Raw genomic sequence first — 68,947 nt, forward strand, 5'->3', positions numbered from 1 at the left:
CATGTTCTCAATTCCACTTAGAGTATCTCCAACAGACTCTTCAAGTTAAAATTTAGCCATTTTAGTAAAAAATATCACTCCAACAACCTCTCTACTAGAATGGCTGAGCCAAATGACCGGCCAAACTCCTCCCCTCAATGGCCATATTTGGCTAGCCCAAATTGCCTAGCCATTCATGGGCCCCACGTTAGAGATGCTTTTTCTCTCACCCGTACTACCTACTCGAGCCGGCTCCCACGCCATCTGCGCACTACCACCGGCGACGACTGCTACGGATGGGGACGGAGCCCGAGCGGTAGAGGATGGCGGCAACGAGCCCGGATGGTGGCGATGAACCTGAGTGGCGGCGGCGGCGGCAGGTGGTGGTGGCGGATGGGGACAGAGCCCGAGCGGCGGTGTATGGCGGCGATGAGCCCAAATGGCGGCAGATGGGGGCCGGCCAGGCGCGACCACCGCCCTCCGCGCCGTCACCGGCCACGACCGCCGCCCTCCTCCGCGCCATCGCCGGCTGCCACCGCAGCCCTCCACGCCATCGTCGGCTGCCACCGCAGCCCTCTGTGCCGTCGCCGGCCACAACCGCTGCCTTCCTCCGCGCCGTCGCCAGCCGCGACCGCTGCCCTCCGCGCCGTCACTGGCCACGATTGCTGCCGTCCTCTGCGCCATCAACGGGAGAAGAAAGGAGAGGAAGGAGGAGGAATGAGAGACTGATATGTGGGACCCGATGTTAAATTGGAGAATGTGAATGGAGAGACAGTTGGAGTAAAAGGCAAATTTAACTCTCCAATTTTTTAGATAACTGGCCAAATGAGCATTTGGAGAGCTGAAAATAGCCAATCTATTAGAGATGCTCTAGGCAACGACTTTTACTAGACGACTTTGCTGTACCCGTCAGTACTGAAGTAATGCATGGATGCCCTGTGCTTGGTCCTCATCTCACTATGCTTTACCACTGTCAAAAACAAGCTTCAGCGACAAATCAATCCAGGAACAAACCAAGAGTATACTGTAATACGAACAACATGGGGACGGGTCCCATCTGATGTCAAGTCCGCGCGGCAATTAGTCGTGGACTGCACGCTTCCACTCCACAGCACCCTGCACCTGACGATGGCTGGCCTGATCTCTGAGCCTCAGTGGATCGATGCTCCCATCGCAAGAATCCAACATCTCTGTCCGATCCGCGGGAATGGAATATGGAATTCCATGATCCATGCCTCCCCCTCGCCTTTCGGTTCCAGGCAGGCCAACTGCAGCTTTCAATCCGACGGCCTCCAAAATTTTATTATCCTGTCACTTGCATCGCGCAGGCGCAGCCACCATCCTCATATCTTTACAAGCGTCTCTTAAACAATATTTATTTATTTTTGACATTCGATCGCATGCGGCATGCGTCCTCTCCCCCTACCGTTTTGTCTTGCTTTCCCTTTTGATCTTGTCTCTAACTGGTTGGGAGATTGCGTGGGTTGTGGCGATAGGAGGAATATTGGATGTTCTGGAGCAAGCTAGTAGTGGGAGGACGAGCGAACTGGGAAGATGACAATGGATTTCCCGGCTATAAAATCGGCGTTTGGTCCGACGTGATGGTCGAGCGCCGAAGGGCAAGTTGGTCGATCTGAAGATACATAAGCGCCACTGTTTCGTATAGGAGATTAGGAGCTTTCAGTTGAGTTCAGGAAGCTGCGTTTACCGCACAAAACAACAGGGAAGCAGCAGCAAGGCACAATGACGTCCGATCATTGGGAAAGGAGAATGTTTGGAAAAAGACCTTATTTGCCGTGCCTGGGTGGATTTGCGCGATAAGTCGGATTGCATCCTCTGCGAAAACAAAAGAGAGAAACTATGCTTTTAGACATGCGGAATGTTCCTAGTGGAAACTGGAAAGTAGCAGTAGAAAGTAGAGGTCATGACTCGGTGTCTAGTTGCACCAATCAGCCTAATCTGAATCTGAACGAGTAGTTGAAGTTATTGAACAGGCTCAAGAATGAACTCACATGCGTGCGTGCGGTTGCAAAGGTGAGGGGATTAATTAGTGAAAGTATGATGATGGGCTTATGACCAGAGCGGTAGAGGGGCACCGAAGCTGGTTAACAAGGACAAAATGGTGATGGCTCAATCAACTATATAGCTTTGAGCGACCTCATTTCTGAAACCAACTTTTCAGCAATCAGCAGTTTTAGCGGTAGTTAGGAGAAGTCTGATGATCTGATGAAAACGGGTAGAAAAGATCAAAGCAGCACCAACCATTTCTGTAAACATATTCACTATTAGAGTATTTTCCTTTCAAATTAAGTACTTGAGTAGCATGTGGGAGTTTTTTTCGAAGGAACTGTCTCAAACATGGAGAAGATGCAGGACAAACATTCCTCTCCTTTTTTTTCCTTGGAAAAAGTAAGATGCAAACGTTCTGAATTTACAGAAGATAAGTGAAAATTGTGCGCACTATATTCAGACTTCATGAATATAACTAGAGTTTTTTTTAAAAAAAAAAAGGAGTTGTTCCAAACATGGAGAGGATGCAGGAGAAATATTCCTCTTTTTTTCCTTGGAAAAAGTAAGATGCAAACGTTCTGAATTTACAGGAGAAATTGTGCGCACTATATTCAGACTTCATTAATGGAACTGTCAATTGTAAAAGTATATGACGAATCAAATGTCCACGAGAGTGGCTAATGGTGCGTATTTTGTTTGTTTACCATTCAAGTCACCGTGGATTCGCAATCTAGAGAAGAACATATTCCTTGTTTTAATTAATCTCAGCACTCCACCATTCGGTTGGTCGCTAGAAGCCAACGAGTCATCGCCCGACAGAATGCTCCAAATTTCAACACCGGATCGGACCGCGTCTTCAACTGTCACCGTCCTGACCTCACATCTTCACCATCTCCACTTCCGCATCCAGTCCCGTTTTTGATCTACCGATCGGTAGTCCTAACAAGCGACGTAAGAGTAACAAATTATTCCCTCCGTCCTAAAATAAGTGTAGTTTTACACTATTCACGTTCAACGTTTAACCGTTCGTCTTATTTGAAATTTTTTTATGATTAGTATTTTTATTGCTATTAGATGATAAAACATGAATAGTACTTTATGTGTGACTAAATATTTTAAAAATTTTCATAATTTTTTTAAATAAGACGGACGGTTAAACATTGGGCACGGATATTCCCGACTGCACTTATTTTGAGACGGAGGTAGTAAGAAATTGCGCAGCTGCCGGTGAGGTCAAATCAGACCACGATCCGCGTATATGACCCGACTCGCAAGAATGTCTTCTTTGACGAAAACACATCATCGTCTCATCGTACAAACCGTCCAACTGCTCTATATTGTGGTTAATTCCCTCCCAGCTAGTAGTGCGATACTATCATACTAGTAGTAAGTAGTAGTGGTATTCAATCGCTGATTTTTGGATTGACGGTAAACCACCTAACAAATCCATTGCCCCCTGTCGCCGATTTGTTACAGGTGCAAGATCGAGCCGGTCACCCCATGCATGCAGCAGCACGCAGCAACGGAGACCGTACAGTTGCTCGTACGCTGGAGACCACGAATGAACCGGCTGACTTCGCGAGTGTCAAACGGGACAAAAGCTGGTGCACCGGCCGGCACCCCCGCACGCACCGTCTCCATCGCACCACGCACCGCGCCACCTTCCTCCCGCCGCTAGCTCTCGGTGGAAGTGGAGGCATGGCGCATCACCGTACGCTCTGCGGCGCGGCCGCGCGCGAGAGCGAAACCAGCGGAGTACTACTGTACTACTAGTGGCTTCTTCTGACTCTTCGTTCGCCAGAGGGCGCGCGGCTACGGGAAGAAGTCAAGCGCGGCGCGCGGCACCGTGGGGGTCGCTTTCGCTCTGGAGTCTCGACGCGCCTCCAGCCCGCGCGCGGCCAGCACAGCCAGAGAGCCCAGGTGCGCGCGACGCTAGCTTAGTGCGCGCAGGGCCCCGCAGCGTGATGGCTCCGCCCCGCCGCTCTCCACTAGGGCACGTCCGCGTCTGGAGCGCGAGCCGGGGGGGGGGGGGGGGGGCACCGATCGCCGGATCGTGTGGGGGCGAGCGACCGGCCGAGTAGTTGGATTGGGCTACCGACTTACCGTTCAGTAGGTATGGATGTGATGCCCCCATCGAGGAGCTATGCTACAGTGCTAAGAACTCTTCAAGTTACTAACTACTCCATCTTTCCCAAAAAGAATATAATTCTAGCGAAAAACCTTGTAGTTACTCCTGTGAAACTATTTGGGTACAATGACTAGCAATTTTCCTCAGAAACCAACGAAAGATTGGATGAACTAAGTTTGGATCCCTCAAATCCTCAATTATCATGCTTAAGGTAGCAAGCGTGCTTAGCCAGCCCATCGTGGCTAAACTAGCCCTAGTAGACGCTACCATCAACATTTGGTTGCCTTAGAGCAAGTTTAATAGTATAGCCCACTACTCTCCAAATCATTTATAGCTAATGTAATAGCCAATTCATATAATAATTGATTACTATATTATTAATACTGGTTCCACCTATCATACACACATTATGTTTTGGAGTCCATGCTGCAGCTGGCTACAGATCTGTAACCCGCTGCTCTTATCTATCTTCCTTTACCTCTTTAAAATATATTTATAGCTGGCTTATAGCATGCTATTGTACCTGCTCTTAGGGCACGTACTATGGACATCCAAGCACAAGCCCCAAGATGCCACATAAGACTAAGGCCATGTTTGGTTCCATGGGCTAATTATTAGCCCCCACCTTTTAGCCCTGAATTAGCCCTCAATGATCCAAACAGGTGGGCTAATTTGAGGCTAAAGTGAATTAGCCCCCCTCAAAACATTAGCCTCTCCAAGGGGTGCTAATGGGGCTAATTTTGTGTGGGGAAGCTCTCTCTCTCTCTCCTCTCTTTCTACTCTCTCTCCACCTTTTAGCCTTGAATTAGCCCATAGATCCAAACATACCACCCTAGGCTAATGTTTAGCCTACCAATTCATGACTAAACATTAGCTCTCAAAATTAGCCTTGGGCTAATATTCCAAACAGGGCCCAAATAGTAAGGTGGAGAAGAGAAGAAGGATGAGAAAGAAATAGTCACCTCTCATGCAAGGGGCAGCCCCTACACAAGCTTCAATAAACATGTGATAGTGTTAGAGATATTAGGGATTATATGGTAGAGATGACTATCATATCTAATTTCATACATATCTAAATTTTATACATGATATACATAAAACTTGCCCTTAGCGCAACCCGAACTAACGAGGCCACCTGCACGCGCATGCATGGTTGCGCTGAACGCCTGCCCGCTTGCCCTCGAAGACGAGCCTGATTTGGCTCTCCGGCTCTCCGCGCTGGCCGCCGGGCGAGTTTCCGTGCCGGTTACCGGTTAGAGGCAAAAGCTTTGCCTAGCTGCCAGCAGAAGCGAGTTTCCTCACAGAAAGGCAAGGAAAGTCGGCCCAACCGATACTACAAGTGTAGGCCCATCTAAAAAGCCCATCCGAATTCTGTAAACAGAAACACAGGATAGCGTGCCATCATCTTCTAAAACAACTTTTCCCGAACTTATGTAACAAATCGAATCCTGTCTATATATCTTATATAATTGGAACTAAAAGCTTAACATGCATAGAATTACATCACACCCACAAAATAGGAGTCATTGGATCATTTCCATGTTTCATCACAACCATCCAATATATATTAAGTATTTGCATTTACTATTTCTCATTAGTTACTAGATAACTCGATATTCATTATACCAGTTAGTATAGCGATCATTGTTATTAAAAAAGCATCCAAGAAGTCATGTCATTTGTCATCAACACATAATAAATGGTATACACTATTCACAATCAAATTGTAAAAAAAAAAACACTGAACCATGGAAAATAATCATTATACACTATTCACGATATCCCCTCGTTAGTTAAAGTCCGTAGGTTCGGAGGTGGATGTCATCTAAGAAATCATAAAAAAAAAAGATAAATTCAACTTGTACAAGAAACGAAAATAATAAATTTTAGTGTAAATGGTATACACTATTCACAATCAAATTTTGTTGGAGATGTTACATCTAGTTTTATAGTTGAGACTTGAGAGAGACGATTCGATCCGAAGTGAAAAGATAAGAAAGATAAAATAGACTTATTCCTTCATGGTTAGCTACGTGAGGCCAAGTTCGGCCCACACATTGGCAAGACGAGCTCGGCCATCTGCGGAATAAGTTTACTTGTCAGTCCTCAACTTTATGTCGAGTTTGTTTACCATCCCTTATCTCCAATATCAGAAATCTTCACCCCTAAACTATACAAAACCATGCAATTTAGAATCTATAGGGAGAAAAAAGGGCATCCTAGTCAACACACAGAAAAAAAGGGCCCACATGTTAGCCTCTTCTTTCTTCTCTTTTCTTATCAAGTCTGATGTCTGGCCGACGACGGTGGCGAGGCCGACACCATCAGTACAAATCGATGTAGAATCCCGGCAGTGCAAGGTCACGGGCATTGGCCGGCCCTCGCCACGGGCACAGTTGGGGTAGAGCTCTAGCACCTTTTCGTCACCGTCGCCATTGTTCTTGCACCGACCAAATGAGTGTGTTGGGGAGGTGGCTGCTGGTTTTGGCGTGTGATTTGGGCGGCATAGACATCAGCGAAGAGGCGGGCGATGTTGTGCCTGAGGTCACGCTCACCGGGCTTGTTGGCAGCGGTGAAGAGGCAATTGTCATCAGCGTCGACCTCCTCAGTGTGGTCAAGGCGGAAGACGAGGGGGTGGGAGCAAGAGTTGGGAGGGGGGTTTCCAGGCGATTCCATGCTCCCAGATCCGGTGGATGGGGCGACGTTGTTGGTCCTCGAGCGTGATGACAGCGGCCCAGCACGAGGTCAGGGTGGGCCAAGTGAGGAACGGGCGCGCAGGGGCATGGGAGCGGCGGAGAGCCTTGGTGATGGTGGTGGCAGAGTCGTCGCAGAAGAGCTTGCCCATTTGGATTGGCTACGAAAATATCATGTGGTTGGGTCACTTACATGTGGAGCCCACATATTTTTTATTCTCTTGTTGTGACTAGGATGTCACGTCAGCGAAACCATCCATGCATACTGCTATGGGATCTACTTGACACGGTTTTGAACAATTTAGGAGTAGACATTTCTGGTATTGGGGATTAGGGATGTCATACAGACTCGACCTAAAGTTGAGGATCGGCAAGTGGACTTATTCCGCCATCTGCAGGATGGAGTTCTTTTTGTCTAGACCGAATTGAAAGATGCAACTTTCAGCCCATGGAGTCCTATAGTACGGCCTACTTAGCGAAAATAACCATCCGAGAAGCCCATAAAACTATCCATACGTGATTGTTCTTTCTCATTGGATCCTTACTTGAAAGGCGAAAAGATCATGATCGTGGAACTATTGATCATCGAGGCATCGATCGAACAAGATAGATACATGTCACTGGCGAGCTTGCATCCAACGAACAGGCCAAAAGCCCTAGACAAGTTCTGAACTAGTATTGGGCCCGCATGCAGGGGCGCAGTTGCCACGTGCATGCATTTGTTTATAGGTGTTGATTAGATAGGAGTAAGCTATAGTAGCAGTTAAGTTGATCAGATAGGCGTTAACTATGTAGCCTGAAGGATATGTACGCGCCACTGTACCCCAAAGTAATGGAGGCAGAGGCTGACAAAACCACCAAAATTAGTTCATCACCGTTATCCCAGCACATACGCCCTTGATCCCTTCTTTCCAAAATGGAGTACTAAACAAACTTAGTATGAAATTAATATGACTTATCCTAGGACGAAAGAAGTATATATTTTGCTAGAATTTTTTTTTACGAGTACAACTACTACACGATGCATGTCTACATGCGACACCACATGCACAGTGCCTGAACTGTTCGACACTGTTGGCATGTAACGGCGATTTGTTCTCTACCGAGTTAAGGGCAGGGCCAAAACTCCATATATAGGGTAGGATGGATATACGCATCCATGGCCCTGGACGATGGACGATCAATCGATCGGTACTGATCGATGCCATATGATTGCCGGTCTGCTGGCGCGTAGCTTCGAGATTGACGTGCGGTGTCCTCTTTTGGGTGTGGCCCATATGTATCGATCATCATCAAAGGTGATGGCCGACCTTCGTCTTGCTTGTACCGTCGTACGGTGGTTTTTTTGTGCCTGGCCCGCGCACGAGAAAACAATCAAATACAACCAGGGCAAATCAGGCCCAGTTGGGTGTTGGGACACTGTGGTGTCTCTCAACTGCATGCCTACTTGAGCTATCAGTATAGCTTATCTTCTTTTAAGTGGTTTTTTAATTGATCTCTGTATTTGACAATGCGTGACAATATTAACTGTCATAATCGGTTGTTTTTTCAGTAAGCTGGTGTCATCTCCATCTCAAAGGTATTACGTAGCTACTACCTCTGTCACAAAATAAGTTTATTTTTCATCGATCCCTCACTGCCACACATACTAAAGAAACATCAAAAGACTAGAATACCCTACTTTATCTAATCTCAATGCAACTATTTTTTATTTTATCTACTTCTAGTGCAATCACTATTTTCTATTTTCACAAATTCCAATGCACTGATTATTTTAAAAAAGACTTATTTTAGATAAATGAGATAAGCCAAAAATAAATTTAACAGAAATACTATAGAACAGTTAATCATTTCAATGGAACAGCTGATGTCATGATATCAATTTGATATCTATGTTATCTATTTTATTGGAACGGTAGATCGTTCTGTAGCCTCCATCTAAATTTGATATGGTACTGAGGGAGTACTACCAAAGCAAAGCATGAAACAACCAACCAAATGATTCCCAATTAACTCCTCACACCGTGGCCGGCCGTCCCTCTCTATCTGGTGGTACGTACTTACGCGCCAGGGGCATGGACGTGGACGCTCCACTGAACTTAATTAGCTCGGCGGCGGCCGGCACACACGTCTGGGTCTTTTATGTCATGACCATATCTGAAGCTCAGCTACACCAGCATACTGTATTTATGCATCCATCGGTGCGTGCATGCACGCACCTTGTTTATATCGCTATATAATATAGGACTATATACATGCAGCCAGCCAGCTAGCTAGCTGGAACCAACTTGCTACTACGTGGGGTATACTAGCTACTCTCCGATCCCATGGCGCTTGGTGCTTGGACAACGGATGAACATACAACATTTTGACAATGGCAGATGCCAGATGACAAGTACAGGCAGGATGCCGACGAGACGACGACGACCTACTTGCCGCTACCGGCGCGGTTGGTACGGTCGATCCGGTCTTGCTGCCCAAATCGACGATATATCGCATCAATGCATGCGGATAAATGCATCCAAAAACTGAGATGGGATGAGAGAAATCGCTCGCTGCTGAGTCTGCGCTCTCATCATCTACTTCTTCCATCTCAAAATAAACAAATTTATTATTAGACATGCTCTATTTTATATATTTGTTAATATTAAGTTTGTTTATTTTAAAACAAAAGAAGTAAAAAAAAGGCACATGTTTGGAGCGTACATACATACTCTACACTCGTAGCTATAGTTTCTATCTAACCGCTTGCATGAGCTCGCCGAGTCCGTACGTGCGCGCGTCCCGCCACGTAGTGCGTATGGGGACAATTTTTATACTGCAAAACGACACACCTACTGTGCAGTATACTACCACCACTATTACTAGCGTAGGTACGGTGCATGCCCATGCATGTGTCTTCATCTCTCACTCACTGTCCTTCACACACTTTTATCCGCGGCGTTTTTGTATGCGTTTCGCTCTGTCACCTGTCACCTTGCGGCGTGCGTGGTGCAGTAGACTGTAGAGTACGCGAGTTGTTTACGCCCATGCCTGGGTGCCAGGCAGCTTCGTGCGCTAATACTATGCTACTCTGGCTCTAGATTAAATTTGTTGGATGGTTACTACGACAACACAGTTATACTACTCCTAATTGAGTGCAGCCGAAGCGCGTGCACGTACGTGTCGTGCTCGCTTTCCTTGAGAAATAATCCGTCGACGACTTGGGCACCGACAAAGTGTTCGGGAGGAAACTGCGCGCCGGGATCGAGGCTGCTACCGTTTGGCGGTGTCCCGTTTGTCGGGTTCTTGGCTCGGATTAATTAACTTACCGTGATGCGACGTGTGAGTTTGTTAGGCCCCCTACATGAGCAGGGACTACGATTCGATTCGATCGGCTGGATTTCTCGTTTCTGTCCGCCCATGCTTCCTCTGTCAGACCGCCGTATTGGCATGAAAAGTTCGGCGTGATGTGATCTGGACATAAGCTAATCCTGGCTCTGTTTTCGCATACCCGCGTGTTCTATGCTGGAATAGCAACTCGATCATGACAGTTTACAGAGTGATCAGATCGGGATTCAGGAAGGTGCGGTTAAATGTTGCTATTTGTTAACTCGATCAGTTAGTAGATCTCTTTTCTTAATAGGATGGCCAGATACCTACACGTCACTGACACGATGACACTTGCGAATGTTAGCATGCGGTTTGACAACTGGGATACATGCAATTTTATCTATAGCTTAGCAAATTGCGCACAGCATACGTGCAAGTCAGCTGCTCGATCGCATATGCTGTGTGCTCTGTACAGTGCAGCGCACGTAGCGTGTGCTGCGATAACGAGGTACATCGCATGCAACCTCGGAGCCGGCGATGCAGTTCCTAGGACTCAATCTAAACCGGGTTAGTTTAATTCAGCATTACGATCTATGCGCGTATATATTGTGGTTCAGTAATTAAGCTCCTGATCGAGAGTTCATGGGATTTGCTGTCAGGAGGGTCGACAGTGCCGAACCCATATGCAGTTATATATGGGTACAGTGTGCATGCATCTCTTCCTCTTCACTCTCTCCTTGTCTTGTAAATTAATGAGGATGGGATGGCTTGCAGTACGTGGAGCAACTAGGGACGCAAAGCACAGAATATTTCTACATTAGGCTTGCTTAATACGGAGTATGTGTGTGAGGGCCGGCCTGAGGAGTTGTTTATTTATACATGGGATGCAATGTGATCATATATTTTCCAGGTTCCCACTAGCCTATTTTATTATGACCGTATTTAATTAGCACCTCAGTTTATTAATGCTTTGCTTCTATTATAGTATTATATACTGCAAAGTCAGACTGGTGCTTGATCACTTGCGAAGTCAAAATGTAGGAAGAAATGAGGCCAGCTCTTCTTGAGTCATGACCCCTTTCTCTTGATGTAGGATTAAGAGCATGACAATGAAATGCCCATGTTAATCCCGGATCTGACGCTGGGTGTTACTGCAGGCTTCGATAATCCAAAACCTACTGCGCATCGGACACGAGTAGGAGGAGTACTGTACTGTGCTTGTAAAACCGGTCGCTTTGCAACGGAACAACATGATGCGCGGCAGCATGGCGCCCCATCGCCTGCCGGTAGCCCCAGGCTTGTGGCTCCGGTACCGAGGCCAGTGTGCAAAGCCAAGCCAGGCAAGGCACACCACAAAGCTGCAAGCAAAGCCTGCAACTGCAAACCCACCACACGGCAAGGCAGCCGCCGCCGCCCCCACCCCCACCGCACAGTACAAAACCGTTTACTCCTGTGCTGTCTACTGTGCAGCGCGTGCCCCTTCTTCTTTTTTTTATTAACTCTGTTTCACCCAGCCAGTTAAGCCGCTGACTATTTTGGCCGGATAGCACGTACGCAGCGGTCGCCACGCCAGGTTGGGTTTCCACCCCCCAACCGCAGCGCCGCGCCGCGCGGTGTCCGCTTGTCGCGTACTAGGCCGGCCGCCCCGGCGAAACGCTTGAGGCTTGGGAGATCGCGACGGGGGGCGCGGCGCGGCGCGGCACGGCATGGGCTGCCTGGAGACGTGTGTTCTAGTATCGCTTTTGCGATGCTTTGGAACCGACACGTTTCCGCGCGCCTGCGCAGGCGACGTGGTCAGCACAGAGCCTCCCGAAATTACTTTGGTTTTTTACGCCGACACGGTATAAACTTCCTAGTCAGATGACACGACTATCTCTAGCTAGCTAGGCCGCTGGTAGTACGTACATCCCTCAATTGAGAGCACTCGATGGGCTCTGGGACTCACGGAAAATAACAGGTAGAAAGCCACAGGGTCTAATTACGCTTGCGCTGACTCTGAAAATTTGGTCGGCGGCGACACGGCAAAGATGACCACATCAGTATTACTAGCCCGGGCGGGCCGTCGTTGTCGTGTGTGCCAACCTGTGTGCAAGTGCAACATCTTTCCGATCCCCATTCGTTGCTCTTGGGATTCAATTCAATTCAATTCGGCGGCATTCTCGTCTACGGATCGACCAGCCAACTAGCTAGCTAGCGAACCAAGTCAACTGCAGAGCTGAAATCGTGCATAAGAATACGCTACACATGCATGTACCATCACCCCATCCGCTATGAATACGGCACACCGGGTGATCAATTCTGAAAACGTACGAGCAATCACACCCGAGAATTCCATCGGTACATGCCTTTGATGTGTAGTAGTATAATCTTTTTCCCCTATTGAGCACGGCATCTACGGGCTCTTTACAGCAGGCATCCTATGATCCTTTTCCCCTTAATTCACGCGACAATTGCGTTGGATAGATCGGTAGCAGAGCAGAGCAGGCAGTACGATTTTAGCCTTTAAAGTCACACAGATCGATCGATCAATCTTGCTCATTTGCTCGCATCGCATCGCAGCACAACACATGCATGCATCGATCGATCGATCGGGCGTCATTTTGTGCGTGTGGTTACCGACGATCGCCGTGATGAACAGCGCGTGTACGAAGGAATTTCTTTTCACTTTGCACCCCCCCTCCGTTGCTCCGCGGTGTCGGCTATGAGCTCATGAGCTAGGTAGCCCATGACTTTCTTTTATGTGCCCTGCAAGTTGACATGTGAGGACAATCATTGTGTGCAATCACTTTAGAAAGTTCCTGCCAAATCTTGCGAGTCCTATGTACAGCGGTAGATCCATCATCCATCCATCACATCATCTACTAGCTTCGTTTTATTTCCTATGATAAAGTTGGTTTTTTTACCGGTTTCAATGAACAGTTTCTGTATGTATGGATCACTCGTCCACTGAAAGAAAGAGAAGTTTAGCAATCAACCATTGGATGTTTGGAGCGGTGATGGGTAAGTATCCGGTGACACTTTCTGTGTGGCATTTTGTTTTTATATAAAACAGTCAAATTGGATGCTAATAACATTCGGGTGACCTTTGTACGAAGGCATGACAATAAATTAGCAACAGGTAAAACTTGTGATGTTGAGATGCCAAACTGCACACTGTTTGCATATATGCATACATATAATTACATACACCGAGGCGCCAACTTTAACAGTGGAATCAACCGTTACATCCAAGCTGATTCCCACTGATTTCTCCATCTTGTTTTGTGCATGTTGATGTTTCCATGTTAGCTTTTCACCCAATTCTTTTCAAACGGTAGTGATCGCTCGACCGAACGCTATCAGGTGCAGTCCAACCCAATCCTCTCGTATCTAAAATCTGAAGCAAACCAGTGGTTAATTTGGAACGATATGTTTCTCTGCTGCATGCTGACCCTGCTGTTGAGTGATTGATTTGATGACACCTCTTCCTATATGTCTGCCCATTCAGTTGGGTGGTCACCGGCTGCAAGAGGACAAAATATCAACATTGAGAAAAATTTTCCTCTTGTGACACTGTCAACAATAGTAGGACAATATAGACTGGTGCTAGTGATAATATGTTACTACCTCGGGGTTGACACATCAAGGAATTATCCACATCAACCAATAAAGTAATTTAAAAGGATAGTGCCACTAAGTGCCAAGAAAATATAAATACTAATGTAAGGAACACGTATTATACATTAAGTCCGGATGCCATCACTGATCATGCCCTGATATACTAATGGCACAACGGATTCCAGAATATAACAGGAACAATATTAGGTTATCCAAAAAAACTTTGGATTGTTTAGGCCTGTAGTGATCATTTTATAATAATCTATGCAATAATTATCATATAATTGTCTGAATACTACTACTGTTTGCCTCCTTTAAAGGGCCATATATATCTTTTGAGGGGGATGCATGACCGGCAAACTCGGACAAACTAGACACTGTTGCATTTAGTGAGATCATACCTAATTTGTAAAACATTTTTTTGTGTGAATTTGAAGAAGTTGCGGGATTGTTGTAGGTATCATATCTTCTTCCTTTATCACAGTGAGACTGAACTTGCATATTCTATATGTCGTACTAAAATTGGACCATTGCTAGCCAAGTGCTAGTGGCAGATGCCCCGGAGAAGAGTATTTAACTCGAATTTAGCTCAGTTTATATATGATTAAGTATAGCCTGCTGGGACGTCGCCAGCTGAATTGTTTAAAGACGCCATGTTTGCTTCATCTCGGGGAACATGAAAAAACAAATCTCTCTACATACTTATAGGCCTCCAAGCTAGCACCACCAATAATGCAAAGCCTAGTTAGCCATTAGTACTCCCTTAGTTTGAATGTTTGTTTCAGTGGAATCGACTAATGATCCACTTGTGCTTTCGTCTAATATAATGATCAGTGCACCTGAATTTACACACAGCTTAGCTAGATAGCCAGACACGTACATACATACGTCGTCCAAAATAAAGCAGGAGACGCATACGTGTACACCTCCGGTTGTTGCCGTCGTCGAGTTGTCCGTTGTCATCTTGGCTTTTGCCCAACCACAAATCATCCATGTAACAATTGGGGTTGTTGGGGTTAGCTAGAGATGGATACGTCTACAAATCTACTCATCATCTCTATCTCCATCAGCTGTGTCTTGCTTAAACAAGACTGATTAGTGCTTTCTGTCATCGTCACTTCTCTTCTGCTCGAGTGCTTAACGCATTGACCCTCTTGTAAGGCGAAAATCTTCAGGTCACTTGGGTTGGTTTAGTTCATGCATGCATCAATTCCTTGGAGTAGCATTTATGATTTGTCATCCGCTGTAAAGTCATTAGGTGGAGAGTCTTTTTGATCTGTTCACGGAAGTTGATCTCTTCTCAACCCAGATTCAGAACAAGCAGCCCTTAGCTGACCGCTTGACCTAGACCAAGTGAAAAGGAACGGCCAAATTAAAAGACCCGAATTTAATTTGCGTGTGCTTTTTTTTCTGTGACTAGGTAAAGGAAATTACACTGTTGGATCATGCCAGGGGACCAAGAGTAGTGTACTGTTCACTAGTACGTGTTAGGTGCATCAAGCTGTAGCCACTCTGAACACATCCATCCAGGACAGTACATCATTAGTGAACAGTAAGTAATTGCAGAGGTTGCCTTCAAAACAAGGGACGTAAAATTTTCCACCGGCACTGCACTGCGCATTCTCTGTCTGTGACAACGAATATTTGGAGGATTTTTTGCTCGTTCCATGCGATGCAAGCACTGCTCCGGTCTCCGGCCGTTGCGTTGCGTCACTGTTTGGTTGCGAATTGATTTTGCCAAATGCCAAACAAGTACTCCTTGTTACCATTTACTGGCACCATTCCAGTGGTAACAAGTACTCCTCCTTACATGCGACGATGCAAGTATGCAACCACTGTACTGCAGCATCAAGTTCTCACCGGAGCAGAGCAAGGAAAAGATCCGGAGAAGCGCAGCCGGATGCAATATGAGGCGGGTTAATTACACGAGCAAATCGGAGTGATGCATCAGCGACGCTCCCGTTTGCAGTAGGCCTAGGGGATCTATAGACTAGGGACCTAGAGCTGGGAGATTTATTGCTCATGCAGGCACTGCACAGTTCACCTATTGGGGGACAACCAAAACGAAGAAAAAGAAAGAAAGAGAGGTGGTAGAAAATTATACTACTAGTAGTACTCCACTAACATGAAAGAGAGAAAAAAATATAGGAAAAATGAGAAAAAAAAAGGGCAGCTGGGCAGGCACGCATGAGCAGCAGCACTGGACCAGTGGCAGAATCGTCTGGAGTGAGAGGGACTGTGGAATAATTAATCAGAAGTGACAAGCAAAATTTTGCAGCATCAAGAACTAAAAAGATGCAATTTTGATGCAGCAATTAGGCAAAAGGAGGTGGTAATTGTGCAGGCAGTACATAATTGTTCTTCTTCTTTACTACTTGTTCTTTATTCCCCACTACCAGTACTAGTATTTTTTCTGGTATAATTTTTTTAGCAGAAGTGAATTACCAGAATTAAAATTCTAATTATCTTGCCGCTTCCAAATCTGGCGATGGTGATGGTGACGAGGACCCCCCCCCCCCAAGGCCGTCTCTCCACGACGTCCTAATAAATCGCTCCCATCTCCATTTTTTTCTTCCAGCTTTCTCTTTGATTTCTAGCCAACTCGACGAATCCAATCCCTTCTTTAATAATAGAGCTGCTCCCCGTTCGCGCGATGATGCTGCCGCGGCTGTTCTTGCGCGCCGCGACCACCAGCCAAGAACACGCGCGGGGCTCCCGGCGGCAGCATCCCTGAGGGGGCGAAAACCGAAGCCTTTTCTTGGATTCCAGAGCGAGCGTGCGCGCGCGCGAATTCCATCTCGCCCAGGTGAGTTTCCCCTTGCCGAGGAAAAAAAGATATCTCCTTCTTCTTTATTGTTTATCCGCAACGTTGCCAAATCCTTCCGAGATATGATCTGGTGAATTCAGCGCTTCCTCTTCTCGGGCCAAAATTTTTATTCCTAATTTTTTTTTTTCGTTTTGGCAACGTTTCTTGGCTCTGCTGTTGTCTCCCCGCTTTAATAATGGGCGCGCGGTTGGTCGGATCGCCATGGCCAGATGCATTGCTCGGGGCGATTGGGCCATGCGAGGTGCGGGATTTGAGAGATTCGGGGGGGAATTGAATAGTTGGGGATTTGGTGCTAATTTCCTCTTGTTTAATCAATCGATCAATCAATCCCTGCTAGTTTAGTTTCCCTCTCCCGTGCTCCCCCCGCGTCCGCGCTTTCTTTCTCGTCGTCACCCAGTTGCCGCTGATGCAATTCATCGCCCTCCTCTTGTTAGCTTACTGTTATATATATAAGCAAACGACTCCCCGGACATGGCTCTGAGATGTGTTTCCCTCTTGCCGCTTCTCTCTTCTTCTTCTTCTTGCAGCGGCCGTGCTCGCCACAACGATCCATGGAGGGGTGCCAATTGGTAGCGAGGTGTAGTAGTAGTAGTAGCAGTAGCAGGATGGAGGTGGAGGAAGAGGCGTTCTTTGACACGCGGGAGGAGCTGCTGCCGCCGTCGCCGGCGGCGGCATTGCCGTGGTCGGGTGGGCTCGACAGCGTGCGGCAGCGGAGGGAGCGGTTCATGCGAAGCATGGGCCTGGAGCGCAGCCCGAGCCTCCGCCAGGCGGATTTCGCGGACGTCGTGGGCGATGTGGAGGAGGAGGGTGAGGTGGCGGCGGAGGCGGAGATCGGGAGGTGGTCGTCGCAGTCGGACGAGAACGAGTGCTCCATGTCGAGCTGGTCGACGGAGGAGACGACGAGCTACGACGACGGCGCGTCGGATGACAACTCCGTGAGTGGATCCGGCAAGGCGAGCAGGAGCTTCAGCTCGCTGTCGTTCATCCAGAGGCTCATGAGCCGCAATGGCAAGCCTTCTGGTGCTCCGAAGACGATCGACAGGAGGAGAAATGGGTGGCTCCGGAGGCTGGGCGTCAGTGCTTGTGTTGTGGATAGTGGAGCAGCAGATGAAGCCAGCACCAGTTCTTCAGATAGTGAGCAAATTGGGGCTGGGAGGTATGAAAGAATCAAGGTTCACTCGTACCGGAAGCGGTCGAAGGAATTGTCCGCCGTGTATCAGGGGCAAGTGATCAAAGCACATGATGGTGCCATCCTGACGATGAAGTTTAGTCCTGATGGGCAGCTTCTTGCAACCGGTGGAGAAGATGGAGTTGTCAGGGTTTGGGCTGTCATGCAGTCCGAGGACTGCAAAATTCCACTGGATGATCCTTCTTGCGTCTACCTAAAAGCGCGGCGCAAGTATGGGCTTGCTCCTGTGAATGCCGAGAGCGAGAAGAAATCGAAGATCAATGGCCTGAAAAAATCCGATTCTGCTTGTATTGTGGTTCCAACGATGGTTTTCCAGATCTCAGAGGAACCAGTGCATGAGTTCCGTGGGCACTCTGGTGATGTGCTTGATTTGTCATGGTCGAGCGATAAGGTTAGTTAATGAAATGCTCTTTTGTCCATGTATTGGAATTGTTCCTTTGCGTTTTTCCTTATGCTGTACTTTTTGGTTCTGATAATTAATATTTGCTACTTTACAGCATCTACTGTCAGCATCAACAGACAAAACTGTTCGCATGTGGGAAATTGGATATGCAAACTGCATCAGAGTTTATCCACATAGCAACTTTGGTAGGTTTATGTGATCCTACTTAGCTGCCTCAAAGGTCTTCACTTTCATCTATAAATTTGAGCTAACTTTTTTTTCTTGTTTTACAGTGACTTGTGTCCAATTTAATCTAGCTGACGAGAATCTCTTCATTAGTGGATCAATTGATGGCAAAATTCGTGTTTGGGACATTACTAGAAGCAGTGTTGTGGACTGGGTGGATATTAGAGACATAGTAACAGCAGTTTGTTACCGGCCTGGTGGAAAGGTATGATTATCAGCGGCCATCTTAGCTGTTTTGACTAACTTGCTGCGTCAGTAATTTGTGATACTGATGTCCTTTCTTTTCGAATATCTTGCAGGGAGTGGTGGTTGGTACTATTACTGGAAATTGTCGCTTCTATGAAATATCTGGTTAGTACTAAACACTAAATTGCCAAATGATTATTAGCTTTAAAATATATTTTTGATAGGCAGAATACGTGTTTATACTTATGCTTATTTCATCTGTTTTGCATTGGATCAGACAATCTGCTGAAGCTAGAAACACAAATTGCTCTCAATGGAAAGAAGAAATCATCTCTCAAAAGAATCACAGGCTTTCAGGTAACATCTTGGGCAAGGAAGAGGCATGCTGTAATCAATAAATTCATCAGTCCTTTTTCACTAGAAATCCTTCCGACTCTTTTTTTCCTCATTCCCATTGCAGTTTTGCCCAAGCAACCCAAGTAAACTAATGGTGACATCTGCCGATTCGAAGATCAGAATACTTGATGGGACCAATGTGATTCAGAATTATAGTGGTACACCCAAATACTCGTTTATTATTTCTGCTCTATCTAGTCATTTCCTGGGTATTCGGATGGATAATTTTTTTTTTTTTTGCTAATCTATCAGGACTCCGAAGTGGTTCTTGCCAGTTGTCAGCAACATTCACTCCAGAAGGGCAGCACATAATTTCTGCCAGTGAAGACTCCAACGTTTATGTTTGGAGCCATGAAAACCAGTATGAGTGTGCATGCAAACAAGCAAAAACCACACAGACATCTGAGCATTTCCGGTCCAACAATGCAGCCATTGCAATACCATGGAATGGCACAAAACCAAGAAGCCCAGTTCCGTTGTCGTCCCAAATTTTACCACCACAAGGAGATACTTTCTGGTCAATGAGCAAGGCTATCAAATACAATTCAAGCCTCTGTGGAAAGGATTCTTCCATTAAAAAAATTGTGTCAACGCCTGCTGCTCCTGGTATTTTCAATCTGAACCAGGAGTTCTTCATTGAGTCCTCTTGCAAAAGTTCAGCAACTTGGCCAGAGGAAATGCTACCATCTACCACAGCCAGTGTAAATTTGGACGAGTCACAGTTCAAGCTCTTAAGGAACTGTTTCCAAGGAACATCAAACTCCTGGGGTCAAGTGATAGTTACTGCAGGATGGGATGGCAGGATTAGGTATTTCCAGAATTTCGGTTTACCAGTGCATCAGTGAATAGTTTGAGCATTGGATGGAAGTAAACGCAGCATTGGCACCTCACATGGCCTCAAGAAAAGCACCCGTGCACCCAGCTATGCTGGCCCAGCGTGTGGTTACTTGGTACAAGACATCACATGCTTGGTGCTCCTGCTGAATTGTACATGGACCAGCGTTGTACATAATCAAACCAGTGGTCCTTTGAGATCTCTACATCAGTGGTTGTTCGTGGCAGGCCCGGTAGCTTGTACCTTTTGTAGAAATCTTTCAGTGTAGATCAGATTTGTTCTTACTCCCCCCACTCAATTGCTCATTGAAATGATAGAAATTTTAGTCTCATCTGAGTGTAAATTATCCTCCCATTTTTCGTTATCTGGGAGGTCGACGGAACTGCAGTTACATATTTTCCATTCAAATACAAAAAAAAAAAATCATTCATTTGTTTAAAACCTGGCATCCAGTTTTTCACATCTTCTGCTTCCTGATCTGGATTTTGTCCAACTTCAGATGTGGGCAATTTGTGCTTCTGTTTGGGGTCACAAGTTGTTTGCTGTGGACCTTGTGGAGCATCTCAAGAGCTATTATTGTTCCTCTAATGGGACCTGAGGTGGTTGATCATTTGATTTATTTCCCATGTTAGCTGTGCATCTCATAAATCTAATGGTCCTGAATCTGTTGAGTCCGGACTTAGCATTCTAGGATGAATGTGCATCAGATTTTTCTCTCTCTCTAGAAGGGTGCTGATCTGTTCCAGAATGCCTAAATTTTGTTGATACATCCTTTCTCAATCTTTCTGATTTGCTTCCAAGTATTATACTTCTGCATTCCATTCTAGGCTTCTCTTTGTCAGGACTTTCTGAATATGAACCTATTTTTCTGTTGAAATTTGGGAGTTTCTGTAGGTGCATTTCTTGATTTGTCAGGAAGGCGAATTCCCGGCTATTTTAGGGCTGGAAAGGGTTCTGGTACATGTGGCCTTGATGCTATTCGTCAGGACTACTTCGGATTCAACTCACTGAAACTTTTTTTTGCTGCACGGCAACTCACTAGAACATTGGAGCAATAGTAAGCATTTGTATACTCGGATGCCTCACTTGGATCGATGATTGCTTCTAGAATTTTGAGTGATTGACCAAGATGGGGAGACCCTGTGTGTCAAAACATTAGGTTACTCAGTATGGATCATGGAAGGTGAAGTCTAATGCCAATTGCAGTTATTTTTCTATTTCCTGTGTTCTGATACTGATTAGATTATGACAGATCCATAGCACTGTTTCGTGCAAGCTCTGTTTGGTAGAGGTTCAGTAGTAGTTCTCATGAGTCATCTGTAAGTTCATTTCACCTGGATTATACTTCAGTTCTACTCGATATCGAGATTTGCAAATGCAGTTTTTACATGTCGTCATATTAGGATTACGTTAAGCAGACTATTTACATTAAGCCTACCATTCTGACCATGTCAAATACTGTACTATCTAGAAATACATCTTCTGTCAGGTTGTCCGGTTTTGTATAGTAAGCATTTCTGTTAGTACTAGTATTTTATAGTGTACTAGTGGCTTTTGACTTCTTGTCATCATTGGATCAGGCCATCGTTATAAAACAAGTGTGTTCAACAGAAGCTTAACTTAGCTTAAAGCTGACTAGTGATAAACAATCAGTCAAATTGCTTAGTAGCTTCATCAGCTTCAAAGTAAGCACGCTGTCTCTCATGCTGTGAGCTGTTTCGTCACTGCTGATTTCTTTCCCCTCTCTCTGCTTGTGTCATTTCTTACCTGACACACTTTCTCAGATCAGCGGCAGTGCTGCGAGTCAGAAACATGTTGGAAAAGCCGAAAAGGCCACGGCTGCAGATTCGGAGGTTAGCAGGTTTCACTCCTACTACAGCACTGTCGAAACAGTAGAAGAGAATTTACAACAGCCATCGAATTATTGAGCCTTACTACTCTGTCCGAACCTGAACATTCTGCCACGCTCGCATTATTGCGCTCGTTCAGGCATAATTGAAGCAATTTGAAATATTGCATTGCACTGAGCAACAGCTCATTTTGCAGCATGGTGATCTGTAAATAGTACTAGTACATCAAACTCTCTTCAGTGATTTTTTAGCAACAAGAAATTCAGTTTACAAATGACAAGAAGCCATTCATTCAAAACCGGCACAAGACAGTGATGTGCAGTGCATAGTGTAGGTCTAAAAAAAACAGACCCTAATGCTAGTATAATGTACTGTGATCTAGCTTCATTATCCCTTTTTAACACAAATCTTCAGTGCAATGTGCTCTGGATCTGAAATGTGATGCTAGCCGCTGCGCACTGTCCATGGAATCCTCAGAGGATGCGTCATATGAGAGCTGTCTTGTGCTGTAGCAGCAGTGGGAGACATGCTGGTACAAGATAGGATAATACACCATCTTGCTCTTTTCGATTTGGCATTGGGTGCATCTTCTGTTCATGCGTGGGAGATGGGATCTTGGAGGTTGCAAAATGCAGACAGCTCACTGAGCAAAATGCAGCTTCATGGATAAATTAAGATGGACCCCAAACACAATGAGCTCCTTCCTTGTAGTGTGTATGCTAGGGAGGAGGAAGAAAAGAAAGCAAAGGTGATATGCAATGTCATTGTTTACTGAAGATCATGTTTTTGCTTGATGAGCTCATTACTTACAGTGCATTGTTTGACTTCAGGTGATGAGTAACTTGTGACAGAATAGGAAACAATGGTGCAATGCATCACTGCAAAATCCTTTACTAAAGTACAGGATCATCACGTTTATAGTCTAGCTTAATATCAGGAGCACAATGCTAGGAAACAATAGCATATTGGGAAATCGGAATCAAGATGTGGAGCTTGGACCAAGCAAGAACAAGCATCTTGACCGTATAACATGTTCAATAACTCTTCACGTGCTATTACACTGCTTCTAGATGAATTCCAGGTCAGATTAGTCGCTGAGTTAGCAAGCATTTCTGCTGTCGCGAACAAGTTTCTCCATTAGTCCTATGATTGGAAGTTCAGAATTAACTGACCAAGGGGCGGTGGTCAACAACAGAGTCTAGCTAGCTTGAAGCCAGCATCCTTGACCAACAACACAACAGAAGCAGTAACAAGTGTACGTTTTTTCAGGTAATGTTGGGATTCAAAGAACAGCATGAGACTGACCAACTACTGTAGCTGATTCGTTTGCAGTCGCACACACTCCTGCTGCCGCCGTCTTTTCGCTGCTCCAGTAAAATCCAGCATCTTGTCAGAACGGCAAATCTTAGACAGGCAGGCATGGCTCTGTCAAAAATTCAGAAAAAAATGACCAGGCGGTAGATTTGCAGACAGGAGAACAGGATTGGACAATTACCAATTGGGCATGAATGAGCACACGGAGGAGGCATGGTGGTGGTGCCTGCGTGGGTGCAAGGCTGTCCCTTCTGACCACGGCCTAATGATTGTGTTAGCGCCTTGAATAATTGGAGCGGTTTTGCGTTCAAGTTGCAGCAACAACGGCCGATCGTAGGAGGATCACGAGCTGTTCATTATGACCCTCATCACTCTTGTTGCTAATTGGTCTTTACGCACTCCATGATCTCATTATCTTGCATATACTAAGTAGCAGACGCTCGATTCCATGTGCAATTAGTAGCCCGTGCAGTTAGCAGTTATAATAATCGTTATCGTTATCGTTGCAGCTGCCAATGCATTAGCCAAATGCAGCTGCGCTCGCTTTGCTTGATTGCTCCATCTTAATCCCTGCACCCTCGTGCTTTTCCTTTTGTTGCTTGCAGTACATCTTGGCGTCGACAGCGGAGACCACGACCCTAGCCCAAGATCCCTCCTAGATTCATTGCAAGCTTCCAACTTTGGTTAGTTAGTTTAATCCCTCCACAAGATCCCCTCCGTCAAACACGATCTCTACTAAATACTAAAATTATACTACACCCGGTTTAATTAGATCCTCTGGAAGATATGGTCTCCTATGCTCTGCATTCCGTATCATAATATTACTGCATATGCTTATTTTTCCCTTGAGAGAGAGATAATGACGACGAGATGATGATGATGATGATGATGATGAGGTTGAGGAAAGGAGAAGGGCGTATGAGCGAGTTGGTCATATGCTGTAGCAGCGACGGGGGACAGCCGCGGGGTACTAGATTAGATCCAGTTATTAGGCGTTGGCATTGGATCTGCGGCCGGGGCTCGCCGATGGTCCTCCGATCTGGGCTCCCCCCGCGTTTCTGCGCTGCGTCGCCCATGCATGGGCATGGGACCATGCGCGCGCGCGCGCGGGCGGTGCCGGCCGCGCGACGCGACGCTGCATGCGGGACAGCTCGGCTCGGCGGCTGGCTCCGCGCGCTCGGTGTGGGGACGATGCATGCGGGGGTGGATCGCGTATTCGCGTACGATGAAAGTAGAGGAGGATGAGCGCGCGCGTCGCGGCCTCGCGGGCATATGGGGGCCATGCATGGTTGACACTGTGACACACAGTATTACAGTAAGTGGTGGCTGCAGTGCACGTACGTACGGGCATGATGCGGGGGGCGGGCTGCTTCGTTGGGCGTGTCAGAATACAGATCTCCCCCCCATGTTTCGCTGCGTGCTGATCTACTGTTGAGAACAGTAGCCGCACAGGACGGTTACGAGGTTTCCACGAGAACCTGCAGGCATACATGGTGGTAGCATAGTAGACAGCCTAGAACGTGTGGGCGTTCGAATCGTGTGTCTATCTGTTGCTATGCGATGATCAGACAAGGTTCGACAGAGAGGGCCTCGTATATGCGTTTATATGCGTGCACCGGTGCTATGTTGCATAATTGTTACAGTACCTTTCTGTGAAGCAGCAGTTCTCCTGTGAATTGTGGGTTTTTGCCAACGTCACCGAACACGACTTTGCAAAGATGCAACAACGCGTACAGTTCCGGCCCAAATAATATGGCTCGCAGCACTCGCACGTACTTCCATTCCGGCCCAACCAATGTGGGCTAAACTGTAGCGCAGTCGACCAGGCCGCACGCACCATCCAATTTACGGGATATTTTTTATTTATTAAAAAATATTTACAAACTACTCCCTCCGTCCCATATTATAATCATTTTTAGAGTTAGACATAATTATTAAGAAAGTAGGTAGAAATGAATGGTGGAAGATTCTGATTGGTTAAGTAGTGGAGTTAGGTGGAAAAAAATGAACGGTGGAGAGTTTTGATTGGTTGGGAAGAGAATGTTGATAGAGAAGTTGTTATATTTTGGGACAAATCTTGAGGGCTAAAAGTTATTATATTTTGGGATGGAGGGAATACAAATATAGACGCCTCACGTCTTCTGGAAGGATGTTTTTTAAAAATCGCCTTTTCTAAAGACGTTAAGGGATCTAAATGTAAAATTTTTATTTATGTTCAGACCCTTTTCGTTGGTTTCAATTTCTAAAAAAAAACTAATAATGCTTATTTGATGCTCTAAATGATTTTATATGGAAGAGTAATAAACTATAAAGTTGACTTTATAGATCTCGATGGGATCTACAACTTTTATATAAAGTTTATCTTCATCCAATGTCGTTTAAAATGTTTTGAATTTTGTTAAGTTGTTAAAGTTTTTAAATATTTTAATAAAAAATGTAAAAGTAAAAAAAAAATCCAATTTGCGGACGCAGGTTTCCCAGCACTCCGCTATCCATTATCAGACGATCTTGCTGACCATAAGCTGTACCACACTCCCACTCAAACGGAGGCTCGTCATCAGCTTTGGGATAAGATAACAGAAGTCCACGATGAGCGGCGGCGGCGACGCAGCCGCCATCTGCGCCCAGATCGCGGCCGTCTTCTCCGGGGACCCCGCCGCGCGCCCCGTCCTCGTCGCCGAGCTCGCCGCGGCGGCCGCGCGCGGGGGCCGCGTGTTCGTGCACGGCGTCGGGCGGGAGGGCCTCATGATGCGCGCCCTCTGCATGCGCCTCGCGCACCTCGGCCTCCCCGCGCACTGCGTCGGGGACGTCACTGCGCCGCCGGCCTCCCCGGGGGACCTCCTCCTCGCCTCCGCCGGGCCGGGCGCGTTCTCCACCGTCGACGCCATCTGCGGCGTGGCCCGCGGCGCCGGGGCGCACGTCGTGCTGCTCACCGCCAAGCCCGAGGGGGACTTCCCGCGGCGCCAGGCCGACGTCGTGGCTCACCTCCCCGCGCAGACCATGGCTGACGACGAGGAGGCGACGACGGAGAGCTCGCCGGCGAAGGCGAAGCTGCCGATGGGGAGCCTGTACGAGGGAGCCATGTTTGTGCTGTTCGAGATGGTGGTGCTGGAGCTCGCTCGCGTCTTGGGCCAGAGCCCGGCCCAGATGAGGGCGCGCCACACAAACTTGGAGTAGCCTAGTTTGTGTTTTGGCCCACTTGTAACAACCTGTATGGCTGTGTTGTGCGGATTTGCAGTTGCCTGATAATGCTTTTTCGTCAAATTGCAAGTACATCCAACCTAATGTGTGATTCCTCTAATTAAAAGAACTTCCAACTTATATGTGATCGGAATGTTGAATTACAATGTACACCCTGTTATAAAACGTTTTGACTAAGTTTATAGATAAATATAGTAATATTTATATTATTAAATTAGTTTTATCAAATCAATAATTACATATATTTTTATAACAATACTTTTTTCTACAAACTTGTTTAAACTTAAGCGGTTTGACTTTGTAACGGAGAGAGTAGTCATGTTTTTTCCCATCGTCAAGTTCCTCTGAAAAGGAATTTCCCAACTTATATGTAATCGAAATATTGAATTGCAAAATGATCATGGTTTTCCCATCTAGAAATCTGAGAAATACGCAAGGAAAATCTGGTGGAAAATAAGTGTAAAGCTTAGTTCTGGGCTGGTCTTGTCCTCAAACCTCTAAGATCCGAAGCCCACTCAATATTTTCTAGAAACGTTACCACGTGTCGGCTCAGAAAGGCCGGGAACCTTCTAGAATCCGCTGGATGCTTCTCGCCCTATCCCTAACCTATCCCCGTTCCCAAATCCCCCATTCTAGACGCGCTTTCCATTCTCTGGAAGCAAATTGCGCTCTCTGGATCTTCTTCTCCGTCTCCTCCCCGGTCTCGTGTGAGCGCTACTCCCGGCCCACAGGTTCTTCATGGCGTCGCCGGCGGCGGGGACGCCGCCGTTCTTGACGAAGACGTACGCGATGGTGGAGGACCCGAGCACCGATGAGACCATCTCGTGGAACGACTCCGGCACGGCCTTCGTGGTGTGGCGCCCCGCCGAGTTCGCCCGCGACCTCCTCCCCAAGCACTTCAAGCACAGCAACTTCTCCTCCTTCGTGCGCCAGCTCAACACCTACGTGCGTCTCCCTCCGCTGAACACTCTCTCTCCCCCTCTCTAATCTCAGTTTGGTTTCGGTAGATCGACGAGTTTTCCGACAGATTTGCGTGTGTTGGTGCAGGGATTCAAGAAGGTGGTGGCGGATAGGTGGGAGTTCGCCAACGACTGCTTCAGGAGAGGGGAGAAGCACCTGCTCGGTGGGATACAGAGGCGGAAGGGGTCTGGGACCGGAGGCGCGGGGGCGGCGCCGGCGGGGGGCATACCGACGGCGATACCGATCTCGTCCCCGCCGACGAGCTCCGGCGGGGAGCCCGCGGTGTCGTCGTCGCCGCCGCGCGGGGCGGCGGGGATCGCGGCGGGGGTGAGCGGCGCGGTGGCCGAGCTGGAGGAGGAGAACGCCCGGCTGCGGCGAGAGAACGCGAGGCTGGCGCGGGAGCTGGCACGCGCGCGGCGGGTCTGCGACGGCGTGCGGCGCCTCGTGTCGCGGTACGACCACGACCACGGCGGCGGGGAGGAGGAAGCGGGGGAGGGCGACGTGAAGCCGATGCTGTTCGGCGTGGCGATCGGCGGCAAAAGATCGCGCGAGGAGAACGGGGAAGACGAGGAGGAGGAGGAGGAGGAAGGGGCTGACGAGGACGGCGAAGACGATGAGGTGGAGGAAGACGACGAGGAGAGAGAGAGGCACGCGGCGCGGCGGGTCCCCGTGAGGGAGGGGAAGGTCAGGAGGACGACGGAGCTGTCGGATCTGGACGTGCTCGCGCTGTCCGTGCGGGCGGCGGCCGCGGCGAGGCCGGGCGGGGCCTCCCGTGACCGCAAGAGCTCGGTCTCGTAACGGTTGTTGACTTGCTGTTGATTTTATATGCGGCGTAAAACTGAGAAAATTGGATGGCACATGAGCCAAATTGAATTGTAGTTCGTACCAGTACCAAGCAAACTGCAGCCACTTTACAGGGTACTAAACTATACTTTCGGGAGTAGTAGGAACATTGTAGCCTTGGTTGTCATGATGATGTAAATTAGGACATGTCTCATGCTAACCTTTTAAGTGGTTTGTTGTAGCTCTCAGAAATGAAATAATAACTTGATAATTTCTCTTGAATAAAAGCGGCAATACTAACTTGGGCATAAAGAGGGTAATACTAACTTGTGCATAAAGAGCATAATATTGTTGGAGCCTTGGAGGACCAGATTATGTACCTGCGACTGGAATTCCTAGATGATGAAGTCGCTGGGTGCAGAAAACATACATCTAATTTCTCATGCAGCAGTTTGACTACGGCATTCAGAATTTCAGAATTTCAGATACAATACGTCAAAAACTACAGTAGCAGGTTATGAGGAGACATCAGTGGCATTTTTCTCCCAGCTTCTTTCCCGCGAACGATTATTGCTGTCGCTTCTCGTAATGTGCCGCAGGCATAGAACAGAAGGCAACGGCGTCTATGAACGCAAACTCGTGCAATGACAGTAAACAAGCAATTCTTTTCCCCTCTTGATCCTGCTGCCGCTCTAGGCCAGAGAGTTCACATGCAGATTTTCTCCGACGATCTGGCAGTGTTGAGGCACGACACCGTTCCTGTAGTCGCCAGAAAAATCTTCTACATTGGTCTGCAATGAATGCTATCACGCTGGGGAAGCTCCAGTCAGAAATGAGAACTCTGACCTCCAACTATCAGCAACACTTCCCAGATGCATGCTGCGGTTGCTGCCCTCATGGTGATTTAGTTCTAGGGCTCAGAAGACCTTGCTCCTTGCAAGATAGAACGGAGAACTGATTTAATCTCGTGTTCGAGAAAAACAACTGATTTAATCGCATCCTCATTACTTCGGCACATAGTAGCAGCAACGGAAATACATTTAGAGGTACTAGTGTAATAGTAGCTTACTTTGATGCTTCATTTCCTTGATGACAGGGAATATATTGAGCTCCCAGGAGGTGGATAGTCCCAGGTATAATAAGTCCAGTTCTGCCAAGTTCCAACTCATCAAAATAGGCAATTAGAACTTCCTTTTGCATTCGTCATCTGTTGCAAAATGTCAAATGACATTATGTGAGGTAATATCTGTTTAATATACGGAGGTCATCATGCATAGAGCAAGTCCATTGTACCATATAATATTATTACTACACCTTTTACTGCTAAATTTGGGTATTGGTTTGCTTCATTTCTATCAGGGCCAGACGATTCCCAAAGGCTGTGGGCCCTCAGAGGCATCAGGAGAAATGTGTGTTTGTTGCTCTCAATACCAACCTTCTGAGAAGTAAGAACCATCCTGGATATGTAGCTGAATTGCACAGTGTTTTTACAAGTGCAATAAACATGAAAGATGTAACAATCGTGAAAAATAATCCGAGAGTGCAAATGTTAGGCAGGATTGAAAGCACAGGAGTTGATGTTTTTTTTTTTTTTTTTTTTTTTTTTTTTTTTTTTTTTTTTTTTTTTTGCATACAGTGCTGACATTTTTTCTTTTGCATATACCCAGGTGTTATGGGATTTGAAATTTATTTTTATGACGTACCTGCTGCACATATATGGAAAAGTTATGTGCAAACCAAGCCGATTATCTCCAAGACATATTTTACTGCCAGGTATCTTGCAGTTTCTTCTTCATAACCCTAAAACTCTGCTGTCCTGTTTCTGACCAATTGAAAGAAGTACTTTTCAGCATGTCAGAAAACATAGGTGCTTTTGATGGTGCGTTCTTTGTAGAAATATCGTCATAATCTGCACAAATGGAGCAATAGCAGTCATTCCCTAATCAAAACTGATAGAACTGGAAAGCACTTAATTTGGAGGAAATGCTAAGCACCGCTGTTAAAGTGCATATGAGTAGAAACACATAATCGCTAGAGCAAAATAGGCTTCTTCATCTTCTTTTACCATAAGGGGCAAGAGCAGCATACTTAGTATGTGCTTAAATACACATGAAATGGGGTTACAACACTAAGAAATCCTGGCTCAATTTCCATTCTCTAGCTGAAATTGGCCAAATCACACCCTGAACTACATGTTTGCTCACTTTCATCCCTACACCCATTTGGCACCACCATATAGTATTGCTAAGGCAGTGCATGAATATCAAACTGCCATTCCCGAACTAATATAGCCAATTTCCAAAAATTATTTTCCCCAAGCTACCAACTGGACAAATTCAATGGCCTGCCATTAAAATTATTTCTAACAAAATTACAGATAATCTAAACTCTAGATTAGAAAGAATTAATATTCTTCTGACCTGAAGACCTTGGAAGATGGTATTGAATTTTCAAAAACGTAGAGGCAGTTTTATCCTTCTTATGGCACAGAACTCGAAGAAGGGTATGGGCATCATGTACATGTCTTCTTCGAGTAGTTGTAAGTTCAAGATGGTGAGGCAATTGATCACTTACATTTATTAACATGTCAATGATTGTATCAGCCTGAAAATCATTTTCATTTAGTTGGCTACTGCAGAACTTTTCTTTCTGCAAAACAAAAGAGAAAGGAATAGCATACCTTTAACACAAATAGGTCTAGTATTTGATGAGTTAGTCTAGCCTCCTTTTCAACTAAATCCAATGGTAAACCTTGGCCTTCAGCTATAAAGAGATCCTAGAAGAAAATCAACAGTCAAGGCAAATAAATCTTGTTACAGTGTTAAGGTTCGCCGAGATATCAACATGTTGAAAAATATAAAATATGCTGGATACATAAAGAGACTTTTGCTTCTTTCTTCACTCGATAATAATTACAATGCACTCTCAAATCTCATTCTTACCTTGATCATAGCAAGATCTTGATGCATCAAGTCCACATCTGTCTCCAAAAATGCTCGGGATGGGCCTCCATCCAGTAGGATCCAAATAAGCCCTTCCTAATTAAATCCACATTTCATAAGCTTTTACTCTACCTTAAATGAATAAAGCTTTTACTCCACAATGGAACATTGATAGAAAAATATATACCATGCATGCTTGAAATACTCTCAGCACAACTTGGTCACGTAGGGCATCAACAATCAGATCACATACCTGGTCAAGAACCTACAACATAGTTCCAGTTCATCCATTAATAAAACTCAAAATTAAGGATAAAATGTAGGTAGCCAGGTATCTCAAGTATGGTTTCCTACTTGATCAATAGTAGGGATAAACATCTCCATACGTGCACTTTCAACACTAGCACGGTACAAGGAGAAAAGTAACGAGTCCCGCATATCCCAGAATACAGCCCTTGTTCCTGCAAAGTATTGCTTTAGAAACTCATGTGATTGATATATACAATATTGTGGATGTTTTCTTATTCTTTCTCCATTCCAGATGAATTAATATCTGGCACTGTTGGTGAACAAATGTATGGAATTCAAAATTTGCAGCAATATTATATTATCAGGATCTAATTCTAATAAATATCATGTACTTTAGTAAACCATATCTTAATTTAACCAAAGCAGCTCAAGAACAAATAGTGCAACTATACGTTTCAACATACAACAGCAACTTCATATTCTTGGCAAACCTTTGCTCTTCCAATGATGAATATACAACTGAATGAATTCAAAATAGTATCAATGAATTAGCAGCAATTTGACAGCAATTCTAGCAGTAAACTACCATGGATTCTGAAGAACTAAATGCAAGCATAACAAAATTTCTAACAGCCTACCTGCCCAATTGTCCAAACAAATCTCTAGTATGAAAATGACTGACTACAGTGTACTTAAAAGTTAAATACACTTGCTTAAAGTTCATTCCATGGATAAGAGCGTAAATTGTAAAGAGCATAAACTATCTAGAATCTTAGTAGCTCACCAATGAAGTTCAGGATTCTGTCAGTTGTACTCACTGCAGTCCTTCGCACATCATCAAATATTGTAAACAACTCATCGATTGATTCTTCAGAAGATAAGTTTTTTGGGAGAGTTCGTCCACTAGCAATGCAAGACAAATAGTCTAGCAATCCCACAGCTACAACAAACAAAGCAGAGGGATAAAGGATAATCATTCATAAGCTTGAGCTTGAGGGATTGAAAAACTCAGCTGAAGGATTAAGCATAGTATCAATCCAATTAGCAAGCTATCAAAGCTGTATCTGTTGGAACTTGGGAGGTTTAGACTGTCTATTATCGCCAGGTTTTTATAGGCACAGCATTGTTGCCTGTTTAAGTTAAAAATATATGAAAGAATTAATGCAGATTCTCCTGAAGGTTTTTCCTCCCAGTTCATAGTCAAACTCCCACCCCAAAACTCTCCCTCATTACCCATGCCATCATGGCCTTCCACTCTTCCATAGTACAGTAGATACCTTGCTATGAGCTAGGAATAACACTTCACATGTTCCAATAGTATGTAACTCTTGCCCACAGTCTGCAACAAAGTCCTGGGAATCCATGAATAGAATGATCTTGCAGTTTCTCAAAACAAATGTGCCTAGTTTTGTGTATTCCTCTAGAGTAGCATGTCAAACCATATATTAAGCTTGAGTAGGCTTCACTGTTTCAAGCTCCAATTTAGAGTTTTAGACCTATCCTAACAGACCCCTACTGCCACTAAATGGTATCCCTGTTTTTTAGGTGATGGAAGATTACGTTGTACCTTACGACCCTTGCATCAACTAGTGATGTGTGCAGCCATTACAAGTATCCTATTGTTCTGTATGATTTCAAAATGGAGTGGAATTCAAGTAAGGGGGAAAATGCCATAAACTGGTAACCCAAGTTAAGGAATCCTTGGTGAGTATGAAATTTGGCTAGCCAGAACCTAAAAACATACACCAAGCTATACCAAATCAATCCAATCCATGGATCTTGATACCAAACGTTCAAGAGAATTGACATCTCACAGGCTATAACTGCATTTGACGAAGTAGAAAGATAGTAGATAGCAAAGTAGCCCTTTTGGGAAGCCTTTGCTGCTTTTGCTTGAAATCTACCATGCTGGTTGTGTATGATATGGGAGTTGTATGCCATCAGACAAATATGGGACCACCACTACCAGAAGCAAGCCATAAAATAGAAAATAGCTCCAACTGCTTTCTGAGAGCCCATTCAACATGGAGATCAATAACGCGGATTTACAACTTATCAACCAATATAAAAAGTAATAACTGTGTGCAATAGAATAACACGGAAGGACATCTTTGTACAGGTGGAAACACATTTAGACAGATGGTTACCTGACTGAACTGAGACCCAAGATTGTTTGATACCTTCTTCTATGTTATCGAGCTGATCCCTAATGAACTGCATAATTTAGAGAATATGAGGATCACAATAGAACTCGCCCTATGGTGTGGTTATTGACTAAGAGCAGTAGCTTATTTCATCTATTTGACTTCAGACTCAAACATACCAACTCATTCAGAAAAGGGACGGAGGGAAAATGTAGTCAGGTCAAAAGACTCACTTGAAGAGTGTTGAGTTTCGCACATAATTTAGGAACCGTCAAATTGTTCAATTTATTAGCCACCTTCTCTTCAGGAACTGTAGGCACAATGAGTTTCCTTTTTGCAAATGGGTTCACTGATTCTGCATAACGTGTCAAGACTGGAGCACTGGGAAGCAAGGTAGCTCTAGGAACTGCAGTGGGGAAAAACAGAGAGAACAAAATGTTAGTTACCAAAGTATAAATAAAATAATATGGTTTCATGCTTCTATAGTTTCATGGTATCAGATAACAAAGTATAAACCTGTGGCAATAAAGAACATAGTAAAAGAGGGTCAATAGACTTCATAATTATATTATGACCAAAAGGATATCCCAAGTCTGACACTGTTTGCATGCAGAGAACTCAAGAAAACAGACCAACTGTGCAAAATCAGCACTGTAGAACCAATGGAATCAATGCCTACGAGGAGGTTGCTAACCTGATTAACCTGTTGAGAAATGATGCCAGATTTAACGTCCATAGTTAAACCTGTTTTTAAACCAGAAAAAGGTAGTGCATAAAGCACTCAAAGGTCCAGCAACATTTCTTGCTACAGTGTTTTTTTTTTCAATTTCGCAAAGAAAAGAAATTATTTGGACCTGCAGAAAGTAGAGAAGAAAAGCTAGCCAGGCAGCATTGCTGCTTGGGATGAGAGAGAACAGAGATGAGGGGGAAGAACCTTGGGACAGAAAGACTAAAGTTTATTCATAGTTTCTTGCTTTGTCTCAAACAAATGCTGCCATGCCCTCTTTGTAGGTTGGCCCTAACAGAAGGAACTAACAACTCAAACTTATAAGATATGCAACTAACATGTCAGATGGGCAACCACATAATCCGCTGCTACAATTATAGTGTCTTTGCAAACTGTAATAGCCTCGCAATGTAAAGAAGAAGAATGATTTTTTTTTTTTTGCGGGGAAGAAAAAACCATGAGAGCTTGACATATTAGCTATTGGTTATTTGGTGTAGAGAAACTGTAGCACAAGTTGGCATACAGTGATTGAACTGAAATGTTAGTGATGTCAAATAATAGTGTTTTATTATTGGGTATAGTCATTTTTTAGAAGTCATCATTTGACATTTGCAGTGTCACCCAAAAGAAAGAGCACAAGATATCAGCATCTCGCAGCAATGACATCAGAAATTTATGTAATAGGGCCCTGATTGGGTTATATTCTTTTCGTGCCCTGTCTGTTGTGCATGTACTGGACCTCATCCAAGATAATGCATCAGCGTTGACACAAAACCTAACACATACCTTGTTGATTTTCCATGTGATGCAAGTAGACTTGAAGGCTACTAGTAATTCCAATAAGTAGACTTCGCAAGTGGACAGTATCCAGAGGAAGACTCGAGTTAAAGAACTGTTCAATGGTCTGCACATAAAATGATCAAATATATCCAGATATTAACTGACTTAACAAAGCATATCGAACAACTCCAAGGATGTATGAAGAAACTGGCCAATTCACAGAATCGATGGGGGGAGGAGAAAAGAAATGAAACATGTAAATATTCAAGCAAAGACTAAAAGATGTAATTAGGAGTTTAAGATGTTAAGATTGGATTTAAAAATCAAATAGCACCAAAAAATAACCACAATAGTTATGTACTAATAAAGTTTGCCTTTACCAACACCCAAAAGTGAATGGTTCTATTTTCTCGAGGGAATGCAACTGATGGTAGGAAAAGGGCTTATCATGTAGCCACTTCGCTGAGTAAAAGGAAAGCTGACCTCCTCCACTATCCGGAATACTTCAACCACAGATGTTGCATGTCTTTCATGAGCTGATAGAGGCTCCCAATCCTACAGATAAAAGGTGAAACAACAGGCCTCATAAACATTTTGCATTAGGCACTCACATGAACCATTTAACAAAGTTAAGTGAGTTAAAGGTAAAGAGGTCTCCATCAATATAAAGTTAAGTGATCAAATAAAGGGTGTCCTTACTCCTAAACCCAGCTTACTTTTGATATGTATATCTATATATCAAGGCCCAGCCCATATATTAGGCCCATATAGTCCATGAGGACTCTATATATTGTCATCCAGAGAGAGAAGGATTGCATTGATTCTAATCCCCAAGGTAAGTAATAACTTTATTAGGGAAAAGTGAAAGTAGGCCACATAAAACATTGTGGAAATTGTAAATTGTGTTTACATCAAATATGCATGCAATATTACCCATATCGATTTGGCATAGATCATTCATGCCAGTTCTTTTTAGAATGCCATGAAAATTTTATTTAAATCAGCGGTACCACCAAAGTTTATCAGTTCATGTAGTAAGTTTAATTATGTTGGATAAATGAAGCTCAATGTTTAATTTTTTTCTTTCTTTCTTTTTCTTTTTCCTTTCCTTTTCTTTTCTTTCTTGCAAGATTCAACATGATTGCAATTATCAATTTAACTTGCAAGACGTATATTGCTAGTTATTGCAATTACTACATAAAACCGTGTGGATGGCAATGTTAAATCCGATCTACTTTGCACCAAACACAGATACATATACCAGTTCATACCAAAAAAAACATACATAGTTTTTCCTTATGCTATATGTGAGTGTAAATGAGCAGAAGCTCATAAGAATTTTGAGGCAGTTGAAGAACAATTAGTTATTTAATAAAAAGAAAAAGCTAGTAGTGAACTTTGCATGTAGCAACAGACCTCTATCTCAATGGTACGTTTTGTCCACTCCAAGACATTCTCATGTTGAACATGCAGCCATTGAAGAATGAGAGGTGAAGAAAATTGACTGATCTGTTTTGGAATTACAGAAATATCATTTAGTTCAATGTAAATGTATCCATGGAAATGCCAAATGACACCAAAAAAGGTTAGTATGATTTTACCGTGACCCTAACATCTAGCAGGACTGCTGCCTAAACTAACAGGATTGCATGTTATTATAGTTTTACTGTAAAACGGTAGCAGAATAAAATTCTGCAGGGTCTTTCCACAGATAATTGCAGCCAATTAGCCATTGTCAACCCAAGGTCTTAATTATCTTTTGTGGTTGAATAAAAAGTAAAGACATCCAAGGTACAGGTAGCTTACCAACAATGAATAATGTCTTTGTGATAGAAAAACACAACGAGAAAAATCAAATATAAGTCATGCCTTACCATGTATGGCTTTAAATATTTGGACAGCAAAGAACCAACAGCTCCCTCATTCATTAAGTAAAGCTTCTTAGCTACACAAAGCTCAAAATTATTTGTTGCTGCCAGTATCTCTTTCAAACTTTCTGAATTATCCATCCTTTCCAAAAATAGCTCCTTGAAACCAATGAGAATAGTAAACATCATTTGAAGTGGACAGAACAAACTTGTTACAGCTTAGAAGGGAGTTACTAGACTAACCAGCTGTTGCCCATACAGTAGGTGCAAGAGAACCAGAGCTACTCTTCCAGCTTCAGGGTATCGTTTACAAAGTGTTGGACTGAAAATAGTACACTCTTTCTCCGCCACTAGCTTTAATTCGTTTGCAAGAATTATTAATGGATGCTTAAATTCTGCCTTTGATTGGCAATCTGATGAAATTAGGGCCTAATGAAGCATGGTATGATATCAGAAATCCAATAAATATTTTATTACCAAATGGATTGTTATTTAAGTGGCCCATCAGATGATTTAACTCACATGCTTATATGCAGCTTGAATGGATCTGACAACAAGAATGTGAATCAACTTAGATTCTTGTGTAGCATCTAGTGGGGTCCCAATGAGCTGAAATTGACAAAAACACATCAAAGCATAGTACTTAGAAGAACCTCATAAGGAAAATTGAGAATTTTAGTAGCATGACACAATGATCAAGAGTAAAATGCAAGGCCAGTCCTTAAACTTGGGCTAGGGTGTCATCTAGGTCCATGAACTTGTAAAACGGGGTCCTTAGGGTGCATTGGTTTGAAGCACAAGGGGTGAAAAGTCCCTCGTTTTCTGCGCGCACGCTTCCCGAATTGCTAAGCGGTGTGTTTTTTGCAAAAAAAAAAATATATAGAAAAGTTGCTTTAAAAATCGTATTAATCAATTTTTCAAGTTTGAAATAGCTAATACCCAATTAATCATATGCTAATGGCTCACCTCGTTTTACTTATCTTCTCAATCTTCTCCTTTTCCCTCTAAAAAACACCCTTAATCTTGGTTTAATGTATCACTCGAGGCCCAAAGTGCAGAGGATGCAACTCAGGCTTGTCCACAGTGACGAGAATTTTGCACTTACGCCTCTTCACTATAGTATGCCCCGAAATCGACTCCTACCACCCCAAATCAACAAATATGCATTTCTCAGCATCCAGCAAATTCATAGTTTAAGCCATGCACCAAAAGATTTGGGAGTGGTGGGAGTAGACTTGAAGGCATACTGTAGCATGAGGGGGCTAAATGCAAAATTCTCACCACCGTGGATTGCCACATCAGCACCCAAGCTGCGTCATCTGCACTTTGGACATCGGATGATACATTAAACCAAGATTATGGACCCAAATACGCATTTTACAACTTCAAGGACCTAGATGACACCCCAGTCCAAGTTTAGACTTGCCATGTATGGTAAACATATCCTAGGGGACAACTAGTTTGATGGCTGGCTAGTTATACAGAACTCAAGAAAAATATTTACATCATTCAACAAGCATAGTAAAACTAATATTCTATGATTTAAACACTTCCAAAAAGTTTTAAACATGTGATTGTTTTTATTCAAACAAAATGGCTTAAACAACATTATACTGTTCTCTGTAATTGAATGAGAGTGATACTGCATACTGGTTTCTCTCCCCCTCTTGCCTAGCAAGGTTAGCAGACAAGAATACATGTTTGGTTTCCACGCTTGATTTTGTTTTGGGGAACATAAGAAGGCTTCCCTGCTTTGGAGAAGACAATCTATTTGTCTCTCCTTTCCTAGCAAAGATTTCCTTGCTCACTATCAAGGCTAGGGAAAGCTAGCCAAAGAGCAAAACATTCCCATGCTCTTTGTGGATGAAAAGTGGCAAGCCCATAATTCGTAATGTTTTGAGTTTCAAAAAGTGAAGCATATTATGCCAGTACTTTAGCATAAGTATAATAAATCTAACCATGGCTTTTTCATCATCATCATCATCATCAGTGCGGCTTGTTTCTGAAATAACTACCAAGTTTAGCATGCCCTCAAAGATTGAGTTGTCAACCTGTTACAGAAGTCAAGTCAAAGAAACTTATGTGAAAAGCTTTATGGTAGAATTTAACTTTTTTGCAAAAAAAAATAAAAATATTGCAAATTGATCCTAATAAAATAATTTGCACCGTTAATTCAATCAAGAACAATCATGGGTCTTTTTCCAGTTCACAATAAATTTCCCCTTCATGCTTTCTTGGTTATGCAGACTGCATACTAGTCATACTAGTTATACACGTATGTCACATATCACTTTATGTATTTATACAGTTGACGATTAACCTTTTTCAGTTCATGACTTGTATGGGCACAGCAGGTCGCTAACATAGTCAGGTCATAAGACAAATAATGAAGGATATTCTACCTACATCAAAAACTGTCTTGCAAGTTCTGCACATATGCCTTATACCTTTGCATAACCAAAAAAAGAAAAAAAGAAACCGATGACCAATGGCTCTAATTCGATGAATCATACTTGTATTGCATGTTTGATCAGTGATAAAGCTTGTAATCTGAACATGGATATAACTTCTTTTAGAGTGGAATGAATATTGATTCAATCATAAGACAGCCCTGGGTCAACAAGCAACTCTTGGAAATTTTGAGGACCTGGCAAGAGTGATCAAATGACTGATCATCTTTCATGTGGTACCCAACAATGACTTAATGCCACAAGCTTAAGCAGTTTGCATGGCTGATTAGGTAATGTACTAGAAGACTAACCGCTAATTAACATCATGTGACCATGGCCCTCATATTACTGGCAGCAAGTGAGGTTTAATATTCATTAATAGCTTTTTCAATAAGCAGCCAGAGCACAAAAAGTGAGCCCTTGGTGGATGGAAAAGAAAAAAAAACAGCTGAAAAAAAACTGTGATCCAAACAATGGAGGTGGCCAACCTTATTAAAGTATGAATGATAATTCTCCAATTGTCTAAAACACCACTTATTTATTTTAAGAATAGCACTGTCAACCAAACTTAGAGCCATGTTTCCGCCACAGGCTTCCGCTGAACAAACAAAGCTGTTTGTATACAACTCTATTTCTTTAGCATCATTATGTAATCGAAGCTTCTGTGTTTGAAGGCATGTGTGCTTAAGTAGAAGAATTTCCCCAGTTTCAGCAAACTGAAAGAAGGAAAATAATCATAAGAGTTAGTGTGGTGGGTATTAGAACTGACAAAATGCTCAGAGATCAAAATTGGCACTTTGAATGAAAGAAGGAAACTTTTCCTCTAAGATAAGACACGGACTAAGCAGAGTAAAGGCGATTTAATTTATCATTGTTCAGAAGATAATTAATTGAACGACAACAAACTGTAACTCTTTTTCTTCTGAATAGAAAGACCCTGTCAAACAATGTGCTATTGGTATCAAACATGTTGGCACATTATCGGATTGCATATCAGCAGTACCACTTGTCCATATAAACAAATCTAGGCACTTCAGCAACAAAGGAAATGTAGAGGACTTGATAGGAAGTCTATCTATTCACAATGTGCTCATTCTGAATTCTAAAAGGTAAAATCGTAAAACAGATAAAACACCCCAATTAAAGAAGAAAAGGATGATATATAGCAGTAAACAGACCTTCTTGAAAAGCACCCAAGCAAAGAGTGTGTCATGCAATTTCTGGGTGATACCCAATATAGTCCAGGTCAGCTTTACTGTTTCCAGTATTTCATCAGCCTCCTGGATGTAAAATCAAATAACAATATCAGCAACTCAGGATAAAACCGTTGACTTACTGTCACAAGGCAGTCCAAGAATGTTTCAGATTTAGTCATTTACTTATTCAACAAAACCTAGACATTTTCATTTTTAAGCTGACCAACAAGGAAATAATGATGTATAGAGAGTAAAGAAGAGCAAACCTCCACAAGCTGCCCATCTTCGAGAATATCGAACACGATGCAAAGTAATTTCTCATATAGTCTAAAGTTGAGATGATAGCTCTGGATCCAATGATAGGTCTCGCCTTTAAGGTTGAATTTCTTTGGGGCTTCACATAATTTTGCGTTGTATCTTTCAATGATAGTCAATACCTCAACAGGCCCATCAGGGACACTAACTACCCAATCCTGGAATGATTGCCGGCATAAATATAGAAAGAGCTCAGTATTAGTATTAAACCTAATTTGGAAAGAGATCAAACTTGATGTGGCTTCCGAAACACAAGTAAAATTACTTAACCAATAAGAAAAGATAAGAAACACGAAGATTAGCTCTTGCCTCTGTATCTCTTATCTTAGAGAGAACTATCCGCAATGTTTCACTCATACCATACTCACGCGATCCTGGGAAGAGAAGTAATTCTTCGAGAACATTTGCCTGGATATCAAAATTATAAACAATAATTAGGACAAACTCCCATGCTATAGGCACGAATAAATAAACTTGCTTGCCTGTCTTCTCTGCCACTGCACTCGCAGTCTTTCTGTAGGGAAATCAGATTTCCCAACAGAACTTAAGAGCTGTAATGATATGCAAGGCACGTCAAGTTGCCCTTGCACGATCCTCAAACTGATATGTCTTAAAGCTCGCCTTGTCAATGTATCCATAGATTCAGAGATCTGGGGAAAAAAAAGCATTTTGATATAGTGAGTTTGCTCCACAGTTAACAGTATTCACTTGCCTTGTAATCAGGACAAACAAAAAAAAAGGCTCCAAATGATTAACGAACAACAAAAATATGAAAAATAATCTAGTTGAAACAATAAGAGAGTACAACTCGTGCGTTGACATTTGGCAAGCATGTGAACATAAATACTTTGCTATCATTGTCACAGATAAAAATAAGAATATAGAATGAAACTTTTTTTTGTTAAACTAGTGAAAAATAAACAGTACAGAACTTGGTGAAAGAGACCTTGCCTCCATTTGTACACGGATCAAATCAAGAAGTTGGGAATAATGATTTTCTGGCTGAGGAGATGGATTTGATACTTCTGTTTTAGACCTTAGACCTTTTAAGAATTTAGGCTTCTTTTCTTTCTTCTCTTCGGAGAACAGTATTTTTCCGCTGTTGGTTACACATCATTAAAGAAGCTGAGTTTAAACAACAATATATAATGCAATTTTGACACCACTTACATATAAAATCGGCCAACAGAAAGATTCCTATGAAAATTACCTGACAAATAGTGAGGCAAGAAGGACCTCATAAGCTGTTTCTCTTATATCGTCATCTGACAATTCTTAAAAAGTGAAAAGAAGTTTACAATAAGTTCAAGAAAACAAATTAGGTAATCCGCAGTTGATCTTACTAAACAAGATTAGAGAAAATGATAATGATTACAGGGACATTATATCTGACAAAGATTCAGTGGAGCTGTATCGAAAAAATATATATAAGAGCACAACAAAATGAAGCATGCACAATTTTATACCTGTGCTTAATTTAGGTAGACCTAGTGAAAGAATATCCATTTTATTTACTTGCTTAGGATATATATCTGCCAGACTAACATCCTTAGTACCATTATCTGTTCCCAAAATGTTAATAGCTGCTCTAAAAAAATCAACATGTTCTCTAATTGGAGTTGGGTTCTCTTCAGCAGGTGCTTGAGGGACAATGTCAGGTGCTGCTTTGTTTGGAGGGGAACCAGAGCGTTCTGGCCTTGAAAGAAGAAAATATGAATTCACTGATGGAGAGCCCATCTGTAGAATGGAAAACATATAGCAGTTACAGAAAGACTTTCAAGCAGTACTTCATGAGATAAACTAAAATTCAGATTCCAGCATTGCGTTGGTGAATTGCAGACCAAGGTGTAGAGAGTGTTATAGTGTTGAAAAAAAAAGCATCATCAAAATTGAAAATGGAATAATTTATTGTGTCCGAATAAATCCTTGTGATGAGCACAAATAGGGTGCTTATTGATAAAGTCTTTGACATAAGACACTCAGACAGTCCTCATCATGTTAATATGCATACATCTAGGAATCTAAGTGGAACACTAAGTGGAATCCCTGATTTTTGTCATTGCAGAAGACACTTAACCCTCAAAGGTTGATATCTGGTAAACTAACTGGAAGTTGGATCGAGGATTAATCATTTCAGATCAATACTAGTCATTTGATATTAGTTATACTAAATGAACATGCTGCTTGTAGTTGACAAAGGGTTTCTGCATATAGCTACTTAGCTATACATTTTGGTTTGAGTGGTTTTTCAACTCTGGTGGAACATTAGAACGTTAAGATGGTTCCATTCAGTTTCAATATAGGCTCGGTAAGCTCAAACTATCGCAGTGTCACATCTCTTTAGCAGTGTTGCTACACAAAATATTTTAAACGTTCAAGCAAGAGTGCAAGACTAGGGGTAGAATGGCAAACACAACCAGACCAGTATCATCCCAACTTCTCCTCCCAAACATTTGTATTCATATAAACCACTTAGGAGAACTTATCCAATCAAACATTTGACCAGAGTGTCAAATCAGCTCAAGTCGAAATGGAAAAGGGAACTTCGGGTGATTAGTACACCAAATACCATGATCGGGTATCTCCTCTCGTCAAAATACCTCCTGGTGGCCTCTGAGGCATCAAACTGCACGCCTGTTCCGATCAAAAACAATAGCAAAGCAACTGGCCATCAGATTCGCCAATTCCTAAAGGCCTCCGCCTCAACACAGACGAGCAAGCACTTAGTCGAGGACAGTGGCTCACCGGAGGCGACGCAGCCGAGGGCGTAGTCGGCGCTGACGGCGTCGAGGTCCACGCGGGAGAGGTCGACGGCGCGGCCGCCGGCGGAAGAGAGGATGAATCCGAGGAGGGCGCGGCGATCGCGGCGGTACACCTCTAGTAGCGCCGCCGAGTCCATGGCTGCTCCGCAGCCTCGCCCTCGCGCGCGGCGGCTCCCCTACCTACGAGGGTTTCGGGAACTCGCGGGGGAGGGAGGAGGAAGGAAGCGGAGACCGGAAGAGGGAATCAGGCCGGGAGGGAAAGCTGCGGGGCCGCGACTGCGAGTGCGGAGTGCACAGCGAAAGCAGCTGAGAGAGGAAGAAAGGGGAATGAATGGGGGGAGGTTTTGGGAGGCGTTGAACACGGCCGCACGCATGAACATTGAACAGGACACAGAACAGGAACAGGGCGTGGGGCCCAAGGCGCAGTGAACATTTCAAAGCAGCAGACACGACACGAGACGCGTACCGGGTACGGCCGTCTTTCTTTTGAAATCTTTTTGCGGCGGCGATGGGATTTTGCTGACGAGATAATTCATGCGCACTTCACTTCACTCGTTTGCCAACTACTCTCTCCATCTTATAAAAAACCAACTTGGTACTAGATGTAACACATTATTATAATACTACGAATCTGGACATACATATATTCAGATTCATCATATAGAATATATCATATCTGGTTCTAGATTCGTTTCGTTTTTTATGGGACGGAAGGAGAAGGTTTGCTGTGTCTTTACACAAACAAGTACCAGGGCCCTGTTTAGATTTCAACTTTTTTTTCTTCAAACGTTCAAATTTTTGTTACATCGAACTTTCCTACACACAAACTTTCAACTTTTCCGTCACATCGTTCTAATTTCTTCAAACTTTCAATTTTAGCGTGGAACTAAACACAGGCCTCGAAATTTCTGCTTCCTTTGTGTATTGAAAGCTGCTGGACCGGATTTGATGAACGGTACCATAATGGTCCTCATCTGATGCAAGATTACAGAACGGCTACATGCGCACATCCAACTCAGATTTCAAATATTTTATTACCTTATCAGTTCAACAACAGACCGATCAAAAACATCTTTTATGACTCCCAGCTCGGTAAAATGCTTCAGTTCGGAAGAACTGGCTGTAGGACTTCGAGAGTACAAGAGATGAATCATAAGCAGGACGCATTTCGTTTGTACCTGACAATTCAACAGGACCGATAGCCCATTTACAACAGTTTTTGTGCTGAACCAATGACCAAGGCAGGAGCATAAGCACAAACCATGCTAACACAAGCAGGAAATGTGAGGATCACTCGAAGAATTACAACTCACGGGGCAACTAAGCATGTATTCCGGACAGTAAAAGACACATTGGACAACCATGTATGTGGATATGAACAGCAGTCTTGAGTCACTTCAAGTACATATATGACGCTAATCACACATTTTGGATACAAAATTTACACTGGTCAGGTCCTGTGGTTGCATTAGCAGAGACAGGTGTGAAGTTGAAATGGATCGGTGTTCTCGACCGGAGGATATTCACACAATCATACTTCTTCACTTCCACTGCTACTGCCACTTTTCCGGATATTGAACTTGCACAGGGGGCATGTTGCGTTGATATGCAGCCATTTATCAATGCAGGCACAGTGGAAATGGTGCCCACAAGGAAGTTCACGCAGCTCTGCACCATCATCATATGCCGAAAGGCAAATGCAACACTCCTGCAGTAGTCAAGTGAAGAATGAATCTAAAGTTTCATATAGCATAGAGATTCAGCATGGACATGATAATTATCCTGTGCATCCTCTGGATTTTGCATAGCTTGGCACATGGCAGTATTGGCTGGAATAAACGGTTTGGTCAAAACATGGTCAGGGTTAATTGGGTAAGAATCATTCCTATTTTAACTTGTATGTTGAATAAATGGTTCATTACGATTTTTTACAAACAAATACATTCACCAAAAGTTGAAAATATTTTATGATGTATGAGCTACGGCAAACACATAATCATTGTTTCAGTATCCCTTGCCTTCACACTATCGAATTTACTAGACAGAGTACAACAGTCATGATGAATGGGCGATACGATGTGAGTCTGTCTAAAATAAAATTGGAAAAGGTTTTGAGTTTTAGCACCTCGGGCATTGTTATGGTCAGAGATACATGTATCACAAATTTATAAAAACTTACCGCATCTTCAGGTGCGAGTACTTTCTCAATAGGTTGATTGGTGCCACACTCTGTCATTATTCCACCAAAAGGTCCTGTCTCATCAGCAGTTTGTTTTTCAGGTTCATCTGTTCTCCGAAATTTGTATCTTGGAATTTGGCGAATATCATCTTCTGACGCTCCTTCCTGATTCCAATAAGATCTTGCAAAAGGTTATCTATTGCATGAATGTCATATAAAATTATGTACATCTTCTGCATGTACATAACCAATTTATCTCTACTTGAAAAGCCATACCTGATCAGAAACCGCATAGAGAATAGCTATAATGCAAGGTAGGCAGCAACATACAGCAATACCAATGATGCAAGCCAGAGCAACACAGAATACAACAAAGAACACGTCAAATGCCAGAAAGACTATGCAAAGCCTGCAAAGTGAGTCATACAGAAACATGTTTACCGTGCCAAAAGAATATAATGAAATGACGACATTATGAAAAGCCGACTGTTAATTTAAAGATGCATACCAGTAAAGCTGAGGTGCATCACGGATAACATCCTCACCCCCAGCAGATATCCAATAAAATCCAATTATCCACCATATGAAGGAGAACATTGTATTAGCTGACTCCAGGTGCTTTGCAATACTGCCAGAGTTAACAATAAAAAAATAATAAGGCACAAGACATATAGGAGAGGTCATGTGTTCAATATCAATATTGTTAAATAAAATCACATGATACAATAGTTAATAGAGAGAATGAATTTTCCATAGCAGCACATCTAGATAGTGCGATAGCATTCAGAAACTAAATTAAAGTAGAAGACAGAAGCAAGCCGCATTATGAATATGAGGAAACAGCAAACCATGTTATGACATAACAGAGACAGACATCTGCAGTATAATTCAATATAGAGAAAACAAAAGGGAAGGAACAGACCAATGTTTTATTTGGAAGATGTTTTTATCAATTGTCTATGCAGTTGAATATTATCTAGCAGCGTAAGAAGCATGTTTCCTCAATCATCCTCATCACTAAGAAACTCATATAATAACAGTTATAAACTTATGTGTTGCCTAAAAAAATAGAACAGTCAAATAGTCAATAGAATGAGACTGCAGAAATGTGTATTAAAACATAAAAAAGAATCAGGTTTTGAGGTCACAAAAGTCTTCAGTTGACCTTTCCAATCAGATACTGGGTCTCTTCACTGAATACCAAATAGCGTATAATTTGTGTCTTAAAAAGAAACCTAAACAGGTTATGTGCCACTCATTCAAATGTCATTTTCCAGGTAACGTTGGATCCATTAGATGCCTTAGCCCATAAATTAGACCACATTTCTTTTAGCATATTGAAGCATAACACACATATACAGCTACAAAAGAACATCAATGAGGTTATTCATTTTGTCTAGTTTATGTTGAAGGAAATGATTTTGCAGGTACAATCTTATACTATCCTAATTGAATTTATAGCTTATTTAGGAGGATCCACTCTTAGCTTCTTATGGTGCGCATATACCAATTTCAAAGCACAACACTGTTGCTATGTCATGAGAACAAGCAACGCTAGATTATTTGACCTCTTAAGTAATTGAAACCCACTTAGAAGAGAATACTAGGCTAGAAATTCTGGGCATGACTGACTGGAGTGAGCTTCATGACTGTAATCAGTATCCTATGTATGACAGAGCCACTTTGTCTTACTGACATTAGCCTGATTGATATGCTCAACATAAATATTTCTAGGACATCATAGAACAGCAAACCATGCATAAAACTTGGCATGTTAAAACTGAGTATAATACTTATCTAGCCTTTTCTACTCACCCCTCTTTCTTCATACTAATAGAAGGCTCATTATACCGTGGTAAGAACTTGCGTAAGGGCAAACAGAAGAAACATTTCCCTATTACTGTATCGTAAATCTGAGCTGCTCCGCTCGTGAGTAACACGGACTAGGAAACACGCTTACTAGCCAGATCCTTCCATTTACCTGACGCAATCGGTGCAGCTACCACGGCGATCGTCCTCCGTGACATCATCATCGCTAGATGAAGACGACCCGTCACTTCCCCTTTCCTCGTCGGCGGACGCCGGGGCCCTGTCACGCTGCCCCCGGCGCATCCGGTACTCGATGGCGACGCAGACCATGTGGACGACGCACTGCAGGGCGTAGCCGGCGACCCAGGTCCGGAGCGGCATGGGCGAGTCCTCGCCACGGCTGAGCACGAGCACGACGGCGGCGACGGTGATGAAAGCGAGGTTCCAGAGCAGGTCGAGCGCCACGACGGGGCGGGAGTAGGCCCAGTCCGCCTGCCGCTCCTCGAGGTGCTCCGCGGCCGCCTCCCGCACCAGCACCGACGGCTCCCGCATCGCCCGCCGCCCCCCGCGCCGCAGCAGCCGCGCCGCGCCGCGGAGCGACGGCCGGCGGAGCGCGCCCCCTCGGCGCCGGCCGCCGCCGCCGCCGCCGCCCCCGCCGAGCAGGGGCGCCGAGTCAAGGAGCGCGTCGCCGCGGGTGCTCGGGGAGCGAGGCGTCGCCATCGAGGGGACCCCCTGCGGCAGATCGAGGAGGAGAGAGACCTTGCTGCTCCTCTGGGGAGAGAGAGGGGGAGGGGGGCAAGGAGGAATTGGGGTGGGTTGGAAGACTGGACAGAATTTCTATTTGCTCCCTCGTTTTTCCGCTATTCAGTGATGGCCGAATGGCCGTGTGGGGTTGGACCAGAAAGAAACCAGTGATGTCAAGCAGTTGGCAACTCAGCTAAACCTAATTTTCGAAAAAAAAAAACTGACGGATAACAGTCCATTGTTCGCAAACTAAAGTGTGTTTTTTTGCTCCTTACCAAAAAAATTTTCAACTTGTTTTTTCACGTTTTGATGCTCGTTATATGTGGAGTAGTTGGTAGTGGAAATTTTATCCAAGAAAACTATACCATTGATTTGAAGTAACGTGTGTCCGCTCGAAAAATTCTAATTACAATTTATCATTAATAAGAAATACTTTATCACTAGAAAAAATATTGTCCGAATGTTTCGCCCTTCGAGGGAATAACTTACACCATGGTGCATATTGTATTTTTTGATAGAATAACGTAAAACACATTACGTTATACTATATTTTCTACTAAGTGGTATAAAACGTAGGAGTATATTACAGTAATATATTGGGACACATTTTAGTCCTGTTATAGAGAGAGATTTCACTGATCGACATCCAAGTACTTTTAGAAATTGCCACAAAATTCGCAAGGATTTTAGATTTGGCCATCGGAACAATGAATTACTCCGTTCCGTACCGCATTTGTTGTTTGCCGATACATCTACCCCCACCATTGACAAGTCCATCCGCAAGGCTTGTTGTTGCGGATGTAGCTCAATGCCACAAACCACAACGTTGGTGGATGAGTAAAGAGAACCGGTATAACCCAGCACATAGGAATGACCAACCACCTTCTCACACTCGCTACTGGCACCAGCAAGGACTGCCTTTTTGTCTTCATGAGTGACCTTCTTGACTATGCACACTTTTCAGTATTGTCTCGAGATTTGCTCCGACGTCATCTACTTTGTCGCAGGACGTTGCCACGAGAAGTTGTTCCAGTATCCCTGATGCGGGACTAACCCATCATCTTACATCTTGACGACGAGGGGCGATGATCTCCATATCTTCCTTGATGGTGTTGCCCTCCTCGTCCCTGTTTCATGGCTGCTCTAGTGTGATGGGCAAGTAAAGTGCTACCGCAACGGTGAGTTTCTCCAACGGCCTGCTCCATGATAGGAGCCGTGATGATGAGCTCCTCCAACAGCCTGCTCCTCGCTAGGAGCATCTGAAGGAGGTTGTTAAGCACATGGCTTTGGTGTGGCGGTTATGATGATAGTTTGGTGGATGAATTTACTAGTGTGGGGTAGACTAATAATAGAATGATGGGAGTGATAACTAATAGAAAATCATAGTTTCTATAGTAAAATCCAAGAGCCTTACAAATTAAATGGGCATTTCTTTAAGGACTGTGAATTGGATATTTTGATAGTACTAAGTAGTGAAATTTCCGGGGTGGCCACTCCGTACGGCCGACGCCGCTCGAGTCTCGACGGCAGCCGTCCGTGCTCATCGTGGGCTTCAGGCCCAACAGATGATGCCCCTTGCTCCTCAAGGCGGCCCACGCCCGAAAAAAAAAAAAAAAACCCTCCCCTCCGCTGGCGGGGCAGCTTTCCCCTCTTTTCCCTCCACCGCGGCGCGGTTTTTTCCCCTCTCCCGCGCATCCGCCCCGCGCCATGGCCGCCTCCAGCTCCTCCGCCCCCGCCCTCGCCGACGCCTACGACATCCCGTGGGTGGAGAAGTACCGCCCCACCCGCGTCGCCGACGTCGTCGGCAACTCCGACGCCGTCGCCCGCCTCCAGGTCATCGCCCGCGACGGCAACATGCCAAACCTAATCCTCTCCGTAAGCGCCATTTCCTCGAACACCTTGCGCGCGCTCTCGCTAACACCCAAGCAGCAGTACGACGAATCGTTTCTAACCTTTTTTTTTTTTTAACTATCGTTTTCTACAGGGGCCTCCGGGCACCGGGAAGACTACGAGCATCCTGTCGCTGGCACACGAGCTGCTCGGACCTAGCTACCGCGAGGCCGTGCTCGAGCTCAATGCCTCGGACGACAGGTTGGTGCGGCCGTGGCGTGGTTTTGACTTGGCGAACTGTAGCCGTGCGGCGTGCGCCCGTGGTGTGGACTGGGTGTGTGACGGACTGACGGTTGATTCGTGCTTTTGCAGGGGCCTGGATGTGGTGCGGAACAAGATCAAGATGTTTGCGCAGAAGAAGGTCACGCTGCAGCCGGGGAGGCACAAGATCGTCATCTTGGATGAGGCTGACAGGTAATGCCACCCCCTAGTGCGGATGATGTGACACCATTGCTAGTACTGTGCCTTATTTAGTCCAGACATGCCAATTTCACCACGGATTGCTAGAGGTTAAGATGTAGTAGGATTGTAGTGATACCAACAGTGTGAAAATGGAGAAACCTAGTGGCTGCTCCATCTCTGTAAGAGCAAAGCTATATTATCTCGTAGAGATGATTTTTTTTTGTGAATACACAAGGATTGTGCATCTTTTACATTAAGACTGAGGAGTTGTATAACATTTACAAGGTGAAAACTGAAAAAAAAGGCAAAAAAAAAGGGATGCTAGGGCTGAATCTTGTGTCATGGGTGTTGCGACCTAAATGACCAAAGCCCTGCTAAGCGCCATAGTGCAGCTTCTTCCACCACCACCTGGGCAATTTCCGGCCAGGACTTCTGATGATTGTTGAAGTAGTTATGAATTAAAGACTTGTTCATTATGATTTTTAAGCATATAACTACTGATATCAAGGATATAGCTAGTTGTTTCTGAGTTTGCCTCACATGCACTTGCTACATGCAGCATGACATCGGGAGCACAGCAAGCACTGAGACGAACAATGGAGATTTATTCTAACACCACAAGGTTTGCGCTTGCATGCAACACTTCATCTAAGATCATTGAACCCATTCAAAGCCGTTGTGCTATTGTACGGTTCTCAAGGCTTTCAGATCAGGAGATTCTTGGCCGACTCATGATTGTGGTAGCAGCTGAGAAGGTAATGATTGATAGCTCTTATAAATGCGAGGACTTGACTATACATTTTATTGCCTAGTTGCTTAAGTTTTCTTAAATCGACAGATTTCTCATAGCACTGGTTATGATTCATGGTTTCTTTGAAACACTGCAATTGTTATTAACCTTTTTAGTTAAACATCATTTCTGATGGCTATGTTTACACCTACATATATATTGTTCTTCCCTGTAACCTTGAAGCTATGATTGTGCATTTACGTGTGTTTCTGCGTTTCTTGTCCTATAATTATCTGCTGTTATTATTAGGATTAATTAATTTGTCTTAACAAATATCATTAAGTCCTCACCGGTTTACTGAAAATACCCAGCTGAGTGGGCACATCTAGCTGTTAAAGTGAAGAGGTCATAAATCTTGTTAGTCATCCTCTAATGGCTCTTCAGTTCATTCTAATGTTCAGCACTAGGCATTTTCTTGCCTGCAATGTTGCAGCCAAGCAACTCCCTCTACCTTTCTTTTAAGTTCTTCCTTTTCTCTCTGTGATGTAGATACTGGATACTGGGAATGTTTGATCATCTAGTTAATTTGTTCCAAGTGCCTGGATTAATCTTTTGAACCACAACAATCGTTTATATCCTATTACCACCCTACCATTCATACAATTTGTATTTGCTCCCAATATATGGGTGCTGGTTTAATTTTATCTAATCTCTTATTTTCTTGTACAACCAAGGTTCCTTACGTGCCAGAGGGACTTGAAGCTATCATCTTTACTGCTGATGGTGACATGAGGCAAGCTTTGAACAACTTGCAAGCTACAGTTAGTGGGTTCCGTTTTGTTAATCAAGAAAATGTGTTCAAGGTTTGCAGATAGCTTCTTTTGCCCTGTATTTTGTGCGTTATTTCTTCAGCTAATAGTAATGCTGTATTGGCTCCAGGTGTGTGATCAACCACATCCGTTGCATGTCAAGAATATGGTGAAAAATGTGCTTGATGGAAAGTTTGATGAGGCTTGCTCTGCTCTGAAGCAATTATATGATTTGGGCTACTCTCCCACTGACATAATCACTACTCTCTTCCGGGTTATCAAGAACTACGACATGGCTGAATATCTGAAGCTGGAATTGTTGAAGGTAACTTTACAGCCTATCAAGGTGCAACCTATGCAAACCAATTATCGTTCTTTTCTACAGTTGAATAAAAATATCATGTTTATTTCCTTAGGAAACCGGATTTGCTCACATGAGAATCTGCGATGGTGTTGGCTCATTTCTTCAATTATCAGGCCTTCTGGCAAAGTTTGCGTTGGTGAGAGAAACAGCAAAAGCATCATGAACTTGTTGCAGATGGTAATAGCTGTACGTGCAACTGTCCTGGCACGGTAACCTAATGATCTTAGTTAACAATATTCTGGCTTGCTGAGTACAATCATGTCTCGCTTAAAGTAGAACATCTATGTTATGTGCAATGGAAGATAGCGCCTCGCTTGAGTAAAACTTCTATATATTTATGTCGAATGAATGATCCAGCATGGCCAAAGGGGGCTAAATTATGCATCCAGTTCAAGTGATGTAGCCTGTATGGCCTTGCCCGTCGCAAGTCAAATTGGCACAAACGATTTGTTGGTATGAACAGTCCAGTACATTATTTGACGTTTGTAGATGGTGACATAGAAATTTTGCCCTGAGACTAGGATATTTCTCTTCTTATCTTTACATTTTGGTAAAGAACATCTTTCCCTATGGGATGGATGAGAAATATGGTCCTTCCAGTTGTACATCTGTGCCACCACACAACTGAGCTTAGGTGGCCCCTCGACCAATGATAGGCTACGAAGCATTGCACCATCAAAGGAAGATGCGTGCAACACGATACCGGTCCGGAAAGCTTAGGTACAAAATGGAATTGTTACACGGTGACATTTTGCATCCTGAATTTTGCAAAGTGAGCCAGAACTTTGTGATTCCATTTGCACATTTCATGACTGCCGAGCTGCTCTTCGACTAGTGGGACATGTAAACAGCTTTCAGAATCAGATTGATCTAAAACATATTTTAGCATAACAAGGTTTGCATTTGCCAGGCGTTGATAGCTCGAGACTATCAAACACAGACCTATGATCAGAACCTCACATACCAGCACGACAATTCGGAGCTTCTACAAAATGTATCACATCTCCCTGTAACAAAAGCTAGAAACCAGAAACACCAACACCCTGAGCCAGCCAACAAAAAACACAGATGACTCCCTTCTCCCTAAAAAAAGAAAAAGAAAAAGAAAAAGGAAAAAGAAAGAAAGATGGCCTGCTACATGGCGTCCAAAATGCAGGTTCACTTCAACATGCACCAGTCACAGGAGAGAACGGAGGCGGGAGAGGCTGAGTCAATACCCGAACCACCACCATTGCTCTGTGCTAAGGACCTGCCCCGTCCGGTCCTTGCCACCTAGCAAAGGTCCCTTCCTATGTCGCGGTTCGTTCTTGACTCAGGCTCATCGCCACAGCCGCTCCCACTAGGCCAAAAGTCCCCCCTTGTTGGGTTCACACGTCGCAATGCAGCGCCGTCTTGATCTTCTTGATGGTGCAGGAGATAAGGTTGCTCACGGTCTCGACTGACTCCACCGTGAGCTTAGCACTGGGCTGGCTGTTGGCAAGTATCTGGAATGCAACGGTGAGCAATGAACCGCCCATCTTGTGATCTGCGCCGATGCTAGGCCCAGCAGGCAGGATGGCAAAACCTGATGGAAGAAGGGCGACGCATGACGAATCCCCACCACTCATGACAAGGTGCATTGCTGGGATGTCTACAGGAGCATACACAACCATTGAACCGGATGCGTCTGCACACGTCTCCTGTAGGATCAGCATGCTGTTCTGCTTGTCTTTGGTGGGCTGCACAGTGAAATTTTTGGTAAGGGGAACAGAAGACTACCAGAGATCAAAACAGAAAATGATTTGATAATTTCTGTCAGTGATGCTTTTCATGATCCAGAGTGACCTACACAGGCACAGTTGACTGACCGAGATTACACTGAAGCCGTTAAAGATTTTAGACCTTTGTTATGTATGAAGTTAGTTTGACTGCAAAATTTGGGCTGTGAATAGGTCAGGCACAATACCTTTTCTAGTAGTAGATATTTGTTCCTCTGTTTTGGCCCTACCAGCAACCCTTCCTCAGATACTGTGTAAAGTTAGGTTCTGCAGATTATTGACTCCCAACAATATTTGATAAGTCAAAAACTAGTTTTTCCGCCTTATACTCTTCTCTTTTTCTTAATGGAATATCTGGGCACTTACATTGATGTCATCATTTAGATTGCAGGATTGGAAATGTGTAGCATCTTTCTAACCTCCATTAATCTCTATTGACCTAGCGGAATTTCTATACATGCTTATATATTATAGTAGAGTTGTATTTGTTAGGCAATTGCCAAATGTGTGACTAAACATATAGTTTTGTATTTGTACAACTATATCATCACTGGTACAACCGTTACAGAATTAAGACTCACAAAATTCCAGTTGTGAATAGACATAGTTCTTATCCTTTCCCCACCAGCTAATGCAGTACTTCCTTGGCTTCATTTCCTTTCTTTTAGCAATATAAAATACCTAAGATGGCCAAGCAAGGGTACTCTTTTCACAAATTCTAAATTATTTCACATTAAACTGGTTTCAGACAAGCATGTGATTGTTTAGAGTGTTTAGTGATGTGGTGCCCCCAACAAATTCTAAAATGTTGTGTTTAGGTTTGCAACAATTTTGAAATGGCAGTCTCCCCCACAAGTCAGTTAATGATGCTGTTTAGTAAGTAGCAAGCTATGAACAGAACTGTGGCAGACTGTTAGCTAATACTCACACTAGCCTTCAGTAGACATACGGTATTGCCATTCTGTTGCCCCTTGGCAATGCTTGTCACCTCCTGCATAGGGCCACCATTGCTGAGGATATCCCATTCAGCACGCAGCCCCTTGTTGTGCAAGAAGTTGAAGAGCCGTTCAGGCATCACAGGCATCCACACAGATGTAGCAGCACTAAGCACCACACCTGGCGGCGTTCCAGGTTCATCCACACTCTTCCGCGCCATTACATGCACATCCTCCCCAATGTTGCCTGTCAATCCAACCAGTTTGCTCCATTCACGGGTAGATGATGTGCTCACCCCTGCACAGAAGTTGTCCGTCATCCTCCTTGCCAACTTCAACATGCTCCGTTTACCTTCAGGATGGATAGCTGTTGCAAATGTAGCACTTTATTAGAAGGGTGGATCCAATTGAAAGTTAGCAGTAGTATTGAATTTCTTTACCTGATGAGTCGTTCTCTGGCAATGCAATAGAAGACATGAGAAGGGCCAAGCATTCGCACTGCCGCTGTAATGTCGCGATCCATCGCCCTGCACCAAGGGCAAGACCAGACCGGAGAAGAGGCCGGTAGAGCGGGTGCACAGATGCCTCATCATATTCTGTATGTTCAACCCATGTGACCTACAGCGTCCATTCAAGATCTGCTGTTAGGACTTAAATGCACGCACAAAATGCAAATGTCTTGAGAGGTAATACACCAAAAGAGGCCTGAGGTGCAGTTTTCCTGGAGTACGCAACTACTACACAAGCTGAATGGTACAATTAATATTATTTTTCCATCTAAGTTTTTTTTTAATTTCTTTTTGCCCAATCAATGGAACATAAAAAGGACATCAACACAATGTTTTAAAATAGAGGCTACCTCGAAATATTAGCCCATAGTGGGGCCCCAGCATTGTAACTAGTACTTTGTAAGAGAACCATAGGCCATAGGACTAATGGATAATAGTTACACATTTGTCTATTCTGTTTTGCATAGAATAAACCATAGAAGTACCATGAAAGCAGGAGGCAGATCCAGAAACTGATCAATAGAGAGATTATAGACTTCAGAAAATACTGATATTTGAACTAAATACTGTAAAAGCACCAAAAGCACATAAATGAAATTACAGAAGAAAAGTAGAAATCTTGAGAGACGACAGTATCTCTAGTTTGATCTAGGATTAGCTGATCTGTCTGAGATTGACTTTGTTTACATTTTATAAAGCATGGTTCTGATCACAGTATCTTCATCGTTAATTATTTTGACTTATGGTATGCCCCAAGAATGGCACACCACTAGTGTTCCAAAATATTGTGTTCCTGAACCCTTAAAATAAAGAACCACTTCCTGCTTTCAACCTGTGGGTTTACATCAGATTAACTTATACAGTGTAATCTATAGTAATGAGACGTTATAACTCATCAAATCATGTTTCTACCATTGTAGACTAGATATATTTGTCCCATTCAGATGTCCAATTTAGAATTTTGAATAGAATCGTTCGTGCATGTGTGCGCCCCAGAGCAATTTGGATCAAGGCTATATAAAACTCTGGTACAAAACCCAAGGTGAAGAGGACTTTTACATTGAGACAAAACAATAGAGGAAGCAGTCAAGATTTCAACGAGGAGACGCATCGATTAAACTGCGGACAAGAAGTTACCCAAGGGGCACCATCCCAGGAGTAGAAGAAGTATCTAATCCCCTAGGAGAACTGAACTCAGGACTAAACAAAAGCAAGGGAGCGTACTTGGGGAAAAGTGTTGGATCTCAGAACCACTTAAGTATTCCTAAATCATTTATTTACTCCCCTCCCCGCTGACCAATACAATACTTTACTTCGGATTATGGACTCATAACCACAACATATCTATAGGAGACATGAGCCTACGCCATGACTTGTGAATACGAACAAAATATTGCATGGTGATCACCAGATGACACATTAAACTAACATACATTATTTGAAACATTACGAAAGAATACACGAATACTCTTTTCCATGAGTGTCATGTTAGTTGCAGAGAGCCTGAACTAATAAAGCACTCTCCATATGTATGATTATCATATGAGTAGAGCTAACAAGCTTTGCAACTAATATGGCTGGTTTTGACAGACTTCTAGTGGCAGCGTCGTGGGTACTACCGAGCTGCGACTTTGCAAGGTAGATGAGTTTCACGTCAACCGATAGCATGCTGACTAGTGTGAATTAATAGATGTAAAACCACATACTACCCTGAAGTGAACTAGTCAAGGATATCACGGTTTAAGACATTTACCTAAGAATATCTAAGGAGCAGGAGCTAACAAAGATAATCAGTCTCAGTACCTTAACAAACCCATTTGGAGTGTCCTGCAGCACACAACCAGAAGGCAGCCTTCGGCAGTTCATGTTTGCAGTCGAGGATGCAGAAGTAATGCCCTGATCCCTCATCAATTCATCAGCCGAAACGTCCACTACAGCCCATACACCATCAGCCAGCTGTTTGGAGAACCTGAGAAACTTCACCTCTCTAATAGGCACAAGAGGAGAAAGCACCTGTAGCTCTGCCTGCATCTGTTGCAATGATCGAAATTTACCATTCAGGGGTTATGCTAGTATGATTAACCACATGAAACTCATGGGATGGCCACAACAGAATGTTCATCACTCACAAGAAGCAATGCACCATTTCTACTCCCAGCAACACCAGTAGAAATCTCCTCAGTGGTTGATGCCTTGGCAATCATGCATGAGAACATATCGGACCACCGTCGCTGTCGCAAGAATTCAAACTACAGGTGAGTCCAAACAAACAAGCAACAGAAACATGAAAGGGGGTAAGGTGGCACAAGCACAACCTCATCCATGAGGGTCTCCACAAGCGCGGCGCCATCGTCAATGATGACAATGCCAGATTCTCTAGATGCCTCTGATACATACCCTTCAGGCTTCACCCCGATGCAAGGTGGGAAGGTGTTTAGGTACTCCTCGAAGTTTAGACTCTCCTTTGCCGGCGAGGAAGGTACGGAGGCACCTGGAATCCATAGCGGATCCCCCATCTGAGCCATCTTGACTAGCTCATCCATTGCACTCATTGCTAGCTCCAAGAACAAGGACTTGTCAATGCCAGCCATTGCCGATGGTTCAGCCTCAGACTTCATGGGCGTGATCACCGTGCCCATTGAACTGGACATGGCGCCAGCAAAATCAGTGATCGTCGAGATGGGCATCGTGGCTGATGGCATCGAACCGATACCCCCAACCGCAAGCTCCAGCGACGAGCCTGGCACAGGATGAGGCTGATGCATCTGCGGTGGCGCCATGACAGAGATGGACTTGCCAAGGAACTTGGCGGCGAGCGCGCACACTCGGCTGAGCTCGTCCTTGAGCCTCGCGTTCTCGACGCGAAGGTGGTGCTCCTCCAGGGACACCTCCCCGAGCATCGCCGGGCCGCCGCAGCCAACGCACACCGCGTTGCTCGTGGCCTCCCGGATTGACAGGTTCTCGGACCGCAGCTTATCGTTCTCCTGCTTCAGCAGCGAGTTCTCGTGTCGCTCCAGTTGCATCTTTGCCAATTCAATCACCACAGGGAGAGAGAGACACACACACACACAGTGTCAAGAACTGCACTGCACCATCGATCGGAGTGCAAAGATGGTTTGCTGTTCGTTTCGATCGCTTACCTTCATCTGCGTTCGCCGATTCTGGAACCAGAACTTGACCTGCCGGGGTTCGAGGCCGAGCCGCTTGCTCAGCTCGGCGCGCTGCTTCTCGTCTGGGTGGGGGCATTCCTTGAACATCCTGCACCGATGAGCCAGTATCCATGCATGAGCCAAAGCAAGCAGCCAAGCACAGGAGAATGCAACGAATCGTTGTTCGTGGGTGGGGGCGCGCTTACGCTTCCAGCTCTTGGATCTGCTGCGGCGTGTGGCGGTGGTACCGCTTCTTGCGCTTGGGCGGGTTGCCGTGCTCGGCGTCCTCGTCATCGTCGTCGTCGCCGCCGCCGCCGCCCGCGTCGCCGCAAGAGACGACGTCGAGGTGGTCGCTCCCGGACCGGCTCATCTCGTTCTCCACCTCCAACGCGTCCCTCGCCTTCGCGCGTCCTCCTCCTCCTCCTCCGCCGACGCCGCCATGGGCCGCGGTAACCATCTTCCCACCGCCGCCGCTGTTCCGGCCTGCCACCGCGTCCGCCTGCGACAAACCGAACCAACCAAAGAAAAGACGCGCCTTTCCGAATCACTCGACCGTATCACCACCAAAAAAAAAAAAGAAACAAAAACCCCCCAACACGTCAGCGAAGAAGGCGCGCGTACCAGCGCGAGGGAGAGCGCCGGCGATGACGTGAAGACGCCCGGGCCAGCGCCGGAGAACGGGAACTGCATGCCGGCGGGGACCACGCCGTCGCCGAAGTGATCTCCAACTCCAAAGCTCGTGCCCGAATTCCGCCCCTCTTCCCCCCTGGCCCGGGAGAAGATTAGGGGAAGCAAAGCGAGAGCGAGCAGCAGCAGCAGTGCGTGCGTGCGTCTCGGGTATGTCGCGCTATTAACTAGCCTGGCTCCACCTTCCTTCCTTCCTTCGCGAGCCGTCCAAAAAAAAAAAAGCAAACCTGGGTTTCCGTGTCCAACTTTAATTGTCTGTCTTATATAAAATTATTTTATAATTCGTATTTTCATTGTTGTTAGATGATAAAACATGATTAATATTTTATGCATGACTTATCTTTTTAATTTTTTTCATAATTTTTTTAAATAAGACGGATGGTCAAACATTGGACACGGAAACCAGGGTTTGTATTTTTTTACTACTGTACTGCCAGTACTATTAGGTCCCAACAAAAACAAAAAGAGCTACTCTGCCTGGATCTGCCTAGCCTTCTTTCTGCACACCCCACAAGTCACAAGCCCAACAAAAAAAAAAAAGGTGTGTTTAGTTCCACATTAAAATTGTAAGTTTGAAGGAAAAAATTGAAAGTTTATGTATATAGAAAAGTTTTGATGTGATGAAAAGGTTAGAAGTTTGAAGAAAAAGTTAGAAACTAAACCAGGCCAAAGAGGTGTTTTGGATAGGGTGGTAAAGTTTTGGCGTGTCATATCAGTTACCCCTCCATCTACTTTTGATAGTCATATTTCCAAATCTGGAAATTTTATTTTTGATAGGCATATTTCAATCCAACATCTTAATGATGTGTGACTCTTTATTCTTCCACACAAGATTGGTTACATGGGCATAGAGAAATGTAAATATTAATGGATCACTTTTTAAATGAATGATAAGTAAAATTGTTTATCCTTAATCTGTGTGTCAAAATAAAATATGGTTATCAAAAGTAAATGGAGAGAGTATTATATAAAGTGTCTTATGGGGTGTCTGGATACTAATAAAAAAACTAATTATAGAATCCGTCAGTAAATCACAAGACAAATTTATTAAGCCTAATTTATCTGTCATTAACATTGTTTACTGTAGCACAACATTATCAAATCATAGAGCAATTAGGCTTAAAAGATTCGTCTCGCAAATTAGTCGCAATATGTGAAATTAGTTATTTTTTAGCCTATATTTAATACTTCATGCAGGTATTCAAATATTCGATGTGACAGGGTACAAAATTTTATGGTGGGATTTAAACATGGCCTAAAAAAACTTGCTAGACTGAAGGGCCGTTTGGTTGGAGGGACTAGTCCTGTCACATCGGATGTTTGGACACTAACTAGAAGTATTAAACGTAGACTAATAACAAAACCCATTACATAACTCTGGACTAATTCGCGAGATGAATCTATTAAGTCTAATTAATCCATGATTAACTTATGTGTTGCTACAGTAAACATATGCTAATTATGGATTAATTAGGTTTAAAAAATTTATCTCACGAATTATCTCTCATTTATGTAATTAGTTTATATTTAATACTTCAAATTAGCGTCTAAACATCCGATGTTACAGGAATCAGACTCTAGTAGAACCGTCCTGATCAAAACTTTAGTCCGTGATCCAAACACCACTGAGGTAGGAGAATACTAGTAGAACCGCCCTTGCACCATCTACCCACTCGGCCACTCCGCTCCTCTTCCTGTATTCCTGTATTTTTAAAAAAAAACAAAGAAAAGAAAAGAAGAAAAACGGGCGGGTTGGATTGGTTCAGGTGTTTTGCCAAGTGTATGGAGTAGCCGGGAAGAAGGGAGAGTCAAAGCAGCAGCAGCAGCGCAGGAGAAGAATGTGGAATTGTGGATGGATCGGTGTGGACACACGGGCGGGTGGGCCGGTCAATGGGGCGGGGGTGTATGTTTTGTTCGGTTGCGTGGGGGTTTTTCTCGCATGGCGTTTTGGCACGGCACGACCACACCCACCGCTCCACTCCCTTCCATCCACCAGTCGGTCGCACACACGACACGGACACGACGCTAGCGCTACGGGGGGAGGGCACGCGCAAGCGGCGAGGGGATCACGTCCCGTCCGTCAGTCCAATCCATCGCGAACCCTGCGCGGCTTCGTGCGTCGGGCTTGGCCGCTTGTCTGGATTGTTTTCGTAGCCGCCCCGCTTCGCCTCGTCTCGTCCAGTCCCGTCGTCGCTTTTCGCCGTTGTTCCGCTCGGACCCCTTGTATTTTTCCTCTCGGAGGGGACACGGCGCGGCGGAGTCAAATCGCAAAAAGGCGCCGTGCTGCTGCTAGTCCCACACTGTGGAGAACTGGAGATGGCGTGTGTGCGGGGGTTGGCTCGGGTAGGTGCCCCGTGAGTGTGACCACCCCGTGTATCCGGGCTTCTCTGTGCCGGTGAGGCGGTGACCTGACTGGTGAGAAGTAGGAGGCGTAAAACCGGCTCAACCTTACACCCTCCATAAAAATATTTAGGGGTATTTAAATTCAGGGGTAAAGGTTGGACGTGTTATACAGGAGTCACATAAGATATTTGGCACAATAAAAAAACCTAATTACAGAATCCGTCAGTAAACCATGAGACGAATTTATTAAGCCTAATTAATCCGTCATTAGCAAAAGTTTACTGTAGCATCACATTGTCAAATCATGGAGTAATTAGGCTTAAAAGATTTATCTCGCAATTTACTAGCGAACTGTGTAATTTGTTTTTTCTATATTTAATACTCCATGCATGTGTCCAAACATTCGATGTGATATTGTAAAATTTTTTTTGAACTAAACATGCCCTAAATATGATTCGAGGAAGCAGAAGTTCAAATAAATCCCTGTTTAGTTCTCACGCAAAAATTTTTTACCCAGTCACATCGAATATTTGGATACATGCATGGAGTATTAAATATAGACAATAAAAACTAATTACATAGATTGTATGTTGTCGGAGAGTGATTCCTAATAAAAACAATATTTATTAAGCCTAATTAATTTATTAATTAGGCTTAATAAATTCATCTTGCAATTTTCTGGTGTAATCTGTAATTTGTTTTGTTATTAGACTATGTCTAATACTTAAAATGTGTGTCCGTATATCCGATGTGACAACCAAATCTAAAAATTTTCCCCAACTAAATAAGGCCTTAATGGGTTTGATCCTTGACTTTGGCAATGCTATTTTTTCTTTTTATTAAGGAGTGAAATACATGGCCGGTCCGTAAACTTGAAAATTGCACGTTTAGATCCGTGAACTTGGTTCAATGTACCACCCCGGTCCAAATGTCCTTTGACAGTGTTTGACCGCCAACGTGGCATGCTACGTAGGCCACACTTTTGCTCTCAGCCCCCTCCACATCACAACACGTCATCTCCTTTTAGCTATATTGTGACACCAGAATCCCCTAAAAAAAATCCTTAAATTGGTCTTCCCTTTCATTTTTTCTTCTTGCATGTATAGAAAATACGGTCCCGATTAGCAATTGCAATTACACTATCTCCCGCCGCTAATCCGGCCGCACTGTGCCACCACTAACCCGCTGCATTACGATGCCTCCTACCACTAATCTCACCGCCGAGGCCGCCACAGCCGCTACCTCTCAGCCTCCTTATGTTAACCTCATTGTCGAAACCCTAGCCGATTTAGGGATATTTTGGGAGATTTGGGTTAAAATGCACTAGTTATGGCAAGTTATGTGCGAAGATATATGTGGAGGGGGCTGAGCACAAAAGTGTTGCCTACGTGGCATGCCACGTTGGCGGTCAAACATGGTCAAAGGGCGATTGGACCGGGGTGGTACATTAAACCAAGTTCACGGATCTAAACGTGTAATTTTCAAGTTCACGGACCTACATGACACCACCCCATAAGTTTAAAGACTGGCCATGTATTTCGCTCTTTTATTAAGTGGCAAGCTCTACCTGACTTAATAATTACTTTTCCTTTTTTTCCTAGGTTTGAAATTGAGGATTAAACACAGGACCTCGGGATTGCAAACCACACACCTATTAACACTGCAGTATCAAGTGCATCTCCAAATCGTCACTTGAGCTTCTTTGTATTAAAAAAAATCTGGCGTAAATGTGTAAGATAGACTTAAAAAAACAAAGTTTTTTTACGGAGTAAGAGCAAGTATAATAGTAGGCTATAAGCCGGCTAAATGCTGAGTTGGAGGAAAGAAGAGAGGAGAGAGAGGAGAAGCAGGCTGTAAATTTACAGCCGGCTTGGACACAAGAAGTCAAGAACCAAGAAACTCTGTGAGAGAGACCAGTGAGCACTGTATTAACTGTGAAGAGCTAGCTATTATATGAGTAGGCTGAGAGAAAGCTTAAAGAACCTTATAGCTAGCAGGTCAGCTGTATTATTAGCCTTGCTATAAGGATGGTGAATTTAGTTTTTAGGGCTAATTGGATTCATAGGATCTTATTACAGCCCTGAGACGTTACTAGCAGGGGTAGTTTGTTTTCAGTTCACCTCATCAGGCAGGCTGCAGCCTGTCCCCCCGTTCCGTTGCAGCTGCAGGCTGCAGCCTGCAGCACCCTGTCTCGTCAGCCAGAGGGCTCGACGAAACGGAAGGAGACCGGTGGCCACTCGCGAGACTGTCTCCGGGCGCCACTGCCTTTCGTGTGGCAGCGTGGCGCCCCGCCCTTTTGCCCTTTCCGCAGAGGTCGTCGTCTACTCGTCCGGGCCGGTCCTCGCGACGGCTGCACGTTGATCTTCTGCGAGCTCGGCCAGCCGGCCACACATTCGTGACGAAACCCTACGCTTCCACCGTTCAGCGGACGGAGAATTCATGTATCGTTCTGGTGCAAATCGAGTTTACACGGACGAGTCTGTGTGACGGTGACAGTGATGATCGTATCGACGCGTTGGCAAGGCAACAGGGTCTCGTATCCATCGCGAGGCCATGAAAGGATGAAATGCTATTGCGAGAGAGATGACAGGATGATGATCGTATCTCGCTTTCGGCGAACAGTTGCGAGTAGTAGTACGGAGCATATGAATGGATCCCTTGTCCCTATTCACATTTTCACACCACCTCCCTTCTCACCTTTAGAATGCCCATCATGGATCTCCATGGAAAGATCACAAAACCTTTTCTTGTTAGGAGTACATCTGTTTCTGCCTTTCTGGTATTGCTGTGCACTTTGGACGAAATCTGTTGGTATAAAACGAAATGTTTTTCTCATTGACGATTCAATCAGTAGTCCATGTATCTTATACTCTCTCGGTTTCACATTATAAGTCGTTTTGACATTTATTTCAGTAAAACATGTGTACGTTTTATGTTATCAAAATATATTCAATGCTAGATTTAATGAAACTAATTTGGTATTTAAAATGTTGCTAATTATTTCTATAAATTTAGTCAAAGTTAAAAAGTTTGACTAGAAAAAATTCAGAGTGACTTATAGTATGAAACAAAGGGAGTATTATTTAAAATGATCCATCCTTCCCAGAAAACTCCACTCCTTCCTCTTTTAGAAAACCACTCTAAAAGGCTCATAAACATGATCGATCATGAAAAAAAATAGAAAGAAACCAAATAACATTTTAATCTTTTCATTCCATTGCAACATGTAACTAGTACGGGGGCTATTCAGCTGCGCGACAGCTATGCAGGAGATGGCTGCATTGCAGCTCTATATAGTGCAACCAAACAAACACCATGGTCAAAAGAGTTGTGGCCACAGCCGGGTTCAAAAAAACAAAAACTGTTCGGTTTTTATGAAACCGCTAGATATTGGTTTGTGAAAACTTCTCGGTTTAAGACGCTTTTCAAACGGCATTGATCGAAAGTCGTCGGTTTTTTTCGGTTTTGGATAAACAGCTAAGAGTGTTTTTTTACTTAAAACGGAAAGATAAAAACCCTGGGCTGCAGCCCTTTCAAATCCTACCGACGTACACGTAGAGTGGCATGCATCTAGATGGTCGACGTACGCAAAACTGTTCAAAGAAAATTGATGTCTTGATCATCAAGAAAGTACGTTGTCCCTATGCTCGTCGCTGGAAAAATAAGAGCGCATGTGTTTGATTGCGTGTACACAGATCGCGGTGTGCACATCGAAGTCCAATGATGCGAAAATGGACGCTTCAATTGCGATAGGGACCAATGTTCCCGTCAGGCCAGGGGTTCTTATGCGCAAGCTTCCAAAACACATTGACAAACCATGAGAAACAGGGAGGGCTAGGAAAAATAGTTTCCTCTAGATTGTGACAAACAAAAATTTTCTGTAAAAAGCAGACGAAAAAAAGTCCAAGCGACACATGGATAGCGAAATGGCTCGTCTAGATTGTGATCGCAAAAGCCGGGACAACGGTCTCCGAGTGTCGCCTGTGCCTCACACGTCGCAAACTATAGCGCGGGGGCGGCTTCGTTCACAAATTCACAAGGGTAGACATCCTCCACGGGTTTAGCCGCGTGGTGCAGTTGCGAACTTGCGATTGCGAAGGAGCGGGGCGAAGTTGGGCCGTGGGAGTTAGAATTGCCAGCAACCGCTACAAGCCCATACTTGAAACAGTCTTCTGGTCTAAACTTGCTTTCGCCTCATACGGACTTCGGGTTTACTAGGCCTGGAGATAGGGTGGAGATATGAGCCCGTCTCAAAGGCCTGTTGCCTTGTTGGGCTTGATGTTTTGTACTGCTACTTTTAAGTCGAGGGAAATTTTGCTACAGAACATTTGCTATTGTGTGGTTTTAATCCTAGGACACCGTCAAAACTAACTTTTTTTTTTTTGGGGGGGGGGAGGGACACTTCATAAATCGTGGTATTTTACTAGGGGATACATTGCCAACTAAAATAATAATTTCCAGTTGAAGAGGAGAAAGAAATCGCGTGAAATGTTAAAAATGCTCTTGGGCCCATATATCAGCTCTTCTATCTTGTATATGTGGGGTCTACATGGCAGTGACTCAGCGCGAGGAGGAGTAGAGGCAGCGGCGGTCGGCGAGCTTATCGCCGGCGTCGGCGGTTCAAAACACTGCCATGTGGACCCCAACATATATAAGATAGGAGAGCTGACATGTGGGCCTAGGGGTATTTTTGACATTTCACGCGACGCGATTTCTCTCTTATTATTTTAGTTGGCGCGGTGTCCACTAGCAAAATACTATGATTATAGAGTGTTTTCCTCCAAAAGTTAGTTTTGGCCATGTTCTCTAGCAAAATTTTCCTTAAGTTGATGTACAAAGTAATAACCAATAATAAACCAACTGCCTGTATTACAAGTATTTATATTGACGGAGCGTGGGGCTCCTCACCGGGAGACTGCGCAGGCCCCCCTTTGCCGGTTCGGCCGGGGGCGCTAAGTGAGGTTCTTCGCCCTCGATCTGAGGAACGTCAGCGAGAGAGAAAGTGCACAAGACACGGGCGACGTAGACAGGTTCGGGCCGCTGAGAAGCGTAACACCCTACTCCTGTGTTCTGGTGGATCTGTGGCGTGAAGGAATACAGAGTGCCGGAGAGCGAGAGAGAGAGTTCAGCCTCTAGAACCCATTCCCCAGAGTCCCAACCCTCCTTCCTCTTTCTTTTTCCCTCTTTTTTCCCTCTCCTAGGCCTGGGCCTCCTTTTTATTTGGTCAGCGGTCACCACATGGGCCTCTAGCTGCCTAAGAAGGGAAACATGCTTTTTACAATGAGGGCTAGTCTACAGCCGGAAGTGACCTCTGACAAGCAGAGCACACGCCTCCTGCCCCGCTCGCCTGCTTTTCCGGTGGACGCCCATTTCAACCTTCATTTAATGGCCAGCGACTTCCTTGCCGTACTTGCGCTGAAGCCTGGAATGGATCTGACCGGGACTAACATACCAATTGCAGGAGTTAGCACGCCGGCTCCGGCTAGGGATGAGAGCCAGGAAGCTCTCATCATTCCGACGGGACGGGGCGAGGCGTGTGACAGGCCGCCTGTTGCCACCTAACCCGCGATCTGACCGGTCTGTGACCGGTCACACACTGCGACCGGTCACGGACCGGATAAGCGTGCGCTGCGCCGCATTAAATGCGGCGTGGTGCGCTCGTCCAACCCTGCTATAAATGCGGTTAGGTGAGCCCCGCTGTGCTCACCTAACCCACACGCGTGGCGCCAAAACCACAGGGGGTCGGGGCGCCCCAGCCTTCGGGGCCGAAACGGGGGCGCCCCAGCCCTCGGGGCCGAAACGGGAGCGATCCGACCCCTCGGGGAGACAGAGGGAGGGGTGGCCACGTCATCCTTGGGCCCGACCCCCCCCGAGGGGGTCAGGCCACGTGGGTGACCGCGGCTACCCAAGCCTCTAGTCACGATACCCCCGGCCCCATGTCACCGACAGTAGCCCCCGGCGTTACGCCAGGGCGATCGCCCCCCTCGAGGGAAGCGCTCGAGCGTGACGCCACTCCTTAGGCCCGGTGACAGGTGGGGCCGGTCCCTACAGGCGGGCAGAAACCCAGCGGTCGCAAATCGCGCGCATCGGCAAGGGAAAACCGACCGACAATAATGAGCGGCCTCTTTAAGACCGCTACATTACTCGAGCAGCGCGCGAATCGGGACGAGCCGGTTCGTTTCGCCTGGAGACATGATGATGGCGCTTTTCACGGTTGGCGATCGTAGTTAATGCGCGCACAATCTGCCCCATCTCAACCGCCACGGCCGCACATCTGCCGCGTGCGCCGCAAACGGGCGAGTGGGGTTAGTGGAGGCGTGGGCGCGAGAAACGAGGGGGCGAGGTAGTGGGCGCGGGAAGCGAGGAGCCGGGCATAGCGTTGGCAAGGGTGTAAAGACGCCGAGGAAGGGATTCGTTTCTTTCCTCTCGCCACTCTTCCCCTTACCTTCGCCACTTGTGCTCTAACTCTTCGTTTCCTGTGCCCTACCCTTGCCGCACTCGCTCGCTCTCAAGCTCCTCCTCCGCCGGCGTCATGGCACGGGGCTCCGCACCGCTCGACGGTAGCGTGCTGCCGCCTTCCCGCATCGTGAGCGAGAGGCAGGCCGGGCTGCCGCGCCGATTCATGCCGGAATCTGCCACCGGCCGGGAGGTGGTCGCGCTGGGCGAGGGACGCCCGGTGCCACACTACCCGGGGCGGTCCGTCTTCTTCCTCTCTTTCGCAATGGCGGGGCTGGTCCCGCCATTCTCTATTTTTTTCATGGATATTCTGGAGTTTTATGATCTCCAGATGGCGCACCTCACCCCCAACGCGATAATGACGTTGGCCATCTTCGCGCACCTGTGCGAGATGTTTATCGGGGTGCGCCCATCTCTCCGGCTGTTCCGGTGGTTCTTCACCGTACAGCCGGTGTCGCCGCCGACGGTAGTCGGTGGCTGCTACTTCCAGCCGCGGGGGCAGGTGCTGAACCGCTACATTCCCTGCGTCCTCCGCAAAAAGTGGGACGACTGGAAGAGCGATTGGTTCTACACCCCCCTCGCCGACGAAGCGCGCCTCCGTCTTCCGAGCCAGCCCCCGGCGCAGGCCTCCAGCTGGCGGGCGGCGGTAGATCTGGGAGACGGCTACGACGCCGTTCTTGACCGCCTGGCGGGTCTGCGATCCCAGGGGCTCACGGGGGCCATGGTGTTCGGCGACTACCTTCGTCGCCGGATCGCGCCGCTCCAGCGGCGCGCCCGGGGCGCTTGGGAGTACACCGGGCCCGAGGACTACATGAGGACCCACCAGGGGCGCAAATGGGACTGGGACCCTGAGGACTTCAGGA

At 44.8% G+C, this 68,947-nt stretch overlaps 7 protein-coding genes across 13 annotated transcripts; 4 read left to right on the top strand and 3 right to left on the bottom strand.

Annotated features, from left to right (window-relative positions):
• Positions 1-16,295: 16,295 nt before the first annotated feature.
• On the top strand, positions 16,296-20,221 carry LOC4336699 (uncharacterized). 2 transcript variants are annotated; one of them, XM_015781729.3, is made up of 8 exons: positions 16,296-16,525; positions 17,074-18,126; positions 18,233-18,323; positions 18,411-18,568; positions 18,663-18,714; positions 18,827-18,906; positions 19,010-19,103; positions 19,198-20,221. In XM_015781729.3, exons 2-8 carry the CDS (start codon positions 17,098-17,100, stop codon positions 19,788-19,790), a joined length of 2,097 nt encoding a protein of 698 aa, XP_015637215.1. In that variant the 5' UTR covers positions 16,296-16,525; positions 17,074-17,097; the 3' UTR covers positions 19,791-20,221. The 2 variants fall into 2 exon arrangements, with proteins under 2 accessions (XP_015637215.1, XP_015637213.1); XM_015781727.3 differs by having other exon boundaries at positions 16,296-18,126.
• A 5,249-nt stretch (positions 20,222-25,470) lies between these two features.
• On the top strand, positions 25,471-26,217 carry LOC4336700 (uncharacterized). The gene has a single exon (XM_015780533.3). It carries the CDS (start codon positions 25,534-25,536, stop codon positions 26,119-26,121), a length of 588 nt encoding a protein of 195 aa, XP_015636019.1. The 5' UTR covers positions 25,471-25,533; the 3' UTR covers positions 26,122-26,217.
• Positions 26,218-26,806: 589 nt separating this feature from the next.
• LOC4336701 (heat stress transcription factor B-2a-like) lies at positions 26,807-28,170 on the top strand. The gene is made up of 2 exons (NM_001419805.1): positions 26,807-27,090; positions 27,193-28,170. The coding sequence occupies exons 1-2, from the start codon at positions 26,884-26,886 to the stop codon at positions 27,901-27,903; spliced, it is 918 nt and encodes a 305-aa protein (NP_001406734.1). The 5' UTR covers positions 26,807-26,883; the 3' UTR covers positions 27,904-28,170.
• A 19-nt stretch (positions 28,171-28,189) lies between these two features.
• On the bottom strand, positions 28,190-43,674 carry LOC4336702 (protein unc-13 homolog). Of its 4 annotated transcripts, none has more exons than XM_066310086.1 (30): positions 43,305-43,674; positions 43,129-43,193; positions 42,026-42,296; positions 41,770-41,833; positions 41,511-41,658; positions 41,042-41,209; positions 40,869-40,967; positions 40,511-40,717; positions 40,227-40,328; positions 39,537-39,764; positions 38,557-38,649; positions 37,121-37,207; positions 36,842-37,027; positions 36,605-36,757; positions 36,147-36,239; positions 35,214-35,285; positions 34,737-34,854; positions 33,457-33,629; positions 33,227-33,293; positions 31,864-32,019; positions 31,185-31,291; positions 31,018-31,095; positions 30,831-30,922; positions 30,569-30,664; positions 30,309-30,492; positions 29,592-29,797; positions 29,203-29,357; positions 28,958-29,095; positions 28,735-28,821; positions 28,190-28,647 (listed from the first exon to the last, which is right to left on the bottom strand). In XM_066310086.1, exons 1-23 carry the CDS (start codon positions 43,456-43,458, stop codon positions 30,857-30,859), a joined length of 2,955 nt encoding a protein of 984 aa, XP_066166183.1. In that variant the 5' UTR covers positions 43,459-43,674; the 3' UTR covers positions 28,190-28,647; positions 28,735-28,821; positions 28,958-29,095; positions 29,203-29,357; positions 29,592-29,797; positions 30,309-30,492; positions 30,569-30,664; positions 30,831-30,856. The 4 variants fall into 4 exon arrangements, with proteins under 4 accessions (XP_066166183.1, XP_015636015.1, XP_025880543.1 ...); XM_015780529.3 differs by having other exon boundaries at positions 30,831-30,926; XM_026024758.2 differs by having other exon boundaries at positions 28,190-28,821.
• Positions 43,675-44,467: 793 nt separating this feature from the next.
• LOC4336703 (E3 ubiquitin-protein ligase At1g12760-like) lies at positions 44,468-48,082 on the bottom strand. The gene is made up of 5 exons (XM_066310087.1): positions 47,482-48,082; positions 46,009-46,128; positions 45,777-45,909; positions 45,501-45,665; positions 44,468-45,029 (listed from the first exon to the last, which is right to left on the bottom strand). The coding sequence occupies exons 1-5, from the start codon at positions 48,027-48,029 to the stop codon at positions 44,853-44,855; spliced, it is 1,143 nt and encodes a 380-aa protein (XP_066166184.1). The 5' UTR covers positions 48,030-48,082; the 3' UTR covers positions 44,468-44,852.
• A 1,616-nt stretch (positions 48,083-49,698) lies between these two features.
• LOC4336704 (replication factor C subunit 4-like) lies at positions 49,699-52,688 on the top strand. The gene is given in 7 exon segments (NM_001419808.1): positions 49,699-49,928; positions 50,038-50,144; positions 50,256-50,357; positions 50,905-51,100; positions 51,810-51,938; positions 52,015-52,209; positions 52,301-52,688. Coding segments are annotated over 7 exon segments (1,008 nt in total). The 5' UTR covers positions 49,699-49,760; the 3' UTR covers positions 52,412-52,688.
• A 395-nt stretch (positions 52,689-53,083) lies between these two features.
• On the bottom strand, positions 53,084-59,424 carry LOC4336705 (homeobox-leucine zipper protein ROC4-like). 3 transcript variants are annotated; one of them, XR_010740496.1, is made up of 9 exons: positions 59,220-59,422; positions 58,805-59,097; positions 58,590-58,707; positions 57,765-58,472; positions 57,579-57,680; positions 57,253-57,480; positions 55,381-55,558; positions 54,194-55,307; positions 53,084-53,966 (listed from the first exon to the last, which is right to left on the bottom strand). XR_010740496.1 is itself a non-coding variant. In NM_001419807.1 (9 exons), the coding sequence occupies exons 1-9, from the start codon at positions 59,286-59,288 to the stop codon at positions 53,616-53,618; spliced, it is 2,421 nt and encodes an 806-aa protein (NP_001406736.1). In that variant the 5' UTR covers positions 59,289-59,424; the 3' UTR covers positions 53,084-53,615. The 3 variants fall into 3 exon arrangements, 2 of the variants coding, with proteins under 2 accessions (NP_001406736.1, NP_001389339.1); NM_001419807.1 differs by having other exon boundaries at positions 54,934-55,307; positions 59,220-59,424; NM_001402410.1 differs by having other exon boundaries at positions 53,085-53,966; positions 54,934-55,307; positions 57,558-57,680.
• Positions 59,425-68,947: the final 9,523 nt, after the last annotated feature.

This window comes from Oryza sativa, chromosome 4 (genome assembly GCF_034140825.1).
Source record: "Oryza sativa Japonica Group chromosome 4, ASM3414082v1".
Classification (NCBI taxonomy): Eukaryota; Viridiplantae; Streptophyta; class Magnoliopsida; order Poales; family Poaceae; genus Oryza; species Oryza sativa.

Bases quoted from the DNA above. Each gene is read 5' to 3' on its own strand.
- LOC4336699 (XM_015781727.3), top strand. From the start codon at position 17,029: ATGTGTTTCCCTCTTGCCGCTTCTCTCTTCTTCTTCTTCTTGCAGCGG. The intron at 18,127-18,232 runs GTTAGTTAATGA...GCTACTTTACAG, and splicing joins TGTCATGGTCGAGCGATAAG to CATCTACTGTCAGCATCAAC. The intron at 18,715-18,826 runs GTTAGTACTAAA...GCATTGGATCAG, and splicing joins TCGCTTCTATGAAATATCTG to ACAATCTGCTGAAGCTAGAA.
- LOC4336700 (XM_015780533.3), top strand. From the start codon at position 25,534: ATGAGCGGCGGCGGCGACGCAGCCGCCATCTGCGCCCAGATCGCGGCC.
- LOC4336701 (NM_001419805.1), top strand. From the start codon at position 26,884: ATGGCGTCGCCGGCGGCGGGGACGCCGCCGTTCTTGACGAAGACGTAC. The intron at 27,091-27,192 runs GTGCGTCTCCCT...GTGTTGGTGCAG, and splicing joins TGCGCCAGCTCAACACCTAC to GGATTCAAGAAGGTGGTGGC.
- LOC4336702 (XM_015780529.3), bottom strand. From the start codon at position 43,458: ATGGACTCGGCGGCGCTACTAGAGGTGTACCGCCGCGATCGCCGCGCC. The intron at 30,665-30,830 runs GTAAGAATGAGA...ATTTTCTTCTAG, and splicing joins AAGATCTTGCTATGATCAAG to GATCTCTTTATAGCTGAAGG. The intron at 30,493-30,568 runs GTATGCTATTCC...AATGATTTTCAG, and splicing joins TAGACCTATTTGTGTTAAAG to GCTGATACAATCATTGACAT.
- LOC4336703 (XM_066310087.1), bottom strand. From the start codon at position 48,029: ATGGCGACGCCTCGCTCCCCGAGCACCCGCGGCGACGCGCTCCTTGAC. The intron at 45,910-46,008 runs GTATGCATCTTT...CTCACTTTGCAG, and splicing joins GATGCACCTCAGCTTTACTG to GCTTTGCATAGTCTTTCTGG. The intron at 45,666-45,776 runs GTATGGCTTTTC...TATTGGAATCAG, and splicing joins TCTATGCGGTTTCTGATCAG to GAAGGAGCGTCAGAAGATGA.
- LOC4336705 (NM_001402410.1), bottom strand. From the start codon at position 59,288: ATGCAGTTCCCGTTCTCCGGCGCTGGCCCGGGCGTCTTCACGTCATCG. The intron at 55,308-55,380 runs GTAAAGAAATTC...CATTTGCAACAG, and splicing joins GCCAGAGAACGACTCATCAG to CTATCCATCCTGAAGGTAAA. The intron at 53,967-54,933 runs GTGAGTATTAGC...TTCACTGTGCAG, and splicing joins TATGTCTACTGAAGGCTAGT to CCCACCAAAGACAAGCAGAA.